Here is a 72,089-nt window from a genome sequence, read left to right as displayed (position 1 = left end):
GGCTTAGCTGCAGTCCAGTACTCGCCTAAGTTCTCCCACTAAGAGACTTAGCCGCAGTCAGGCACTCACCTAAGTTCGAAAAAATCCTACCGAGTGGAGAGCAATCCTCCCACTCGGGGGCTTAGCTGCGGTCCAGTACTCGCCTAAGTTCTCCCACTAAGAGACTTAGCCGCAGTCAGGCACTCGCCTAAGTTTGAAAAAATCCCACCGAGTGGAGAGCAAACCTCCCACTCGGGGGCTTAGCTGCAGTCCAGCACTCGCCTAAGTTCTCCCACTAAGAGACTTAGCTGCAGTCAGACACTCGCCTAACTATTTATAAAATCCTACCGAGTGGAGAGCAAACCTCCCACTCGGGGGCTTAGCTGCAGCCCAGTGCTCGCCTAAGTACGGAACGCAGCCCGATCCACAAGGATGAAGAGGTGCAAATCGACTGCTACCTTCTCCTTCGGAGCTGCACCACAAATACAAAGTTATTTCGAGCGAAGACCAAGTTACGCTCGACGGATCATCCACAGAGATGTTCAACGATAAATCAAGTATTCGAGCCCTCGACTCGGCAGAGTTTAACTGTTACAATTCCACTCGGCATTCCGAGGCAAATTTAAGGCGGAGTTTAACGGTTACAAAATACGCTCGGCATTCCGAGGCAAATTCAAAGTGAAGCGTAAAAAGTTTTTCGTTCCTCAGGTGGAGGACTGGAAGGGGCGACGAACTCATCCAAGTCGATCCCGTCCGCGATACGGGTGGCAGCAGCAATGAATGTCTCCATGAAGTCCTGGAAGTTGTGCTTCCTCGTATTGGCAACTTGGATGGCGGCCAGCTTCTCCTCCCACGCCTCCTTGCAATGGACGCGGACCAGAGACAGAGCCACATCAGCGCCACACCGAGCAGAAGACTTCTTCCACTCCTGCACTCGGTCAGGGATTCCGTTAAGTCGAGTCATCAGAGACTCGAGATCGTTCTGGAGCGTAGACTCTGGCCAAAGTGCCGGGTCGATCCGCGACATGGCGACCTTCAGTCGAGCCAAGTAATCCACGACGCCGTCAATGCGAGATTCCAGTCGGAGCAGATTCATGGTAGCTTCATCTTTCACCGGAGAGTTGATTGGATCCAAACCTGTTTCGATCCGCCCAGTCTCCTCTTCAAAGTTCTGGCAAAGCTCTGCATACACGATCCAGGGATGAGTCAATTTTCATAAGACTGAGTCGACACAAAAAAAAACCAGTCGGAACTGAATGTGCACCTTCGAGCTTGATGTACAACTTCTTGGCAAAGCTCCTCAAGTAGCTCTCCAGGTCGTCCCTCCTGCGAGCGATGCCTTCCATCTTCTCGCTCAAGATGAGGTTCTCCTTCTTCCAACGTGAAGTCTGCCTGTTGGCTTCATTCAGAGCGGTCTTCAACCTGGTATTCTCTCCTTCTAATTGGTCGACCGAAGCCAGCTTCTGCGTGGCCAGAGCGGTCTTATCATCAGCCTCCTTACGGGCAGCAGCCAAGTCCTGATCCTTCTTTGCCAGAGCTTCTTTCAGTTTGTCTGCAAAGAAATGATGATCGAGTCGGAAATAGCAGAAAGATACTCAAGCCTAAAAACTAACCAGTCGACAAAGGCGTCTTACCTGCAGCGCCGTCTCTGACCCTCTGCAGCTCTGTTCTGGCCAGCTCCAGATCAAGGTTCAGCTGAATTTGCTGCTTCTCCAAGTCAGCCAAGCGGGCTCCAAGATCACAAGATTTCTGAAGTCAAAGGGGAGAAGTTATCATTTCAGTAAAAAACAACAAAGGCAATAAATACTAAGACTACGGTCGACTGCCAGCAGTCCACCATAGTCTCGGGGACTACACCCAGTGGGTGCACTTAGCGTGCCCCCACCGGTTCCTATCCCACTCGACCGACCCCCGAAGTCAAGTCCAGGACAAGTTGCTTCCGAGTAACTAAGAGACAATGATGGCGTTTCTAAGACTACAACCGAAGCAAAAACATTTGACAGTAGTCTCGGGGACTACATCCAGTGGGTGCACTCAGCGTGCCCCCACTGTAAAAAAAAGTCGACTGCCCGCAGTCGACAAGATACCGTTCCATTCGACATGGCCCGATCAGACCGAGTGAAGAAATACAGCTATAACAATTCAATATAAAGACTACAGTCGACTGCTAGCAGTCCACCATAGTCTCGGGGACTACACCCAGTGGGTGCACGTAGCGTGCCCCCACTCGTCCAAGAATTGACACCCAGTGGGTGTATAGATATAAAGATCTTCGGAAAAGAGATTCTTCAAAGAACATATCGTAACAGACCAAGTGTTGAAGTCGACTGACCTGGACGTTGCTCTGAAGAGCCGAGCTTGCATCGTAAGCTGCCTGGCAAGCCTCCCGAGCCACTTTCACTTGTTCCATCATGATCCCCGCCTGGCGAACAACCTCCTTCGCAGCAGCCGCTTGGTCCTCAGGGACGGGGTACGCAGCAAAAAGCGAAGACGGATCCGCAGTCGACGCCGAAGGCTGCACACTCGTTAGAGGAATGGCGAAAGTTACGGAAGCCCGAGTGGGTTCGCCATCGTCCCGAGCTATGGCCTCAGGCGCCGGAGTGGATGGTGAGGTCTCGCCACCCGACGCCCTCTTCTTCCTCTTCACTCTTAGCGGTTCGTTGTCTTCATCATCCGGGAGGTCGATAACATGAGGAGGAGCTACAAGGAAAACATTCAATCGACCAGAGTTGCAATAAAGGTTCAGTCGACTCAAAGGCAGGACGTCAGCAATCGTACCAGGGTTGGAGGTAACAGCGTCCTCCATCTCTTGGTCGTCGTTCCTGGCGGAGACCTCAGAAGTAGCACCGCTGCAAATCTCGAAAGTCAATCAGTTGGCTCAGTGAATCGACCAAGGATCCGTCCACGGTCGACAAAGGAAAGCAAGTCTTATTATTACCCAGAAATGGTAGGAACAGCTATCTTCATCTTGGGCAGAGCCTTGGGCGGCTTGGATGGCGTCGCTCGTGGATGCTTGGGAGCCTTCCCAGTCGGCGGAGGAGAAGAGGTCCGAGGGTGTTTCGACGACTGCCCAACAGGAGCAGTCGCCTTGCCACGTTCCCGCGCTGGATCATGGGTGAGCTTGGATCGCCCCTCCGGGCGGGGGGGTTCAACCTCCTCCTCCTCCCCTTTGCTGGAGAAGATGTCGTCGCCTCCCTCTCCCTCACTGTCGGACTCCCACTCGCCTTGGTCGTCCCCGCTCTCGCCTCCGCTCACCTCCCCTTCCTTAGTCGACCCCTGTGCCCCGTTGGGCGTCGAGTACATCTCGGTGGTCGCCTGGAAAACAACAGACAAGACGAAAGTCAATCGACTTATTCAAAGAAGACCAATGCAGAAGACAAGATATCAGTCGGGAGCACAAAGACATACCTGGTCCACCTCATACGAGTTGTCGAGTGGGATTACCCTCCTGGCTCCTCGGGGGTTGTCTTTGTTCCCCGTGATGCTCGACAGCCACCCCTCCACCATCTCATCGGTGACCTCCTCCGGGTGGACCCGAGTGGTGTCGTCAAGACCCGAATACAGCCACATCGGGTGGTCGCGGGCCTGGAGCGGTTGGATGCGCCTTTGAAGGAAGACCTCCAGCAGGTCCATACCAGTCACACCCTCGCGGACAAGCTCAACCACTCGACCTGCCAGCACCTTGACTTGGGCCTTTTCCTCCGGCGCGACTTTCAGAGAGGCAGGCTTCTCGGCTCGGTCGAGGGAAAAAACAGGAAGACCAGTCGACTGTCCTGGGGTCGCCTCGTCCTTGCAGTAGAACCAGGTCGACTGCCAGCCACGGACCGACTCCGGGAAGGTGATGTTGGGGAACGTTGCAGAAAACAAAAAATTTCCTACGGTTTCACCAAGATCCATCTATGAGTTCATCTAGCAACGAGTGATCGGATGCATCTACATACCTTTGTAGATCGCGAGCGGAGGCATTCAAAGAACGGGGATGAGGTAGTCGTACACGTAGTGATCTAAATCACCGAAGATCCTAGCACCGAACGGACGGCACCTCCGCGTTCAACACACGTACGGTTAGCGTAACGTCTCCTTCTTCTTGATCCAGCAAGGGGGAAGGAGAGGTTGAGGAAGATGGCTCCAGCAGCAGCACGACGGCGTGGTGGTGGTGGAGCTGCAGTACTCCGACAGGGCTTCGCCGAGCTCTACGGAGGAGGAGGAGGTGTTGGAGAGGGAGAGGGAGGTGCCAAGGAAAAAGGTATGAAGTCCTCCATCTCCCCCACTATATATAGGAGGGCCTAGGGGGGCACCGGCCCTAGGAGATCCAATCTCCTAGGGGGCGGCGGCCAAGGGAGGTTTCCCTCCCCCCCAAGGCACCTAGGGGTGCCTTCCACTTGTGGGACTCTTCCCCTTTGGAAACCCTAGGCGCATGGGCCCCTTGGGGCTGGTGCCCTTGGCCCATGTAGGCCAAGGCGCAACCCCCTACAGCCCATGTGGCCCCCCGGGGCAGGTGGACCCACCCGGTGGACCCCCGGGACCCTTCCAGTGGTCCCGGTACAATACCGGTGACCCCGAAACTTGTCCCGATGGCCGAAACAGCACTTCCTATATATAATTCTTTACCTCCGGACCATTCCGGAACTCCTCGTGACGTCCGGGATCTCATCCGGGACTCCGAACAACATTTGGGTTACTGCATATACATATCCCTACAACCCTAGCGTCATCGAACCTTAAGTGTGTAGACCCTACGGGTTCGGGAGACATGTAGACATGACCGAGACGACTCTCCGTTCAATAACCAACAGCGGGATCTGGATACCCATGTTGGCTCCCACATACTCCATGATGATCTCATCGGATGAACCACGATGTCGAGGATTCAAGCAACCCCGTATACAATTCCCTTTGTCAATCGGTATGTTACTTGCCCGAGATTCGATCGTCGGTATCCCAATACCTCGTTCAATCTCGTTACCGGCAAGTCACTTTACTCGTACCGTAATGCATGATCCCGTGACCAGACACTTGGTCACTTTGAGCTCATAATGATGATGCATTACCGAGTGGGCCCAGTGATACCTCTCCGTCATACGGAGTGATAAATCCCAGTCTTGATCCGTGTCAACCCAACAGACACTTTCGGAGATACCCGTAGTATACCTTTATAGTCACCCAGTTACGTTGTGACGTTTGGCATACCCAAAGCACTCCTACGGTATCCGGGAGTTACACGATCTCATGGTCTAAGGAAAAGATACTTGACATTGGAAAAACTCTAGCAAACGAACTATACGATCTTTAAGCTATGTTTAGGATTGGGTCTTGTCCATCACATCATTCTCCTAATGATGTGATCTCGTTATCAATGACATCCAATGTCCATAGTCAGGAAACCATGACTATCTGTTGATCAACGAGCTAGTCAACTAGAGGCTTACTAGGGACATGTTGGTGTCTATTATTCACACATGTATTACGATTTCCGAATAATACAATTATAGCATGAATAAAGACAATTATCATGAACAAAGAAATATAATAATAATGCTTTTATTATTGCCTCTAGGGCATATTTCCAACAGTCTCCCACTTGCACTAGAGTTAATAATCTAGTTACATTGTGATGAATCAAACACCCATGGAATTCTGGTGTTGATCATGTTTTGCTCTAGGGAGAGGTTTAGTCAACGGATCTGCTATATTCAGGTCCGTGTGTACTGTACAAATATCTATGTCTCCATCTTGAACATTTTCACGAATGGAGTTGAAGCGACGCTTGATGTGCCTTGTCTTCTTGTGAAACCTGGGCTCCTTGGCAAGAGCAATAGCTCCAGTGTTGTCACAAAAGAGCTTGATCGGCCCCGACGCATTGGGTATGACTCCTAGGTCGGTGATGAACTCCTTCACCCAAATTGCTTCATGCGCTGCCTCCGAGGCTGCCATGTACTCCGCTTCACATGTAGATCCCGCCACGACGCTCGGCTTGCAACTTCACCAGCTTACTGCCCCACCATTCAAAATATACACGTATCCGGTTTGTGACTTTGAGTCATCCAGTTCTGTGTCGAAGCTAGCGTCGACGTAACCCTTTACGACGAGCACTTCGTCACCTCCATAAACGAGAAAAATTTCCTTAGTCCTTTTCAGGTACTTCAGGATATTCTTGACCACTGTCCAATGTTCCTTGCCGGGATTACTTTGGTACCTTCCTACCAAACTTACGGCAAGGTTTACATCAGGTCTGATACACAGCATGGCATACATAATAGAACCTATGGCTGAGGCATAGGGGATGACACTCATCTCTTCTATATCTTCTGCCGTGGTCGGACATTGAGCTGAGCTCAATTTCACACCTTGTAACACAGGCAAGAACCCCTTCTTAGAATGATCCATATTGAATTTCTTCAATATCTTATCAAGGTATGTGCTTTGCGAAAGACCTATGAGGCGTCTCGATCTATCTCTATAGATCTTGATGCCTAATATATAAGCAGCTTCTCCAAGGTCCTTCATTGAAAAACTCTTATTCAAGTAGGCCTTGATGCTGTCCAAGAGTTCTATATCATTTCCCATCAAAAGTATGTCATATACATATAATATGAGAAATGCTACAGAGCTCCCACTCACTTTCTTGTAAACGCAGGCTTCTCCATAAGTCTGCGTAGACCCAAACGCTTTGATCATCTCATCAAAGTGAATGTTCCAACTCCGAGATGCTTGCACCAGCCCATAAATCGAGCGTTGGAGCTTGCACACCTTGTCAGCATTCTTAGGATCAACAAAACCTTCCGGCTGCATCATAATCGTAGAATGCGGCAATTGCTAACATGATTCGGACGGACTTTCGATTCACTACCGGTGAGAAAGTCTCATCGTAGTCAACCCCTTGAACTTGTCGATAACCCTTAGCGACAAGCCGAGCTTTATAGATGGTCACATTACCATCCGCGTCTGTCTTCTTCTTAAAGATCCATTTATTTTCTATGGCTCGCCGCTCAACGGGCAAGTCAGTCAAAGTCCATACTTCGTTTTCATACATGGATCCTATCTCGGATTTCATGGCTTCTAGCCATTTGTCGGAATCCGGGCCCGCCATCGCTTCTTCATAGTCCGAAGGTTCACCGTTGTCTAACAACATGATTTCCAAGACAGGGTTGCCGTACCACTCTGGTGCGGAACGTGTCCTTGTGGACCTTCGAATTTCAGTAGGAGCTTGATCAGAAGTATCTTGATCATCATCATTAACTTCCTCTCTTGTCGGTGCAGGCACCTCAGAACCATTTTCTTGAGTTGCGCCATTTTCCGGTTCAAGAGGTAATACTTCATCAAGTTCTACTTTCCTCCCACTTACTTCTTTCGAGAGAAACTCCTTCTCTAGAAAGGATCCATTCTTGGCAACAAAGATCTTGCCATCGGATCTGAGGTAGAAGGTATACCCAGTAGTTTCTTTAGGGTATCCTATGAAGACGCATTTTTCCGACTTGGGTTCGAGCTTTTCAGGTTGAAGTTTCCTGACATAAGCATCGCATCCCCAAACCTTTAGAAACGACAGCTTTGGTTTCTTCCCAAACCATAATTCAAACGGTGTCGCCTCAACGGATTTCGACGGAGCCCTATTTAAAGTGAATGCGGCAATCTCTAAAGCATACCCCCAAAAGGATAACGGTAAATCGGCAAGAGACATCATAGATCACACCATATCTAATAGAGTGCGATTACGACGTTCGGATACACCATTACGCTGAGGTGTTCCAAGCGGCGTGAGTTGTGAAACTATTCCACATTTTCTTAAGTGTGTGCCAAATTCGTGACTCAAGTATTCTCCTCCACGATCTGATCGTAGAAACTTGATTTTCCTGTCATGTTGATTCTCAACCTCACTCTGAAATTCCTTGAACTTTTCAAAGGTTTTAGACTTGTGTTTCATTAAGTAGATATACCCATATCTACTCAAATCATCAGTGAGGGTGAGAACATAACGATAGCCACCGCGAGCCTCAACACTCATTGGACCGCACACATCAGTATGTATGATTTCCAATAAGTTGGTTGCTCGCTCCATTGTTCCTGAGAACGGAGTCTTGGTCATCTTACCCATGAGGCATGGTTCGCATGTGTCAAATGATTCGTAATCAAGAGACTCTAAAAGTCCATCTGCATGGAGCTTCTTCATGCGTTTGACAACTATGTGACCAAGGCGGCAGTGCCACAAGTATGTGGGACTATCATTATCAACCTTACATCTTTTGGTACTCACACTGTGAATATGTGTAGCATTACGCTCGAGATTCATTAAGAATAAACCATTCACCATAGGAGCATGACCATAAAACATATCTCTCATATAAATGGAACAACCATTATTCTCGGATTTAAATGAGTAGCCATCTCGAATTAAACGAGATCCCGATACAATGTTCATGCTCAAAGCTGGCACTAAATAACAATTATTGAGGTTTAAAACTAATCCCGTAGGTAAATGTAGAGGTAGCGTGCCGACGGCAATCACATCGACCTTGGAACCATTCCCGGCGCGCATCGTCACCTCGTCCTTCGCCAGTCTCCGCTTATTCCGCAGCTCCTGCTTTGAGTTACAAATGTGAGCAACTGCACCGGTATCAAATACCCAAGAGCTACTACGAGTACTGGTAAGGTACACATCAATTACATGTATATCACATATACCTTTTGTTTTGCCGGCCTTCTTGTCCGCTAAGTATTTGGGGCGGTTCCGCTTCCAGTGACCACTTCCCTTGCAATAAAAGCACTCAGTCTCAGGCTTGGGTCCATTCTTTGGCTTCTTCCCGGCAGCTTTCTTGCCAGGCGCGGCAACTTCCTTGCCGTCCTTCTTGGAGTTCTTTTTACCCTTGCCCTTCTTGAACTTAGTGGTTTTATTTACCATCAACACTTGATGTTCCTTCTTGACTTCTACCTCTGCTGATTTCAGCATTGAAAATACCTCTGGAATGGTCTTTTCCATCCCCTGCATATTGAAGTTCATCACAAAGCTCTTGTAGCTTGGTGGAAGCGACTGGAGGATTCTGTCAATGACCGCATCATCCGGGAGATTAACTCCCAGCTGAGTCAAGCGGTTATGTAACCCAGACATAGTGAGTATGTGCTCACTGACAGAACTATTTTCCTCCATCTTACAGCTGAAGAATTTGTCGGAGACTTCATATCTCTCGACCCGGGCATGAGCTTGGAAAACCATTTTCAGCTCTTCGAACATCTCATATGCTCCATGTCTCTCAAAACGCTTTTGGAGCCCCGGCTCTAGGATGTAAAGCATGACGCACTGAACGAGGGAGTAGTCATCAGCATGTGTCTGCCAAGCATTCATAACGTCTTGGTTCTGTGGAACGGGTGGGTCACCTAGCGGTGCTTGTAGGACATATTCTTTCTTGGCAGCTATGAGGATGATCCTCAGGTTCCGGACCCAGTCCGTATAATTGCTGCCATCGTCTTTCAGCTTGGTTTTCTCTAGGAACGCGTTGAAGTTGAGGACTACGTTGGCCATTTGATCTACAAGACATATTGTAAAGATTTTAGACTAAGTTCATGATAATTAAGTTCATCTAATCAAATTATTCAATGAACTCCCACTTAGATAGACATCCCTCTTCTAGTCATCTAAGTATAGCATGATCCGAGTCAACTAGGCCGTGTCCGATCATCACGTGAGACGGACTAGTCAACGTCGGTGAACATCTTCATGTTGATCGTATCTTCTATACGACTCATGCTCGACCTTTCGGTCTTCTGTGTTCCGAGGCCATGTCTATACACATGCTAGGCTCGTCAAGTCAACCTAAGTGTTTGCATGTGTAAATCTGTCTTACACCCGTTGTATGTGAACGTTTGAATCAAACACCCAATCATCACGTGGTGCATTGAAACAACGAACTGTCGCAATGGTGCACAGTTAGGGGGAACACTTTCTTGAAATTATTATGAGGGATCATCTTATTTACTACCGTCGTTCTAAGTAAACAAGATGCAAAACATGATAAACATCAAATGCAATCAAATAATAATAGTGACATGATATGGCCAATATCACATAGCTCCTTTGATCTCCATCTTGGGGCTCCATGATCATCTTGTCACCGGCTTGACACCATGATCTCCATCATCATGATCCCCATCATCGTGTCTCCATGAAGTTGCTTGCCAACTATTACTTCTACTACTATGGCTAACGCGTTTAGCAATAAAGCAAAGTAATTTACATGGCGTTTCTCAATGACACACAGGTCATATAAAAAATAAAGACAACTCCTATGGCTCCTGCCGGTTGTCATACTCATCGACATGCAAGTTGTGATTCTTATTACAATAGCATGAACATCTCATACATCACATATAGATCATTCATCACAACTTTGGCCGTATCATATCACAAAGCACTTGCTGCAAAAACAAGTTAGACGTCCTCTAATTGTTGTTGCAAGTTTTACGTGGCTGAAGTAGGGTTCTAGCAAGAACGTTTTCTTACCTACGTGAAAGCCACAACATGATTTGTCAACTTCTATTTACCCTTCATAAGGACCCTTTTCATCGAATCCGCTCCAACTAAAACGGGAGAGACAGACACCCGCCAGCCACCTTATGCAACTAGTGCATGTTAGTCGGTGGAACCGGTCTCACGTAAGCGTACGTGTAAGGTTGGTCCGGGCCGCTTCATCCCACAATACCGTTGAAGCAAGATAAGACTAGTAGCGGCAAGAAAGTTGACAACATCTACGCCCACAACAAATTGTGTTCTACTCGCGCAAGAAGAACTACGCATAGACCTAGCTCATGATGCCACTGTTGGGGAACGTTGCAGAAAACAAAAAATTTCCTACGGTTTCACCAAGATCCATCTATGAGTTCATCTAGCAACGAGTGATCGGATGCATCTACATACCTTTGTAGATCGCAAGCGGAGGCGTTCAAAGAACGGGGATGAGGTAGTCGTACACGACGTGATCCAAATCACCGGAGATCCTAGCGCCGAACGGACGGCACCTCCGCGTTCAACACACGTACGGTTAGCGTAAAGTCTCCTTCTTCTTGATCCAGCAAGGGGGAAGGAGAGGTTGAGGAAGATGGCTCCAGCAGCAGCACGACGGCGTGGTGGTGGTGGAGCTGCAGTACTCCGACAGGGCTTCGCCGAGCTCTACGGAGGAGGAGGAGGTGTTGGAGAGGGAGAGGGAGGTGCCAAGGCAAAAGGTATGAAGTCCTCCATCTCCCCCACTATATATAGGAGGGCCTAGGGGGGCGCCGGCCCTAGGAGATCCAATCTCCTAGGGGGGCGGCCAAGGGAGGTTTCCCTCCCCCCCAAGGCACCTAGGGGTGCCTTCCACTTGTGGGACTCTTCCCCTTTGGAAACCCTAGGCGCATGGGCCCCTTGGGGCTGGTGCCCTTGGCCCATGTAGGCCAAGGCGCAACCCCCTACAGCCCATGTGGCCCCCCGGGGCAGGTGGACCCACCCGGTGGACCCCCGAGACCCTTCCGATGGTCCCGGTACAATACCGGTGACCCCGAAACTTGTCCCGATGGCCGAAACAGCACTTCCTATATATGATTCTTTACCTCCGGACCATTCCGGAACTCCTCATGACGTCCGGGATCTCATCCGGGACTCCGAACAACATTCGGGTTACTGCATATACATATCCCTACAACCCTAGCGTCACCGAACCTTAAGTGTGTAGACCCTACGGGTTCGGGAGACATGTAGACATGACCGAGATGACTCTCCGGTCAATAACCAACAGCGGGATCTGGATACCCATGTTGGCTCCCACATACTCCACGAAGATCTCATCGGATGAACCACGATGTCGAGGATTCAAGCAACCCCGTATACAATTCCCTTTGTCAATCGGTATGTTACTTGCCCGAGATTCGATCGTCGGTATCCCAATACCTCGTTCAATCTCGTTACCGGCAAGTCACTTTACTCGTACCATAATGCATGATCCCGTGACCAGACACTTGGTCACTTTGAGCTCATAATGATGATGCATTACCGAGTGGGCCCAGTGATACCTCTCCGTCATACGGAGTGACAAATCCCAGTCTTGATCCGTGTCAACCCAACAGACACTTTCGGAGATACCCGTAGTATACCTTTATAGTCACCCAGTTACGTTGTGACGTTTGGCATACCCAAAGCACTCCTACGGTATCCGGGAGTTACACGATCTCATGGTCTAAGGAAAAGATACTTGACATTGGAAAAACTCTAGCAAACGAACTATGCGATCTTTAAGCTATGTTTAGGATTGGGTCTTGTCCATCACATCATTCTCCTAATGATGTGATCTCGTTATCAATGACATCCAATGTCCATAGTCAGGAAACCATGACTATCTGTTGATCAACGAGCTAGTCAACTAGAGGCTTACTAGGGACATGTTGGTGTCTATTATTCACACATGTATTACGATTTCCGGATAATACGATTATAGCATGAATAAAGACAATTATCATGAACAAAGAAATATAATAATAATGCTTTTATTATTGCCTCTAGGGCATATTTCCAACAGGTGATAGATGGAAAACAACTCTTCCCCCTCGTCTGGATCGCCAGGCCCCCGCACAGCTGGATCACCTGCGTCCTCTCGTCACTCGACTTAGCCTTCTTGACCGATTGAGAACGGCAGGTAAAGATGTGTTTGAAGAGTCCCCAATGGGGTCGACAACCCAAGAAAGCCTCACACATGGAGATGAAAGCAGCAAGGTAGACAATGGAGTTGGGAGTGAAGTGGTGGAGCTGCGCTCCGAAGAAATTCAAGAAACTCCGGAAGAAAGGATGGGGCGGCAGAGAAAACCCTCGGTCGATGTGGGTGGCTAGGAGCACGCACTCACCGTCGCATGGTTGAGGTTCGATCTCTCCCCCCGGAAGACGCGCAGCTTCGTGGGAAATGACTCCCCCCTCGACCATGTCGTCGAGATCCTCTTGCCGGAGCACCGATGGCATCCAGTCGCCCTGGATCCAACCTTTGGGCAGAGCAGTCCTGGAGGAGGATCCGCCCCGAGCAGACCTCTTCCCTTTCCCCGCCGTCGCCGCCTTCTTCGCGCGCTCCAAAGCAGTGGTCTTGCCCTTCACCATCGTCGCCGGCGAGATCTCACACGGGCTCACGGCGCTAGGGTGAGAGCGGAGGTAGCGGGAGGACTGGCGAAGGGAGAGAGGAAGAAGGAAGGAGAAGAGAGCGCACGGCTTGGAAACCCCGAGCCGGCAACTTATAAGGGGCCGCTCCCGAGTGGCTAACTGGTAGGCCCAGGCTATCCAGTCAAATCCCGCAGCAGACGCGCGCGCAGTACATGGTGAAAAAGGCGACGCGGAGATCGAGGAACTTCTGCTTTATCGCTTCCGATTACTGCGGCTGCTCCCGTCCCGCGCGCTTCCCAAAATCCGAATCCCGCGACATCCGCGGGCCGCAGAACAACTTGCCAAAAACAGAAGACCTCGCTCGCGCCGACACTCGGCATGTCACAAGCAAAGAAATTCACTCGACGAAAGGCCTAGAATGGATCAAGGCGACTGAAAGAGGTTGATCACGTCATCCGTGACGATCGGCCCGAAACGAGGCACTCGTGTAGCCCGAAGAACCAGTCGGAAAGATCCCCAACTCTTTCCCCACTCTAACCTCGATCCATTCGGGGGCTAATGATGAAGCTATGTACCTAGGGTAGGGGCACGGACCCGTCCAAAGAGCCCTACCCAAGGACATCCCTAGAAGAAGTCACCTTTCAATCGACTTGAAGGTATCCCACTCGACGGGTTCAAGACACTCGACCAAGAAGCTATCACTCGACCATGAAGCCAACCACTCGACTGCCAGGAGACCTAAAGTCACTCCGCAGGCAAACGGTCGGCTGTTAAGTAGTCTTTATGATCATTATAGCACTTTATTAGGGGCGTTACCAGTAACGCCCAACCTTAAATGTACCTTAAACCCTGCATTACTGAGGGCAGGAGGGGGCCGGCGAACTCTATATAAGCCACCCTCCTCCTCAGTATGAAGGGTTCGCACCCCTGTAATCCATACACGCATAATCCAGTCGACCGCCTCCGGGCTCCGAGATGTAGGGCTATTACTTCCTCTGAGAAGGGCCTGAACTCGTAAACCTCGCGTGTAACAACTTCCCAATAGTTAAGATCTAGCCTCTCCATATTCACCCCCCTACATCACTGTCAGAGTTAGAACCACGACACCAGTAGCGGTAATGGTTGTCGTAGCGATAACGATTGTACTAACGAAGATGGATATAGTAGCAACAACGAATCATGGTTGTCATATGATAACTTACCTACGAAGGACTTCAAATCAATGAGGATGGTGCATGCACTGAGAACGTAAGTGGCGTGTAGGTTGATTTGTGTTTTCTATTGGCAAACAACCGCATGACAACTTACATGTCTTTGTTTTTTTAATCTACAGAAAGATGTGGATGTTCAGAATAAGCAACATAACTTTTAGTAATTCGCCAATAACATGAGCCAGAGTCGTGAATATATTGTAGGGCACGCAATCATATGAACTAAGTGATGACAACCTACATGTGTTTATTTGTAATTTTGTAGGAGGATGTCGATGGTCTTGGAGGGGATGATGGCCAGGGTGATGATGGTGAAGCAGAGATGAACATTGAGCATGCTAAATACCAGCAACGGGCGCTAGATAGGCATTGGAAAGTTTTTTTTTTTTTTTTGAGAACTAGGCATTGGAAAGTTGGTTCACAAGTGGAGACGCACTTGTGAAAGGGCGTGGATTCAACATCAGAAAAGAGACAGGGAAATTACACGGTTCAGGCGGTACTACTTAGCAATTTTTAAAATTGGGATTTTTTAAATCTGATAAATTGTGACAAAAATTCTTAGATATTAAGTAGTGTCAAAAAAATTATATTATAGATAGTACTTGTATAATTCACTCGCATTTCAGAAAAAAAAAAGGTACATATACTTCTATTGTGTCGAGAGGTTCAGATTGATACTACTTTGCAAGGTTTTCATACTACTTCCTCCCTTGGGTGCAGACTTTTGGTTCCTGGGAGTATATACAATACACCCACTAATTGAAAAAATATACAAAAAGTCAAAAAAGTTCAGAAGTTTTTTTGGAATAACTTCACTTTCTTTTGCACTAGTATGTATTTTTCCACTTATAAAAACCCATCGTTGACTTCAGGGCAAAAAAGAATATTTCTATATACAAGACACCATTCACACTATTTTGACCAACTTTTTAGTTTTTTTCGCCTTGACGTAGAATTTTTCGAATACATGGTGAACACACTTCCAATATATGACAAACATTTTTCAAGACAATCTGAATATTTTCATATACATGATGACCTTTTTAAATACATGATTAATATTTATTTTTATTTAAAATTTCTTATTTTTTAAACATGTTTTTAAAGTTTTTGTTAAGAGGGGATAAATAAATAATGTACTAGGAGTAGCTAATAAAAAGTGTATAAACAGTATATATTTTTTTAGGTTTAAGTGTATAAATAGATTATTGAATAGTTGTATGGAATATTCGTACATACTTAGGACCAAACACACGATGTCATACATTAGGAGTTTCCATAATGGTCATAAGACTATCATTCCCTTCTTAACAAAGTTCCCATTGACATCGTTGATTGTTAATTGGGTAAACCAAAATAAAGCACGTAAGTAATACTAGCAAAAGAGCACGTGTGTTGCGACGGAAATAAAGATACCACATGCCCCTAACCCAATAATCATGAGTCAAGGCCCCAATAGGTCCAGGTTCTTTATTTCAACATGACATCACATGTGTTGCCTTTTGTCCTCCGTCCTATTCTCACCTACGATGATCTTAGTGCTTACAAAACCACAACTCGTTTGAATGTGGTTAATCCTAAGTCGTCTCTCTTGACATAAGATGATTTTTTTTCCTTGCTAGGTTTAGGTTTTGCAAAGGTGTGCATGTGTGGTTATCGATGATTCTTTTCATCTTCAATTTTGTTGTCGAGGTGGTCATTTGCAATCCAGATCGGCACTGGTACGAAAGAAACATGGATCATGCACTATTGATTAAGGTTTCACTCTAAATAGTATTTACAAAATGGTTAATAGGTAAAATAACATCATATTCGGATTCTATACATTTTGCTTCATATATAACATGTTAACATTGGAGTTAGGCTGTAAAAGATATGGATATTTAAAAAAAAACATGTTTTGTCACTTGAACCGCGAGTTAATTACCAGAAATTGTATGGTGGTTTTATGCAAAAACAAAAAAGTGATTTGTTCTGTCACTTAAAAGTGAACTGCAAGTTAATTATCACAAAATGTAGGGGGTTTACTATAAAAATAGTTTTTCACTTAAAGATGGACTAAGGGTTGATTCTTCAAAAGATAAGGAGGTCTTCTGTAAAAATGCATGACAGACGGGCAGAAGCACTAATCACGGTGACACTATTTGCGGTGATTTTTTTAGTTGTATAAAAAAAAGAGTGCCTGTTAGTATGGAGAAAGTTCAAGTTCCATTTGATTCCTCTACTGCACCTTTGTCTTCTCACTCTTTCTCTGTTGCCTTCGTCTTCCTCCTGTCGCCGAAAACCCGCCCTTCGACACCAGCCATCATCGTCCCCCATCATCCACTGCTGGCTTTGCTTCTTTGCCGCCTCTGCCCTGGCCATCCCTCTAAATGACCCTTCTCCAGCGGTGATGACCCTCCCCCCAACTGTTTTTGCAAAAAGAATTGCATATAGTTATATACATATTACTCCCTCCGGTCCTTTTTAGTCCGCATATAAGATTTGTCTGAAGTCAAGCCTCATAAAGTTTCGCCGACTTTATAGAAAAAAAATACCAACATTCACAATGTGAAATCAATATCGGTAGATCCATCATGACTTAAATTTTCATATTGTATAACTTTAACATGGTAGATGTTGATATTTTCTCATATAAATATGGTCAAACTTCATGAAGTTTGACTTCAGACAATTCTTATATGCAGAGTAAAAAGGACCGAAAGGAGTATATGACAGAAACACCAGCCAATAGGCCCAATAGGCTCAGTTCGGGAGCAGCTCACGATCCTGGCAGCAAGCCAGCAAACCAGCCAGCCACACACACATGAGACGAGAGAGGCTCACGCAGTCGCCAAGTTGTTTCTTCTTCCTACGGACGAGGCGGCAGTGTGACCCTCTGCCAATGGCGAGCCATGGCCAGGTGAGGGAGACACCGACGCCGGAGCCCCTCATGGTGAATTTCGCAACTGTGGCCACCGCAATTGTCGACATCGGGGAGGGGGGTGTACTAGTGCAGCAATTTTCTCCAATAACCTCAATCTCTTATCCTAAGGTGAATCCCCATTCAATTTTGAAATTGCAATAGTTGATTTGTTCATTCGATTCATTGTGAAACTCCCAACTGAATGTGTAGCCGCTATTCGTTTTCAAATAGAAATAGCTCTAGATGACACTGAGGAGTGAGGATATGCTTGATTTCATTAGCGGAAACATAACAAGTGAATTGTTTGAATTGTAGGTTGTAGAGCATTCTTTGAATTGTAAGTTGTACATGACACTTGGTTAAGCTTGCACATCTTTATCCTATGGATTTCACGGAGGAAGATTTGATGCATATCCTTATCAACCTATACACTTCATTACTGATATGCATAGAGATGGGAGGTTTAGCCCTTGAATGATTGCTTGGTTATATTTATAGGGAGGAAGTTTTTTTTTCATGTGAAGGATGATGTTTTCATATCTTACTTTCTAGCCTTTTTTCTCGAATACGCACGAGTTTGCGTATCATATATTAAGAGAGGAAGAGGGGAAGAAGCCCCGACCGCAGTTATTTACAACATGCTTATACAACGCATTCCATCCCACATCATCTTAACAGATTACTCGCCCTCGGTCCACCCATCTATTCCTACGAATTCTATCTGAATGTCTCCATGTAGAATGCCCGCTTGCCTCCATGCCACACATTAGGAGGCTATTCGTCGTAAGACATGCTGCATGTCTGGACTCATGCCTTCTAACACAATTGTGTTTCGGTGCTTCCATAGCTCCCATATGACTAGCAGGTGTACAGCCCGTAGGGTCTTGGCATGCTTTCCATTGAATATTGGTCTTGTGCACCAAGTTTATAGCTCGTCACCCTCGATGGTGTCGCACCCATCATGCCCACCGCCTGACTCACCTTGGTCCAAACTTCCTTCGTGAAAACGCACTGTATCAGGAGGTGGTTAATTCTTTTATCATCTTGATCACAGAACGGGTAGGTGTCCTGGTACGGGAGGCCGCGCCGTTCCAGTCTGTCCGAGGTCCACACTCTATCCCTCAAGGCCAACCATGCGAAGAATCGATAGCGGAGGGGTGCCTTCGATGCCCATGTGTAGGTTGTTGTCGATGAACTTTGTAGGACCGCGAATATGGCCGCATAGGCTGACCTTGCCGAGAAATCGCCATCCTTCTCCCATGACCATGCAAGTTGATCCGTCGTTGTGGATCCAGAGTCGTGCTATCCACATGTGGCCAAACCTCGAGTAAACTGGAATAGCGCTCTGTCGTTCATGACCGGGCCGACATCACGAGCCCATGATGCGTCTTGTAAAGCTTCCGCCACCGTTCTAGCGCACCTCATCCGCTTTGGCACCATCTCAAAGATGAGAGGGGCTAGCTCATGTATCATGTATCCGTTGAGCCACCTATCCTCCCAAAACAGTGTTGTGCGTCCGTCGCCCACGGTCACCTTAGCTGTCGCTTGGTACAAGCCTCTTTCCTCATCGGGGACGGAGAACTTGAATTCCGTCCATGGTCTAGATCGATCTGCTCGTTACAACCACAGCCACTTCGCTTGAAGGGCCACATTCATCCACCGCAGGTCTGTGACACTGAGCCCACCTGCCCACTTTGGTCGGCACAATGTTTCCCATGCAACAGCGCATTTGCCAGCCCCACCGTCTTCTTTCCCATGACGGAGTGTATAGTCATGTCGTAGTATTTTTTTTCTCTATTTTGTAATTTCTTTTTAAAAAAATTAGATATCGTTTGCTATCGTGAAATTTGTATTTTGAGTTTGTGTTGCCCTAATATTGGCCGGTTCAACAAGGGTGCAACGTTTATATAAGAGGACAGCATTCGGCCGTCCAGAAGCCCAGAACCGGTGCCGAGTCCCGACCGAGTCGCGAGCTTCTTGGCGGCCACGCCTCCCTTGCTAGGGTTCCGGGGCTTGTCGTAGCGACCCCGTCACCTCCCTTGGCTCCCTTGCGTATATAAGAACGCCCATCACGCAGCGGTCGATACCAACACCACCAAGCACAACCCGGCGAGAGGAGAACGATCGAGAGCCATCGAGCGTACGGCAAGATGCAGATCTTCGTGAAGACGCTGACCGGGAAGACCATCACGCTGGAGGTGGAGTCCTCGGACACCATCGACAACGTCAAGGCCAAGATCCAGGACAAGGAAGGTACATATATATGTGAACGACGAATCACTACACCCGCCTCTTCCCCTCTACTACCCTGCCGGCCGATCGTACGTCTTCGCCGGCGTTGCATCCGTTTGCTTCAAACCTAGCTTTGCATGTTGTTGCTCTTCTTGTTCTTGTTATTGTTCTTCATAGCTAGCATCCTCCATGTTGTCTCCCTAAGCTAGATAAAAACTTTTCTGCTTATCCTAGGTTAGATAGCTTTGGACCGGCTGCTTGTTGGTTCCTGTGTGTTAACCTGCCGTGGGATATGCTTCTTGTTTCAAAAATCGATAGATAATGTACATAGACCAATTCATAAGGGACGAACTAACTGTGTCAGTTTGTGTTTTGCTGCTATAGGTATCCCGCCGGACCAGCAGCGCCTCATCTTCGCCGGGAAGCAGCTCGAGGATGGCCGCACTTTGGCCGATTACAACATCCAAAAGGAGTCGACGCTTCACCTCGTGCTGCGCCTCCGTGGCGGCAGCCGAGGTCAATACCCCAAGAACCTCGAGCCCAACCTCCGCATCCTTGCTCAAAAGTACAATGAGAACAAACTAGTCTGCCGCAGGTATGCAGATCATGGATTGTGACCTTTTACTTTTTTTGGTCTGCTCGGAGATACGCATGCATGTGTAGATAAATGTGTCCTTGTTGATTAAGGTGTAGATTTGAATAGATAGTCAGACAGAGGTTGATTGAGGCGCCTCTCACCTTCAATGTTAATAGATTGTAATTCGAACTCACGAGCGGTTTCGGTTTGCCTGGGTTTGATGCTGATTTCTTTCTATGAACAATGGAATTGACTAGATGGTTGGCATGTAGATCATTAATTAGGGTGTGGCTAGAGTCAAGTTACAAAACATATAAAAGAAATAAAATATTTAAAAGAAAATTTTGCATGGATCTACATGTAAGATCACATGAATATAGCGACTAAGACTAACATGTGCATGGTTGCTTTATGATCTTGACATATCTATGAGTACTCTTCTCGAAAGAAATTTTTCTTTGCCAATCTAGCACTCTAGTCAGGATTGTATATACTTTGCTTTTTGTACTCATAATTTGTGACATATCTAAGTTTTTCGTCATTGCGTTGAAGGTGCTATGCACGCCTACCCCTCAGGGCCACCAACTGCCGCAAGAAGAAGTGTGGACATAACAATCAGGTGAGAGAACCTTATTTCCCCGTGTTATTGAAGTGGCTATCAAGCATCAATTGTCCACGTTCTTGGTATCACCATATATCTTTCTTGCCTTCTCTTGAGCAATATGTCCTATTGTATGCTTAGAGTCGTTCTTGGTTACTATATTTAGATTTGTCAACTATTGTATGAAGTTGTCGTGCAAAATAATTACATGAAGATGATAACTAACTGGGATATTTTGATTAATTGTTTATTTTTGTTCTGATAATTTTTACCCTTCCCTTTCAGATAAGGGAAAAGAAGAGGTTTATGTCCAAGTTTGGGAGCGATTCTTGAACATTGGGAGTGATGCTGAAGCAACCATCTACCGTCATATATAGTGGAGTTTAAGTTCTGTCCTAGTTTTAAGTCATGTTAGATTTTGCTAAATCGTCTAGCGCCATAGATATTGGAGTCAGTTTTGTCCAGTCCGGAGTTTGAACCTATGTATATATGCTTTAGAACATATATCTATCAAATATCCATATTATACAGAGTTGTTTATATTGAGAGCTTTTTTCAGTAATGTTTGTTTTGAGAGATATTTACAAGCTGTTTGTATCGACACTCAGGCACCCGGCAGATAGGTTAAATCTGCCCACTATAGGATCTACAAGTCATTTCTTTTTCGGGTTCTCGAAGGCTCCAAAATATCCTGATGAAAAAAAGGAAACCCAAGCATGCCCATAGTAGGCACCATTAGGGAAAGCAAAAGTGCCCCCAAGAAAGCAGCATTCCCTTCATCTCCATTACCAAACACGGAAACACTTACTCGCTACGGTAGCCCTATCCATTAGTTTAGCGAGCTCAAACTCAACGCTGCCAATGAGGTAGATATTGCCGCCTCAAATATATGTGAAATTGAATCGAATGAGGTAGATATTGCCGCCTCAAAAATATGTGAAATTGAGCGAGACACCCGGAGGTTCCTACTATCACCGTGCCAAGCTCCTGGACGCAACTCCGGCTCCAGCTTGACTTGCAGGTCCACAGCCAGTGTTTTACGTGCTGATAGCTCGGATCTGCTCCATCTTTGCAAAAATGTCAGGAAAAAAAAACACCCTGTAGCTCGTCCTTAGAAAAACCGTGCTCAGTGAGCACAAATATTTTCAACACTTACTTTATATGACGTCTGGTAAAGATCTAACAGTGAATGTTATATGCAGTAGATTTACATCTACAAATCTAAATAAGCATGTATTAGTAGTACATTCTGGAATTTGTTAGTGCCAAGATGATAGGGATTACATATATTTTGTTTACTGGAGGGAGCTTGAGATTTTTGCTAATGGATGGTGGCGCTTCTCATATGGTCCCAAGCACTGTATATTTATTCATTTGCAGGTAATATGCAGAATGTTTTGGTGACGTCGGCAATCTAAGTATTTGCTTACTTGCTGCTATCCATCCAGATCATGGGTGCGAAGAGCGATTGTTGAAGACCACTGCAACTCATTTCCTGAATAATAAGGGTCCTACACTACAAATTACTGGTGCTACCCTGAACTTGAACTGCCACATAAGATCACTATGATTGTGAAAAACAGAGCACCATTCTTCTGCTATTCTTGTGTTTTCTTTTTCAATCATGTTTTTGTTAGAGAATCAGATATATTTTTCCCGTGCAAAGTTCACACACACACACACACACACACACACAGAGAGAGAGAGAGAGAGTAGCCCTTCCGAAGCACCTGTGTAAACTAATCTCACAAAAAAGGGTTTTTTTTCTCTGAGGTGCCTGTGCAAGCGCCTGGGTTGTACATGGCCTTAATTGATGTTTTTTCCTAGTTTGATGTCCATCTGAATAATTGTTTACAACACTCCAGACGCTGACAACAACAGGAATTTTATTGACTACTTTTATTGGGTACAGACAGATCTCTTCTATCCAAGTTAACACTTGTTCTCTGAAGTTGATTTGGCAGGCGACAAGCTCAATCAGTTACCCTGTTGGTGTCAGCAACCGATACATGTATCAGGGCAAAACATTGGGAAAATGTAATTCAGATCCACTCAACTGAAGGGTAAATAAAAGAAGGCTACCTGCTCCGGTGACAATGCAGACCGAGGTAGAACCTTGTATGGGTTTAGAATCGAGTTAGGGTCCATTAACTTCTTGATGGAAGCCATCAGCTGCACCTGATCACAATACAACATTTTCTGTCAAGCATAAATTACCAGCCAACTAGTAGAAAGGTTGGAATACAACTGGAAATTTTTCTTTTCAAGAAACAAATAAAGTATTGTTCTTTAAGATTATAAGAAGAAGAATAAGGCAGAGCTCCACTGAAACATATTGCCAACGTTGCACAAAAAGCAAGCGCTCCTCCTCCAGGGTTGTAAGGAAGTGAGCATAACTGAAAATCTAACAAGAGAATGCCTCCAGATCATAAAGGCTAAACCAAATTTCTCTCATGAAAATGCGGCACAACACATACATATGTCATGCACAAATAGTCAAGAATAGGACATTGTTACACCTAACATTGAAGTGCACCCTAGTCATAGCCTTATTCACAAATTGAAATAATGATTTAACTCTGAACTTCTATATAGCACTGAAGTAACAATTTGTGCGCAAACACAAGCGGTGGTAAGATGGTATTTAAATACTTACTGCTTCTGGTGACTTGCTGTAGTGAATCTTCTCAGCTTTCATTAGCCCCAGCCCGTGCTCTGCACTAATGCTTCCTCTGTGGCCAGCGGTCCACTCATAGACAAATGGTTCAATTTGTGCCAGAATCTGAAATTTTCGTTGAAGGTAACAAAATAAGCAAGTAGCCGCATACCTATCTTGAGAAACTGAAGCCAGACCTAAGTAAATGATCTATTTCCATGTCATATCAGACATACATTGTCACTGTACTTGCTTGATAAGATGTTTAGATGGAGATTCCCGTCACCAAGGTGACCATAACCCAATACCTCTGCCGTATCACCTAGGAAAGCAAGGAACTATGTTAGCAACTCATAGATTAGATCACTGATGGCTCAAAATTGAAAATTTACCAACACGGCTGCGCATTTCTTCAACAATATCATATAGTTTCTCTACAGGTATGGACAAGTCATACTTGTAGACTGCACCAACTTTTACAGATGCCTCTGATATACCCTGCAACCGCAACACATGATCATTTAATTGATTTTTTTTGCCACAAATTATGTCAATGGATAAAGGTTGACTTTATTTGGTTTGGTGTTTCATACTTGAAATTTCACTTCCAAAGGTTTGAAACCAAATAGTTTGATAGGCCAAACTTAACATACCAAGATATTTTTCGAGCACTTCCTAGGTTATCATTTTAATTTATATGATATCAGAGACTCGGCGTTAACCATCAAATATCAGCTTACACATCGATAACCTATATTACTAAACAGCAACATAGATGATGAGAAACAATAGAGACAAGTAAAAGGAAAAAGAATCAGAAGTCAAAAAACTGTTTGACTACTTCTAGATACTACTGCAGTCTAGTATTTATTTTGTCTTCTTAACCTTAGCTACTGTTTTCTAGAGTCTTCTAGCCATGAGTAGAATGTTGAATCTTAAGTAATGTTTTCTAAAGTGTTCTAGCTATAAGTTGAAGTTGCTCCTCCACAACCTTGTGTTGCTTCAATAGAACACTAGCCGTCTGATGAGTGTCGATCGTTATCAACTTAAAAGCTACCCATATTAGTCACTGGCAAAATCTAAAGATTCATGTATGGTGGAGAACCTCGCGGATTCTCCAAAAATTAGATGCTTGGCTAATATCCTGTGCTATAACTCCATCAGCTACAAGGCCATCTTCCATTGAACGCAACAAAAAAGCTTCAAGTTTTGCTCTACAAAAGAAAGGTAACATAAGACAAGTAGGCAGCATATGTAATTTGACAATTTTCATCACAATAAACCCAAGATAAAATAAATGTAAGCCAAGCAGGATTTCACCTTCACAAAGTGGTTATCAATTAAGAGTTTGAACAAATTGATCTTCCGCATAGCTTGTGTGTTTTTAATGTTTGAAAACTGTTGTTATGCTACCAAAACTTACTTGTCATATGATTCATCACTTCCTGTGGTCTCAATTAGAACATAAAATTTGTACGGCGAGACAGGTAAAGGATTATGAACTCCTTCCAAATGCGTCATAGCCTTCAAAACCAACAAGCTACCAAATTAAATGTGGAATCAGGCAAGATAATGAGGAACATTTCTTCATGTACAACGCAGTCAAAACAATATTTTGTTTTCTTTTGCTAAGTACTCCCCTGTCCCATAATATAAGATCGTTTTACAAGCTGTAAAACGATCTTATATTATGGGACGGAGGGAGTACATAACAAAAAATTCAACACATCCTACTGTTCAAGAAAGTACATGCATGCAGTTTCTTCTCTATGAAGTGCAGTTTTCTTTGAAACTTTGTTTAAGTAAGTACCAGATCAATACACTGACGATCCATAAACTCAAATGCAGAAAGAATCTCACCCAAGCTCCTCCTAGCTGCCAGTAGCAATTTCTGGGAACATGAAAAGCAGTAATCACTATAGTAAAGATCATACTGTACATTTGATCTAACAATGCCTAGATATACAAAATGAGTGTTTGCAAGAGACCTGGCAGCTCATGTAGTCATTGCAGGAAAGAAATGCAACATTAGTTGAAGGTAGCTTTGCAGGTGTAAGTATTGACACTTTAGTGACTATTCCTAGGGAGCCTTCACTTCCTGAACCATCAATCATGTGTTTACTAACGGCTTGATATAAGTCATATTTAATGAACATGCTCAGAAAGAAGGGAAATAGTTTGTATTCGATACTCACCAACAAATAAGTGCTTCAGATCGTATCCAGTGTTGTCTTTCCTTAAAGTAGTAAGCATGTCAAGAACAGTTCCATTGGCTAGGACAACTTCAAGACCTGAATAAGAAGAAAATAAAATACAGAGGAGCTAACCATCTTTGTACTTTCAAGAAATCATCCAGCTATTTCCAGGCTTAAACATTGCATAAGTTGAAATTTTCTAGAAGATTCTCTTGATGGAGCATCGTAATTTCAGCAACTTATATTGCAACAGAATTACTCAAACAGCAAACATATTCCTGCTCCTTTCAAGAGAAATTTAATAAAACAAATACTGTATTCCACATAAGCCCTTTCTTCGTTCAGCTAAACAAGATATAGAACATGAGACTTCAGAAATAATTGATCTGTGCACATAGTAAACATAAGGTTTAACTTGTACTTACCAAGTACATTTCCATGAAGTGAACCATAGCGAATGAAACGGAGGCCGCCAGCATTAGTTGAAATGTTCCCTCCTATTTGGCAACTACCTTTTGCCCCTAAGTCAAGAGGCATAATAAACCTGAATATAAAGAATACATATAATCTTAGGTATTTTTCTATTCAAAATAACAGGCACATATCTGATCGTATATAAAAGTAAACTGTGATGACAAGATTATATGAGCGATCACTGTACTGGCACACATTGAATCCATGGGTGATTATAATAGTAGGGATCCCGTAAAAAAGGATATTGCATAAGCAACAAACTTATGAATATTTATGGGTCAATGGTAACCCAACAACTCAAAAGAAAACATATTATTTATTAATCAAACGCATGCAATTCAAGACGTATGCACCACGAATGATAACAGAATCATAGAGGGAATACCGAAGATGACTTTACCCTTCATTTTCCACAAAGGTACTTAAGTTCTCCAACACACAACCAGCTTCACAAGTAAGAATACCATTTACCTGACAGCAGACAGCTCTTTCATGAAATTATACAAAGATTTTCCATGAACTATGGATATAGACAACTTATGTTTGAAGAAAGGATGGATAATAGAAATATAGAATTGACGACATCAAATCCAAACAAAGAGACTGTACCCACATTGTCAAATGAGATTATTTTGTCCATACCACCAAGGTTGACAATCACCTGCAGACAAAGGGAGTAAACCTTGTGATCTCGGGCCCAAATGTAAGGAAAGCAGTAACATGGAAATCTCAGAAGCAGTATACTTAAAAAAAATGGAAGTCTAAGACAGATGAACAGAAAAAACACATCAACAAGTATTTGAACAGGTACGTGAACTACAGCAAAACTGTAGTGATAATGCTAAACGTGAATATGGAAATTCAAAGCACCAATCAATGCCATCGTAATCTTTCCGGTGATTTTCTAATCAATCTGATTGATCAATCTAAATAAATACAAGTAGTTCATTCTGGTGAAGAAGTATACCCTGCAATTCAGGCACGCCGCAACAGAAAGGAAGTAGAGAATACCAAGAAGGATATTTATCTAAAGTACTCTACCGCTGATACTAAGATAAGAAATAAACAAATATTTTGTGGTAGCAAAATAAAGATATAACTGATATTATCATTAAAAGGAACTTCATAATTACCTCATCATGAACTGGAACACTGCCACCAACGAGGCCTGTATTTCCACCCTGAGGAACTACCGCCAATCGTCTTGAGTCGCAGTAAGCAAGGACCTTAGAAACCTGTAAAACAGAATGGTTGAATAACAAAATTTCACATTAATTTTATGTTGGGTCGGATCAGGAATGGTAGAAAACTAGATATAACCGAGCAATATGAAAATAGAAATGTAGTCCTAAATTATAATCCTAGTTTGCTGCATGAGGTATTATTAGCATTCCATGCAAATGCATTGTTGTTCGGAAAATATTTATTAGCGTAGGTCACTAGAGTGATGTATGCTATTTTGTTTGTTATGTATCCAGAGGCTACAGTGTTTTGCTTATGAAGCGCTACATTCTGCCGAGGCTGATTTTCTATTGCTACTAAATATGGCTTTCATGAGACATCCAATGCATACGATGCTAATTACTTTATGAACAATTTGTACGATTACTAGTTACTTCATGTAAGAATACATCAAAAAGTACATGCTTGGTAACTGGAATAGCCTGATAGCCTGGATGCAAGTGTGTGATGGACCATGATAAGCCAAAAACATAAATCGTAAGCTACAACTTTACAAACATTGTTCTACAACCAAACAAACATAATTGCACCTTAGTTGACATCTAAACTACGAAAATTTAAGGGGCAGTAGGGTCATTAGAAATATTACAGGAAGTTCACCATGCAACCACTACAAATCAGGCTAAAACAATTAAAATGATTACTGCCACTTCAGTACTACTTGTTAATGCAATTGCCCGAAAATGGAATTCCAACTACTTGGTGTTAAATTAAAATTCCACTTGACTAGCTGACGGAAATACCTCATTAGTACTTTTTGGTAAAAGCAGTAGCTGACTCGCACCCTTGTATTTACCCATCCAATCGACATTTGCAACAGCCACCCTGTCTTTATCTTGAACGACTCCATTGTCACCCAATATGCTCTTGAAGTAAGAAACGTCATCAGAATTTAGCACTGAATAGTCTGGATTCCTCTGGATGGGTTCTGCCGCAGAACCAAAAGTGCGTCCTTGAACTCCAAACGAATCATTCACACTATGTTGTGCTTCTTTTGTTGCTATCCCAGCTGGAGGCCCAAAAGAGGAATGTTGTGGACACAAGGTCCAATAGGATCTTCTCTGAGAAGTCAGAGTATGGTTTGTCAATCCATATTGAGCGAGGGACGTACCTGGGTATCATCATGTACCATAAGACTTTATTCATTCCAATAAAAACTACTCCCTCTGTTGCAAAATGCAGGAATATTTTGGTTGTTCAAATTCATGCTTTGCACAATAACTAAACCAATTACACATGGGTTAGGTTGTGCCATACAAACTTGATACCATTGGGTTTGTGTTCAAACTATAAAAATGTCCCCTACATTTCGCCACCGAGTGGGTATATTCTGTAGATCTGTAGAAATCGGCGGAGCCATATCAATCTTGGTTCGATAACAAGAAATAACCGTCTGACAACTGAAACTCTAAGAGTTGGGGGGTGCAGGGCGTAATAGCAATCAAATTAAATACTAAACACTATACGTGACGAACTCATGTATCAATAATTCTACTGTTGCTGGGATGGGAATGGATAACAGATTGATTAGATTAGTAGGGCATCCCGCAAAAAACAAATCCGCAACTAACTTTCACAAAACTGAAAGATCACTTGAACTCACAGAACAACCGATCCAAATCCAGCCAAGATAGAGCTCCTTACCAACACCAGAAGAGATTGTCCGGCTCCCGAGGCGGGTCCAGTCGAGAGGAGGAGGGAGGGCGCGACCAGGAGGGGAGAGCTCGGTGGAAGGGGGCGTGCAGGCGTGTCCGGCGGCGCGGTCGTGCGGATGGACAGGCGGGGGAGCCCACGGGGCGAGCAGGGCGCGGAGGCCCCCCTGCCGGAGAGGTTCCCGGAGGACGGAGGAGCGTGTTCTGGAGTGGGAGGGGAGGGACAAGAGCGCCATGGCGGATGGGAATTCTGACACGGCCGTCAACAAGCTTGGTTTGCAGCTACAAGAAGCGACCTCGCATTTGACTGACAGTATAGTTCGGAAATAATTTTATCTGTTTGGAACGCCACAACTTTTTATACTCCTTGCAGTTTATTTTTTTATTTTTTAACACAGTACAGTAGCAGACACTCGTATACACGCGCATAGACGCACCCCTATAAACACACGCACAGCCTATCCAATGAGCACCTCCGAGCGACTGAGTCGAACACGTATTGTGAGAAATTTTGAAATAAATTCAGAATAAATATGAGCACCAAGATTTGAACCCTGGTAGGCTAAGAATACGACTGTTCTCTTAACCATCCAATCACAGATTAATTCGCACAACTTGCAGTTTAAAATATAAATGCATATGGAACTTTTTTTGTGGAAAGCACCCGAGATCCATTAAGTATTATCAATGATACAACAAACCCCCAAAAGAAAGAAATTACATTTGAGTCCCTGAGAGTCAACCATGATTTTACAAAAACTAAACTTCGTTAACTTGGATACAAAGAATAGAGAAAATTATTTATATTTGCAACACAAATATATAAGAACGTGGTTAGGGATGCGGACGAACGCGTCCGCGCCATCCGCATCCGTCACGAAGCTGAAAATGCACTAACCATTGTTACTTTAATTATCGTGCTAGGCTTAATTCTTGTTATGTTGGCGTTCGCGAACTCGTGGATGCCGCCTGCCATCCGGCTGTATGTCTAAACGTGGTTAACATATTACACCAGGACCCAAAGTAAAGATAAAAATACACATAAAACCCTAACTTTTGCAAAGAGAAGCCCTTACAATGAAAAAGGAATGCAATTCGGTCTAAATCAACCAATCTCGCCAACGCCAGGGACGACACAATTTGGGCCAATGAGACCTCCATGGCACCAGGCCATGGCCTCCATCCAGAGGGCCTCCCTTGTGGCAACATGGTCATGAGGAATAACTTGGCCAACATTCGGCCAGAAGACAGAATGGATTGTCATAGAAGACCAACCGTCCACACTGGGCATCGTAATTCCTCCATAACCACCATACCATCCTTGACCATCATGGTCCCCATCTACAACTACCAGCTCCATGCAAATCCTTTGATGCACCTCCATCGCCATGATGAATCTAGTAGCTGAGGTCGAGCTGGAGGCCCTCCTTCCGATCAGGGTGGGGGGGGACACCAGCCTTGTTGAAAGCTCGGATCCAACCAGACACCATACCAGGTGAAAGAGCATGGTGGGTAATTGATGACAATTCCTATAGACTAATGGTTGTCTTGACTTATATTTGAAGGGTTTCTCCATAGGCATTGCTTGAAGACCATTTGTTGGTTTTAAGGTTTTCAGAAGAAGATTATGTGTTGACCAAGGTGCTATTCAAGGAGTTATCCAAAGATTGGTCAGAGAGAAGAAAAGATATAAGTGTTGGGGAACGTAGCATAAATTCAAAATTTTCCTACGTGTCACCAAGATCTATCTATGGAGTCATCTAGCAACGAGGGAGGAGTGGATCTACATACCCTTGTAGATCGCGCTCGGAAGCGTTCAAGAGAATGGGGTTGATGGAGTCGTACTCGTCGTGATCCAAATCACCGATGATCCTAGCGCCGAACGGACGGCACCTCCGCGTTCAACACACGTACGGAGCAGCGACGTCTCCTCCTTCTTGATCCAGCAAGGGGGAAGGAGAGGTTGATGGAGATCCAGCAGCACGACGGTGTGGTGGTGGAAGTAGCGGGATTCCAACAGGGCTTCGCCAAGCGCTGCGGGAGGAGGGAGATGTGTCATGGGAGGGAGAGGGAGGCGCCAGGGCTTAGGTATGGTTGCCCTCCCTTCCCCCACTATATATAGGGCCAAGGGAGAGGGGAAGGCGTAGCCTTGGCCCTTCCTCCAAGGAAGGGTGCGGCCAGGGAGGAGTCCCTCCTTCCCAAGGCACCTCGGAGGTGCCTTCCCCCTTTAGGACTCTTCCTTTCCCTTGATTCTTGGTGCATGGGCCTCTTGGGGCTGGTGCCCTTGGCCCATATAGGCCAAGGCGCACCCCCTACAGCCCATGTGCCCCCCCGGGGTAGGTGGCCCCATCCGGTGGACCCCCGGGACCCTTCCGGTGGTCCCGGTACAATACCGGTGACCCCGAAACTTGTCCCGATGGCCGAAATAGCACTTCTTATATATAATTCTTTACCTCCGGACCATTCCGAAACTCCTCGTGACGTCCGGGATCTCATCCGGGACTCCGAACAACTTTCGGGTTACCGCATACTAATATCTTTATAACCCTAGCGTCACCGAACCTTAAGTGTGTAGACCCTACGGGTTCGGGAGACATGCAGACATGACCGAGATGACTCTCCGGTCAATAACCAACAGCGGGATCTGGATACCCATGTTGGCTCCCACATGTTCCACGATGATCTCATCGGATGAACCACGATGTCAAGGACTTAATCAATCCCGTATATAATTCCCTTTGTCTATCGGTACGATACTTGCCCGAGATTCGATCATCGGTATCCCGATACCTTGTTCAATCTCGTTACCGGCAAGTCTCTTTACTCGTTTCGTAACACATCATCCTGTGATCAACTCCTTGATCACATTGTGCACATTATGATGATGTCCTACCGAGTGGGCCCAGAGATACCTCTCCGTTTACACGGAGTGACAAATCCCAGTCTCGATTCGTGCCAACCCAACAGACACTTTTGGAGATACCTGTAGTGTACCTTTATAGCCATCCAGTTACGTTGTGACGTTTGGCACACCCAAAGCACTCCTACGGTATCCAGGAGTTGCACAATCTCATGGTCTAAGGAAATGATACTTGACATTAGAAAAGCTTTAGCATACGAACTACATGATCTTGTGCTAGGCTTAGGATTGGGTCTTTGTCCATCACATCATTCTCCTAATGATGTGATCCCGTTATCAATGACATCCAATGTCCATGGTTAGGAAACCGTAACCATCTATTGATTAACGAGCTAGTCAACTAGAGGCTTACTAGGGACATGGTGTTGTCTATGTATCCACACATGTATCTGAGTTTCCTATCAATACAATTCTAGCATGGATAATAAACGATTATCATGAACAAGGAAATATAATAATAATCAATTTATTATTGCCTCTAGGGCATATTTCCAACAGTCTCCCACTTGCACTAGAGTCAATAATCCAGTTCACATCGCTATGTGACTAACGCTCAAGGTCACATCCCCATGTGACTAACACCCAAAGAGTTTACTAGAGTCAATAATCTAGTTCACATTACCATGTGATTAACACTCGATGAGTTCTAGGTTTGATCATGTTATGCTTGTGAGAGATGTTATAGTGAACGGGTCTGAATCTTTCAGATCCGTATGTACTTCGCAAATTTCTATGTCATCTTGTAGATGCAACTACTATGCTACATTTGGAGCTATTCCAAATAACTGTTCTACTTGGAGCTATTCTAAACTGTTGCTCCATTATACGTATCCGGTATCTCTACTCAGAGCTATCTGGATAGGTGTTAAGCTTGCATCGACGTAACTCTTTACGTCGAACTCTTTATCACCTCCATAACCGAGAAAATTCCTTAGTCCACTAGTTACTAAGGATAACTTTGACCGCTGTCCTGTGATCCATTCTTAGATCACTCTTGTACCCCTTGACTGACTCATGACAAGGCACATTTCAGGTGCGGTACACAGCATAGCATACTGTAGAGCCTAAAGCATAGGGGACGACCTTCGTCCTTTCTCTTTCTTCTGCCATAGTCGAGCTTTAAGTCTGAACTTCATACCTTACAACTCAGGCAAGAACTCCTTCTTTGACTGATCCATCTTGAATACCTTCAAGATCATGTCAAGGTATGTGCTCATTTGAAAGTACCATTAAGCATTTTGATCTATCCTTATAGATCTTGCTGCTCAATGTTCAAGTAGCTTAATCCAGGCTTTCCATTGAAAAACACTTTCCAAATAACCCTATATGCTTTCCAGAAATTCTACGTCATTTCTGATCAACAATATGTCAACAACATATACTCATCAGAAATTCTATAGTGCTCCCACTCACTTCTTTGGAATTACAAGTTTCTCATAAACTTTGTATACACCCAAAATCTTTGATCGTCATCAAAGCGTATATTCCAACTCCGAGATGCTTACTCCAATCCTTAGAAGGATTGCTAGAGCTTTGCATACTTATTAGCATCTTTCAGGATTGAAAAAACCTTCGAGGAAACAATGTTTTGACATCCTATCTGCAAGATTTCATAAATAATGCAGTAATTGCTAATATAATTCCAACAGACTCTTAGCATCGCTACGAGTGAGAAAGTCTCATCGCAGTCAACTCCTTGAACTTGTCAGAAAACATCTTAACGACAAGTCGAGCTTTCTTAATGGTGATACTTACCATCATTGTCCGTCTTCCTTTTAAAATCCATATGTACCTAACAGCCTTACGACCATCAAGTAGTTCTTCCAAAGTCTACACTTTGTTTTCATATATGGATCCTCTCTCGGATTATATGGCCTCGAGCCATTTTTGGAATCCAGGCCCACCATCGCTTCTCCATAGCTCGTAGGTTCATTGTTGTCTAGCAACATGACTTCCAAGACAGGATCACGTACCACTCTGAAGTAGTACGCATCCTTGTCATCCCATGAGGTTTGGTAGTGACTTGATCTGAAGTTTCATGATCACTATCATAAGCTTCCACTTCAATTGTTGTAGGTGCCACAGGAACAACTTGCTGTGCCCTGCTATACACTAGTTGAAGTGACGGTTCAATAACCTCATCAAGTCTCCACCATCCTCCCACTCAATTCTTTCGAGAGAAACTTTTCCTCGAGAAAGGACCCGATTCTAGAAACAATCCCTTATTGCTTTCGGATCTAAGACAGGAGGTATACCCAACTGTTTTTGGGTGTCCTATGAAGATGCATTTATCCGCTTTGGGTTCGAGCTTATCATCCTGAAACTTTTTTCACATAAGCGTTGCAGCCCCAAACTTTTAAGAAATGACAGCTTAGGTTTCTCTAAACCATAGTTCATACGGTGTCATCTCATCAGAATTACGTGGTGCCCTTTTTAAAGTGAATGTGGTTGTCTCTAATGCCTAACCCATAAACTATTGTGGTAATTCGATAAGAGACATCATGGTATGCATCATATCCAATAGGGTGCAGTTATGATGTTCGGACACACCATCACACTATGGTGTTCCAGGCTGTATTAGTTGTGAAACAATTTCCACAATGTCTTAATTCTGTGCCAAACTCGTAATTCAGATATTCATCTCTATGATCATATCATATATATTTTATCCTCTTGTCATGACGATCTTTCAACTTCACCCTGAAATTACTTGAACCTTTCAATAATTCAGACTCGTGATTCATCAAGTAAATATACTCAACATCTACTCAAATCATCTGTGAAGTAAGAACATAACGATATCCACTACATGCCTCAGCACTCATTGGACTGCACACATCAAAATGTATTTCTTCCAACAAGTTGCTTTCTAGTTCCATTTTACTGAAAACGAGGCTTTCAGTCATCTTGCCCATGTGGTATGATTTGCATGTCTCAAGTGATTCAAAATCAAGTGAGTCCAAACGGTCCATTTGCATGGAGTTTCTTCATGCATATACACCAATAGACATGGTTCGCATGTCTCAAACCTTTCAAAACAAGTGAGCCCAAAGATCCATCAACATGGAGCTTCTTCATGCGTTTTATACCGATATGACTTACGTGGCAGTGCCACAAGTAGGTGGTACTATCATTACTATCTTTTGGCATGAACATGTGTATCACTACGATCGAGATTCAATAAACCATTCATTTCAGGTGTAAGACCATTGAAGGTATTATTCAAATAAATAGAGTAACCATTATTCTCTTTAAATGAATAACCGTATTGCGATAGACATAATCCAATCATGTCTATGCTCAACGCAAACACCAATCTCGATGGTAGAGGGAGCGTACGATATTTGATCAACCTTGGAAATACTTCCAACACATATCGTCATCTCACCTTTAGCTAGTCTCCGTTTATTCCGTAGCTTTTATTTCGAGTTACTAACACTTAGCAACCGAACCGGTATCTAATACCCTGGTGCTACTAGGAGTACTAGTAAAGTACACATTAACATAATACATCCAATATACTTCTATCGACCTTGCCAGCCTTCTTATCTACCAAGTATCTAGGGTAATTCTGCTCCAGTGGCTGTTCCCTTTATTACAGAAGCACTTAGTCTCGGGTTTGGGTTCAACCTTGGGTTTCTTCACTAGAGCAGCAGCTGATTTGCCGTTTCATGAAGCATCCCATTTTTCCCTTGCCCTTCTTGAAACTAGTGGTTTCACCAACCATCAACAATTGATGCTCCTTCTTGATCTCTACTTTTGTGGTGTCGAACATCGCGAATATCTCAAGGATCATCATATATGTCCCTGATATATTATAATTCATCACGAAGCTCAAGCAGCTTGGTGGTAATGACTTCAGAGAACCATCACTATTTCATCTGGAAGATCAACTCCCACTCGATTCAAGCGATTGTTGTACTCAGACAATCTGAGCACAAGTTCAACAATTGAGATTTTCTCCCTTAGTTTGCAGGCTAAGAAAATCGTCGGAGGTCTTATACCTCTTGACGTGGGCACGAGCCTGAAATCCCAATTTCAGCCCTCGAAACATCTCATATGTTTCGCGACGTTTCAAAACATCTTCGGTGCCTCAACTCTAAGCCGTTTAACTGAACTATCATGTAGTTATCAAAATGTGTATGTCAGATGTTCGCAACATCCATAGACAACGTTCGAGGTTCAGCACACTGAGCGGTGCATTAAGGACATAAGCCTTCTATGAAGCAATGAGGACAAACCTCAGTTTACGGACCTAGTCCGCATAATTACTACTATCAACTTTCAACTAAATTTTTTCTAGGAACATATCTAAACAGTAGAACTGAAGCGCGAACTACGACATAATTTACGAAGACCTTTTGACTATGTTCAGGATAATTAAGTTCATCTTGTGAACTCCCACTCAGATAGACATCCCTCTAGTCATCTAAGTGATTACATGATCCGAGTCAACTAGGCCGTGTCCGATCATCACATGAGACGGACTAGTCATCATCGGTGAACATCTTCATGTTGATCGTATCTACCATACAACTCATGCTCGACCTTTCGGTCTCTTGTGTTCCGAGGCCATGTCTGTACATGCTAGGCTCGTCAAGTCAACCTAAGTGTTTCGCGTGTGTAAATCTGTCTTACACCCGTTGTATGTGAACATTAGAATCTAACACCCGATCATCACGTGGTGCTTCAAAACAACGAACTGTCGCAACGGTGCACAGTTAGGGGGAACACTTTCTTGAAATTATTATGAGGGATCATCTTATTTACTACCGTCGTTCTAAGTAAACAAGATGCATAAACATGATAAACATCACATGCAATCAAATAGTGACATGATATGGCCATCATCACTTTGCTCCTCTTGATCTCCATCTTCGGGGCTCCATGATCATCATCGTCACCGGCATGACACCATGATCTCCATCATCATGATCTCTATCATCGTGTCTTCATGAAGTTGTCTCGTCAACTATTACTTCTACTACTACAGCTAACGGTTAGCAATAAAGTAAAGTAATTACATGACGTTTATGTTGACATGCAGGTCATAAATAAATTAAGACAACTCCTATGGCTCCTGCCGGTTGTCATACTCATCGACATGCAAGTTGTCATTCCTATTACAAGAACATGATCAATCTCATACATCACATATATCATTCATCACATCCTTTTGGCCATATCACATCACATAGCATACCCTGCAAAAACAAGTTAGACGTCCTCTAATTGTTGTTTGCATGTTTTACGTGGCTGCTATGGGTTTCTAGCAAGAACGTTTCTTACCTACGCAAAAATCACAACGTGATATGCCAATTGCTATTTACCCTTCATAAGGACCATTTTCATCGAATCCGATCCGACTAAAGTGGGAGAGATAGACACCCGCTAGCCACCTTATGCAACTAGTGCATGTCAGTCGGTGGAACCAGTCTCACGTAAGAGTACGTGTAAGGTCGGTCCGGGCCGCTTCATCCCACAATGCCACCGAATCAAGATTGGACTAGTAACGGTAAGCATATTGAACAAAATCAACGCCCACAACTACTTTGTGTTCTACTCGTGCATAGAAACTACGCATAGACCTAGCTCATGATGCCACTGTTGGGGAACGTAGCATAAATTCAAAATTTTCCTACGTGTCACCAAGATCTATCTATGGAGTCATCTAGCAACGAGGGAGGAGTGGATCTACATACCCTTGTAGATCGCGCGCGGAAGCGTTCAAGAGAACGGGGTTGATGGAGTCGTACTCGTCGTGATCCAAATCACCGATGATCCTAGCGCCGAACGGACGGCACCTCCGCGTTCAACACACGTACGGAGCAGCGACGTCTCCTCCTTCTTGATCCAGCAAGGGAGAAGGAGAGGTTGATGGAGATCCAGCAGCACGACGGCGTGGTGGTGGAAGTAGCGGGATTCCAACAGGGCTTCGCCAAGCGCTGCGGGAGGAGGGAGATGTGTCATGGGAGGGAGAGGGAGGCGCCAGGGCTTAGGTATGGTTGCCCTCCCTTCCCCCACTATATATAGGGCCAAGGGAGAGGGGAAGGCGCAGCCTTGGCCCTTCCTCCAAGGAAGGGTGCGGCCAGGGAGGAGTCCCTCCTCCCCAAGGCACCTCGGAGGTGCCTTCCCCCTTTAGGACTCTTCCTTTCCCTTGATTCTTGGCGCATGGGCCTCTTGGGGCTGGTGCCCTTGGCCCATATAGGCCAAGGCGCACCCCCTACAGCCCATGTGCCCCCCCGGGGCAGGTGGCCCCACCTGGTGGACCCCCGGGACCCTTCCGGTGGTCCCGGTACAATACCGGTGACCCCGAAACTTGTCCCGATGGCCGAAATAGCACTTCCTATATATAATTCTTTACCTCCGAACCATTCTGGAACTCCTCGTGACGTTCGGGATCTCATCCGGGACTCCGAACAACTTTCGGGTTACCGCATACTAATATCTCTATAACCCTAGCGTCACCGAGCCTTAAGTGTGTAGACCCTACGGGTTCGGGAGACATGCAGACATGACCGAGATGACTCTCCGGTCAATAACCAACAGCGGGATCTGGATACCCATGTTGGCTCCCACATGTTCCACGATGATCTCATCGGATGAACCACGATGTCAAGGACTTAATCAATCCCGTATACAATTCCCTTTGTCTATCGGTACGATACTTGCCCGAGATTCGATCATCGGTATCCCGATACCTTGTTCAATCTCGTTACCGGCAAGTCTCTTTACTCGTTCCATAATACATCATCCCGTGATCAACTCCTTGATCACATTGTGCACATTATGATGATGTCCTACCGAGTGGGCCCAGAGATACCTCTCCGTTTACACGGAGTGACAAATCCCAGTCTCGATTCATGCCGACCCAACAGACACTTTCGGAGATACCTGTAGTGTACCTTTATAGCCACCCAGTTACGTTGTGACGTTTGGCACACCCAAAGCACTCCTACGGTATCCGGGAGTTGCACAATCTCATGGTCTAAGGAAATGATACTTAACATTAGAAAAGCTTTAGCATACGAACTACATGATCTTGTGCTAGGCTTAGGATTGGGTCTTTGTCCATCACATCATTCTCCTAATGATGTGATCCCGTTATCAATGACATCCAATGTCCATGGTCAGGAAACCGTAACCATCTATTGATTAACGAGCTAGTCAACTAGAGACTTACTAGGGACATGGTGTTGTCTATGTATCCACACATGTATCTGAGTTTCCTATCAATACAATTCTAGCATGGATAATAAACGATTATCATGAACAAGGAAATATAATAATAATCAATTTATTATTGCCTCTAGGGCATATTTCCAATAATAAGGTTGGTCAAGAGTAAGTACAAAGAATGGATTCGAGTTGATCAACACACAAAGTGTAGAAGATGTACCGAGTGGGATCAAGTGATCTCACTGTATGGTAAGCATTGTTCATTACACTTTTGTGTACTAACCCATGATCTATTTGTGTGGTGGTTCTATGTGGGGTTAGGTATTTTTTCCATGGGCTTGCATCAAGAGGAAGATCTCATATAACCCATGGAGGATGACATCAAGTGATAATCGTCATCAAGGTTGTGTTGTGCAAGTTCAGGTGGAACATCACGAAGAGATCACGTGCTTGAAGCTTGCCGTCCATTGTGGTGACAATGGACTTGTGAAGATGTGCTAAAGAGTGGCTCATTCATAGTGGAGTATGGGGGAGCAATCTTGTAGGATCTAGAAGTAGATGTGTCTAGAGGGGGGGTGATTAGACACTTAGTGCTAAAGTTGCAATTTTTAAGCCTTTTCGGTTTAAGTGGAGTTTAGGCACAATTTCAACACACACAATACATATCAAGCAAGCATGCAAAGAGTATATGAGCAGCGGAATGTAAAGCATGCAACTTGCAAGAATGTAAAGGGAAGGGTTTGGAGAGATCAAACACAATTGGAGACACGGATGTTTTTCCCGTGGTTCGGATAGGTGGTGCTATCCTACATTCACGTTGATGGAGACTTCAACCCACGAAGGGTAACGGTTGCGCGAGTCCACACAGGGCTCCACCCAAGGGCAACGGTTGCGCGAGTCCACACAGGGCTCCACCCACGAAGGGTCCACGAAGAAGCAACCACCCACAAAGGGTCCACGAAGAAGCAACCTTGTCTATCCCACCATGGCCATCGCCCACACAGGACTTGCCTCACTAGCGGTAGATCTTCACGAAGTAGGCGATCTCCTTGCCCTTACAAACTCCTTGGTTCAACTCCACAATCTTGTCGGAGGCAACCAAGTGACACCTAGCCAATCTAGGAGACACCACTCTCCAAGAAGTAACAAATGGTGTGTAGGTAATGAACTCCTTGCTCTTGTGCTCCAAATGATAGTCTCCCCAACACTCAACTCTCTCTCATAGGATTTGGATTTGGTGGAAAGAGGGTTTTAGTGGAAAGCAACTTGGGAAGGCTAGAGATCAAGATTCATATGGTAGGAATGGAATGTCTTGATCTCAACACATGAGTAGGTGGTTCTCTCTCAGAACATATGAGTTGGAATGGTGTGTGTGTTCTGATGGCTCTCTCTTTTAATGAGAAGGAGGTGGAGGGGTATATATAGCCTCCACACAAAATCCAACCGTTACATGCAATTTACCAATCTCGGTGGGACTGAATCAGAAAACTCGGTCTGACCGAAATAGTAAACCTAGTGACCGTTAGGAATTTCAGTGGGACTGACATGCAACTCGGTAGGACCGATTCGGTTAGGGTTTGGGCATAACGTAATCTCGGTGAGACCGATTACACAAACTCGGTGAGACCGAATTTGGTAATTAGCTAACCGGAGAGTTGGTCAGGCAAACTCGGTGGGACCAATTTGCTCTTTTGGTGAGACCGAGTGGAACTCGGTGAGACCGAAAAGTTACAAAGGGGAAACACTGAGTTTACATTGCAATCTCGGTGGGACCGATTCGCTCTTTCGGTAAGACCGAAAAGTTAAGAAAGGGAAACAGAGAGTTTGCAACCCCATCTCGGTGAGACCGAGATCCCATCGGTGAGACCGAACTGATTAGGGTTTGGCAGTGGCTTATGACAGGTGAAACTCGGTGGCGCCGGATAGGAAGAATCGGTAGGACCTGTTGGAAATATGCCCTAGAGGCAATAATAAAAGTATTATTATATTTCATTGTTCATGATAATTGTCTTTTATTCATGCTATAACTGTATTATCCGGAAATCGTAATACACGTGTGAATACTTAGACCACACTATGTCCCTGGTAAGCCTCTAGTAGACCAGCTCGTTGTGATCAACAGATAGTCATGGTTTCCTGACTATGGACATTGGATGTCGTTGATTACGGGATCACATCATTAGGAGAATGATGTGATGGACAAGACCCAATCCTAAGCATAGCATAAAAGATCGTGTAGTTCATTTTGCTAGAGCTTTGCAAGTGTCAAGTATCTCTTCCTTCGACCATGAGATCGTGTAACTCCCGGATACCGTAAGAGTGCCTTGGGTGTATCAAATGTCACAACGTAACTGGGTGACTATAAAGGTGCATTACAGGTATCTCCGAAAGTAGCTGTTGGGTTGACACGGATCGAGACTGGGATTTGTCACTCCGTATGACGGAGAGGTATCTCTGGGCCCACTCGGTAATGCATCATCATATTGAGCTCAATGTGACCAAGGTGTTGGACACGGGATCATGCATTACGGTACGAGTAAAGTGACTTGCCGGTAACGAGACTGAACAAGGTATTGGGATACCGACGATCGAGTCTCGGGCAAGTAACGTACCGATTGACAAAGGGAATTGCATACAGGGTTTGATCGAATCCTCGACATAGTGGTTCATCCGATGACAACATCGAGGAGCATGTGGGAGCCATCATGGGTATCCAGATCCCGCTGATGGTTATTGACTGAGAGAGTCTCGGTCATGTCTGCATGTCTCCCGAACCCGTAGGGTCTACACACTTAAGGTTCGGTGACGCTAGGGTTATGAAGATATGGATATGTAGAAACCTGAATGTTGTTCGGAGTCCCGGATGAGATCCCGGATGTCACGAGGAGTTCCGGAATGGTCCGGAGGTAAAGAATTATATATAGGAAGTGCTATTTCGGGCATCGGGACAAGTTTCGGGGTTATCGGTATTGTACCGGGACCACCGGAAGGGTCCCGGGGGTCCACCGGGTGGGGCCACCTGTCCCGGGGGGCCACATGGGCTGTAGGGGGTGCGCCTTGGCCATCATGGGCCAAGGGCACCAGCCCCTATAGGCCCATGCGCCTAGGGTTTCCCCCTAGGAGGAGTCCTAGTGGTGGAAGGCACCCCTAGGTGCCTTGGGGGGGAGGGAAACCTCCCCTAGGCCGCCGCCCCCCTAGTAGATCTCATCTACTAGGGCCGGCGCCCCCCTGGCACCCCTATATATAGTGGGGGAGAGGAGGGACTTCATACACCAGCCCCTGGCGCCTCCACCTCCCCCCGTTACGTCTTTCTCTCGTAGTCTCGGCGAAGCCCTGCTGCTGTGACGCCCTGCATCCACCACCACGCCGTCGTGCTGCTGGATCTTCATCAACCTCTCCTTCCCCCTTGCTGGATCAAGAAGGAGGAGACGTCTCCCGTCCCGTACATGTGTTGAACGCGGAGGTGCCGTCCGTTCGGCGCTGGTCATCGGTGATTTGGATCACGTCGAGTACGACTACATCATCACCTTGCAAGCTTCCGCACGCGATCTACAAGTGGTATGTAGATGCAAACTCTCTCCCTAGACTCGTTGCTTAGATGAACTCATAGATGGATCTTGGTGAAATGAGTAGGAAAATTTTAATTTTCTGCAACGTTCCCCAACAGTGGCATCATGAGCTAGGTCTATGCGTAGTTCTCTTTGCACGAGTAGAACACAACTTTGTTGTGGGCGTGGATTTTGTCATCTTACTTGCCTCTACTAGTCTTTTCTTGCTCAACGGTATTGTGGGATGAAGCGGCCCGGACCAACCTTACACGTACACTTACGTGAGACCGGTTCCACCGACTGACATACACAAGTTGCATAAGGTGGCTGGCGGGTGTCTGTCTCTCCCACCTTAGTTGGAGCGGAATCGATGAACAGGGCCCTTATGAAGGGTAAATAGAAATTGACAAAATCACGTTGTGGTGATTCGTAGGTAAGAAAACGTTCTTGCTAGAACCCAATTGCAGCCACGTAAAAGATGCAACAACAATTAGAGGACGTCTAACTTGTTTTTGCAGCGATTGATCATGTGATGTGATATGGCCAGAAGTTGTGATGAATAATGAATTGTGATGTATGAGATCATGTTCTTTGTAATAGGATTCACGACTTGCATGTCGATGAGTATGACAACCGGCAGGAGCCATAGGAGTTGTCATTATTTTTTGTATGACCTGCGTGTCATTGAATAACGTCATGTAAACTACTTTACTTTATTGCTAAACGTTAGTCATAGAAGTAGAAGTAGTCGTTGGCGTGACAACTTCATGAAGACACGATGATGGAGATCATGATGATGGAGATCATGGTGTCAAGCCGGTGACAAGATGATCATGGAGCCCCGAAGATGAAGATCAATGGAGCTATATGATATTGGCCATATCATGTCACAACTATATAATTGCATGTGATGTTTATTATGTATTATGCATCTTGTTTACTTAGGACGACGGTAGTAAATAGGATGATCCCTTATAAAATTTCAAGAAGTGTTCTCCCCTAACTGTGCACCGTTGCTACAGTTCATCGTTTCTAAGCACCACGTGATGATCGGGTGTGATGGATTCTTACGTTCACATACAACGGGTGTAAGACAGTTTTACACAGCGAAAACACTTAGGGTTAACTTGACGAGCCTAGCATGTGCAGACATGGCCTCGGAACACGGAGACCGAAAGGTCGAACACGAGTCGTATGGAAGATACGATCAACATGAAAATGTTCACCGACGATGACTAGTCTGTCTCACGTGATGATCGGACACGGGCCAGTCGACTCGGATCGTGTAACACTTAGATGACTAAAGGGATGTCTAATCTAAGTGGGAGTTCATAATTTGATTAGAACTTTATTATCATGAACTTAGTCTAAAACCTTTGCAAATATGTCTTGTAGATCAATGGCCAACGCTAATGTCAACATGAACTTCAACGCGTTCCTAGAGAAAACCAAGCTGAAAGATGATGGCAGCAACTATACGGACTGGGTCCGGAACCTGAGGATCATCCTCATAGCTGCCAGGAAACAATATGTCCTAGAAGGACCGCTAGGTGACGCTCCCGTCCCAGAGAACCAAGACATTATGAATGCTTGGCAGTCTCGCGCTGATGATTACTCCCTCGTTCAGTGCGGCATGCTTTACAGCTTAGAACCAGGGCTCCAAAAGCGTTTTGAGCATCACGGAGCATATGAGATGTTCGAAGAGCTGAAACTAGTTTTTCAAGCTCATGCCCGGGTCGAGAGATATGATGTCTCTGACAAGTTCTACAGTTGTAAGATGGAGGAAAACAGTTCTGTCAGTGAGCACATCCTAAAGCATTAACCTCCCAGATGAGGCGGTCATTGACAGAATCCTCCAGTCGCTCCCACCAAGCTACAAGAGCTTTGTGATGAACTACAACATGCAGGGAATGGAAAAGACCATTCCTGAAGTGTTCTCGATGCTGAAGTCAGCAGAGGCTGAAATCAAGAAAGAACATCAAGTGTTGATGGTCAATAAGACCACTAAGTTCAAGAAGGGCAAGGGTAAGAAGAACTTCAAGAAGGACGGCAAAGATGTTGCCGCGCCTGGTAAGCCAGTTACCGGGAAGAAGTCAAAGAATGGACCCAAGCCTGAGACTGAGTGCTTTTATTGCAAGGGGAAGGGTCACTGGAAGCGGAACTGCCCCAAATACTTAGCGGATAAGAAGGCCGGCAACACCAAAGGTATATTTGATATACATGTGATTGATGTGTACCTTACCAGTAATCGTAGTAACTCCTGGGTATTTGATACCGGTGCCGTTGCTCATATTTGTAACTCACAGCAGGAGCTGCGGAATAAACGGAGACTGGCAAAGGACGAGGTGACAATGCGCGTCGGGAATGGTTCCAGAGTCGATGTGATCGCCGTCGGCACGCTGCCTCTACATTTACCTACGGGATTAGTTTTGAACCTTAATAATTGTTATTTAGTGCCAAGTTTGAGCATGAACATTGTATCAGGATCTCGTTTAATACGAGATGGCTACTCATTTAAGTCTGAGAATAATGGTTGTTCGATTTATATGAGAGATATGTTTTATGGTCATGCTCCGATGGTCAATGGTTTATTCTTAATGAATCTCGAGCGTAATATTACACATGTTCATAGTGTAGATGCCAAAAGATTTAAAGTTGATAACGATAGTCCCACATACTTGTGGCACTGCCGCTTTGGTCACATTGGTGTCAAGCGCATAAAGAAGCTCCATGTCGATGGACTTTTAGAGTCTCTTGATTATGAATCGTTTGACACGTGCGAACCATGCCTCTTGGGCAAAATGACCAAGACTCCGTTCTCCGGAACAATGAAGCGAGCAACCAACTTGTTGGAAATCATACATACCGATGTGTGCGGTCCAATGAGCGTTGAGGCTCGCGGAGGATATCGTTATGTTCTCACTCTCACAGATGACTTGAGTAGATATGGGTATGTCTACTTAATGAAACACAAGTCTGAGACCTTTGAAAAGTTCAAGGAATTTCAGAATGAGGTGGAGAATCAACATGACCGAAAGATAAAATTCTTACGATCAGATCGTGGAGGAGAATACTTAAGTCACGAATTTGGTACACACTTAAAGAAATGTGGAATCGTTTCACAGCTCACGCCGCCTGGAACACCTCAGCGAAACGGTGTGTCCGAACGTCGTAATCACACTCTATTGGATATGGTGCGGTCTATGATGTCTCTTACCGATTTACCGCTATCATTTTGGGGATACGCTCTAGAGACAGCTACATTCACTTTAAATAGGGCTCCGTCGAAATCCGTTGAGACGACACCGTATGAATTATGGTTTGGAAAGAAACCTAAGCTGTCGTTTCTAAAAGTTTGGGGATGCGAAGCTTATGTCAAGAAACTTCAACCTAAAAAGCTCGAACCCAGGTCGGAAAAATGCGTATTCATAGGATACCCTAAGGAAACTGTAGGGTATACCTTCTACTTAAGATCCGAAGGCAAGATCTTTGTTGCCAAGAACGGATGCTTTCTGGAAAAAGAGTTTCTCTCGAAAGAAGTAAGTGGGAGGAAAGTAGAACTCGATGAAGTACTACCTCTTGAGCGGGATAGTGACGCAGCACAGGAAACCGTTCCTGTGATGCCCACACCAACTGAAGAGGAAAACCATGATAATGATCAAGGTACTTCGGATCAAGTTACTGCTGAACTTCGTAGGTCCACAAGGACACGTTCCGCACTAGAGTGGTACAGCAACCCTGTCCTGGAAATCATGTTGTTAGACAATAATGAACCTTCGAACTATGAAGAAGCAATGGCGGGCCCGGATTCCAACAAATGGCTTGAAGCCATGAAATCCGAGATAGAATCCATGTATGAAAACAAAGTATGGACTTTGACAGACTTGCCCGATGATCGGCGAGCGATAGAAAACAAATGGATCTTTAAGAAGAAGACGGACGCGGATGGTAATGTTACCATCTATAAAGCTCGACTTGTCGCTAAGGGTTATCGACAGGTTCAAGGGATTGACTACGATGAGACATTCTCTCCCGTAGCGAAGCTAAAGTCCGTCCGAATCATGTTAGCAATTGTCGCATACTATGATTATGAGATATGGCAGATGGACGTCAAAACAGCATTCCTTAACGGGCATCTTAAGGAAGAACTGTATATGATGCAGCCGGAAGGTTTTGTCGACCCTCGGAATGCTAACAAAGTATGCAAGCTCCAGCGATCCATTTATGGACTGGTGCAAGCATCTCGGAGTTGGAACATTCGCTTTGATGAGATGATCAAAGCGTTTGGGTTTATGCAGACTTATGGAGAAGCCTGCGTTTACAAGAAAGTGAGTGGGAGCTCTGTAGCATTTCTCATATTATATGTAGATGACATACTCCTGATGGGAAATAATATAGAATTTCTGGACAGCATTAAGGCCTACTTGAATAAGTGTTTTTCAATGAAGGACCTTGGAGAAGCTGCTTATATATTAGGCATCAAGATCTATAGAGATAGATCAAGACGCCTCATAGGTCTTTCACAAAGCACATACCTTGATAAGATTTTGAAGAGATTCAGAATGGATCAGTCCAAGAAGGGGTTCTTGCCTATGTTACAAGGTATGAGACTGAGCTCAGCTCAGTCACCGACCACGGCAAAAGATAAAGAAGAGATGAGTGTCATCCCCTATGCTTCAGCCATAGGATCTATTATGTATGCCATGCTGTGTACCAGACCCGATGTAAACCTTGCCGTAAGTTTGGTAGCAAGATACCAAAGTAATCCCGGCAAGGAACACTGGACAGCGGTCAAGAATATCCTGAAGTACCTGAAAAGGACGAAGGACATGTTTCTCGTTTATGGAGGAGACGAAGAGCTCGTCGTAAAGGGTTACGTCGACGCTAGCTTCGACTCAGATCTGGATGACTCTAAGTCACAAACCGGATACGTATATATGTTGAATGGTGGAGCAGTAAGCTGGTGCAGCTGCAAGTAGAGCGTCGTGGCGGGATCTACGTGTGAAGCGGAGTACATGGCAGCCTCGGAGGCAGCACATGAAGCGATTTGGGTGAAGGAGTTCATCACCGACCTAGGAGTCATACCCAATGCGTCGGGGCCGATCAAACTCTTCTGTGACAACACTGGAGCTATTGCCCTCGCAAAGGAGCCCAGGTTTCACAAGAAGACCAGGCACATCAAGCGTCGTTTCAACTCCATCCGTGAAAATGTTCAAGATGGAGACATAGAGATTTGCAAAGTGCACACGGATCTGAATGTCGCAGATCCGCTGACTAAACCTCTCTCGCGTGCAAAACATGATCAACACCAGAACTCTATGGGTGTTCGATTCATCACAATGTAACTAGATTGGTGACTCTAGTGCAAGTGGGAGACTGTTGGAAATATGCCCTAGAGGCAATAATAAAAGTATTATTATATTTCATTGTTCATGATAATTGTCTTTTATTCATGCTATAACTGTATTATCCGGAAATCGTAATACACGTGTGAATACTTAGACCACACTATGTCCCCGGTAAGCCTCTAGTAGACCAGCTCGTTGTGATCAACAGATAGTCATGGTTTCCTGACTATGGACATTGGATGTCGTTGATAACGGGATCACATCATTAGGAGAATGATGTGATGGACAAGACCCAATCCTAAGCATAGCATAAAAGATCGTGTAGTTCATTTTGCTAGAGCTTTGCAAGTGTCAAGTATCTCTTCCTTCGACCATGAGATCGTGTAACTCCCGGATACCGTAAGAGTGCCTTGGGTGTATCAAATGTCACAACGTAACTGGGTGACTATAAAGGTGCATTACAAGTATCTCCGAAAGTAGCTGTTGGGTTGACACGGATCGAGACTGGGATTTGTCACTCCGTATGACGGAGAGGTATCTCTGGGCCCACTCGGTAATGCATCATCATATTGAGCTCAATGTGACCAAGGTGTTGGACACGGGATCATGCATTACGGTACGAGTAAAGTGACTTGCCGGTAACGAGACTGAACAAGGTATTGGGATACCGACGATCGAGTCTGGGGCAAGTAACGTACCGATTGACAAAGGGAATTGCATACAGGGTTTGATCGAATCCTCGACATAGTGGTTCATCCGATGACAACATCGAGGAGCATGTGGGAGCCATCATGGGTATCCAGATCCCGCTGATGGTTATTGACTGAGAGAGTCTCGGTCATGTCTGCATGTCTCCCGAACCCGTAGGGTCTACACACTTAAGGTTCGGTGACGCTAGGGTTATGAAGATATGGATATGCAGAAACCCGAATGTTGTTCGGAGTCCCGGATGAGATCCCGGACGTCACGAGGAGTTCCGGAATGGTCCGGAGGTAAAGAATTATATATAGGAAGTGCTATTTCGGGCATCGGGACAAGTTTCGGGGTTATCGGTATTGTACCGGGACCACCGGAAGGGTCCCGGGGGTCCACCGGGTGGGGCCACCTGTCCCGGGGGGCCACATGGGCTGTAGGGGGTGCGCCTTGTCCATCATGGGCCAAGGGCACCAGCCCCTATAGGCCCATGCGCCTAGGGTTTCCCCCTAGGAGGAGTCCTAGTGGTGGAAGGCACCCCTAGGTGCCTTGGGGGGGAGGGAAACCTCCCCTAGGCCGCCGCCCCCCTAGTAGATCTCATCTACTAGGGCCGGCGCCCCCCTGGCACCCCTATATATAGTGGGGGAGAGGAGGGACTTCATACACCAGCCCCTGGCGCCTCCACCTCCCCCCGTTACGTCTTTCTCTCGTAGTCTCGGCGAAGCCCTGCTGCTGTGACGCCCTGCATCCACCACCACGCCGTCGTGCTGCTGGATCTTCATCAACCTCTCCTTCCCCCTTGCTGGATCAAGAAGGAGGAGACGTCTCCCGTCCCGTATGTGTGTTGAACGCGGAGGTGCCGTCCGTTCGGCGCTGGTCATCGGTGATTTGGATCACGTCGAGTACGACTACATCATCACCTTGCAAGCTTCCGCACGCGATCTACAAGTGGTATGTAGATGCAAACTCTCTCCCTAGACTCGTTGCTTAGATGAACTCATAGATGGATCTTGGTGAAACGAGTAGGAAAATTTTAATTTTCTGCAACGTTCCCCAAAAGGACCGAGTTTGGCTTAGGGTTTAGGTCATATGTGGATATGGCAAAGTAGTTGAGGATTTTGGAGCATATCATTAAGCACATGAAGCAAGAGGCTCATTAAGCAACACCTCATCCCTCCTTGATAGTATTGGCTTTTCCTATGGACTCAATGTGATATTGGATCACTAAAATGTAAAAGTGAAGAGTCTTGAGCTTGAAGCTTTAGCCAATCCCTTGTCCTTAGCATCTTGAAGGAGTTCCCACAACCTTTAGTCCATGCCACTCCATTATTGAACTTATCTGAAACATGCTAGATAGAAGTGTTAGTCCAACAAGAGATATGTTGTCATCAATTATCAAAACCATCTAGGGAGCACTTGTGCTTTCAATCTCCCCCTTTTTGGTAATTGGTGGCAACATACATCAAAGCTTTAGATAAAGATATAAAGAACAACAAGTAAAGCTTTGGAAGAACATGTAGCAAGCATAGGCTCCCCCTACATGTATGCACTCATGTAAATATGAAATATAGAGGCATGTGAGAGCATAAACATGACAGAGTAGGCAATGTGTTACATGTATCTTGGCCATATGCATCAGAGCAAAAGATTATCAAGGAAAATACCTTCATGCTCATGAGTCCTTCTTGCAAACAGTATGTACATAAGCAAGAACTCCTCATACTCATGATTTTGATGCATATACTTACCTTGTGGTCTCGTGTTGGCTTAGGATGGAATGAACCTGCACAAACAAGGTTAGATAACACAGGTACGTCCACTAGCCAGAGCAAACAAAAGAAACCACAAGAATACCAAGACTGGGATGACATGTAGAGAGTGAGTACAAGGTAACACATTGGATTCAACATGTCCCCAAGAATAAAGATATGCAATGAATTTGGCTGATTTCTTTTCCCTTAGGTGTCTTGCTCCCCCTGAATCTTACATGGGTTATTGGGAGAAGATAGGAAACAGAAAATCAGAGCTGAAGGTTATGAATAGAACTAAATTCAAATGAGTTCATATGAACATGTCTTTCCCCCAAAAAAGACATGTGGCATCTCTCCTCTTGAACATCAAGCATCTCGGATCCTTGAGTATTCTCTCCCCCTTGGAGATTTCTTTCTCCCCCTTAATATATGGGATCCTTGAGTATTCTCTCCCTTGATGTGATCTCTCTCCTACAAGCTTTGATGCGATCTCTCTCTCCCCCTTTGACATCAATTTCCAAGAAGGTTTCTCCTGGAATCCGTCGAATAGGTTTGGTCCTTGAGATTCAGTACAAAGCAGGGAATAAAACTGAGATGCTTGTAGAGGACAAGATTCATTGAGTGGAGCTGGATCAGAAGAAATATAGAATATGTGGCAGACTGTTTTTCCTGTTGTGAAATCGGTGGCACCGAGTGGCATATTTCGGTAGTACCGAAGGGATTCGGTTGGACCGAAAATGGCAATTCGGTGAAACCGAGTTCATCACAGAGAAAAACACTTGTCACCTCAGCTCACTAGTCAGGTAAGATCTCACAAAGATTTGCAATGAATTAGCTGAAGGATTTGCAGGGAATTTGATGCAGAAATATGCAGAACAAAAAGGGTAAAAGGTTTCTAGATGAAGTTTTTTTGATTGAAAAATAAAGAAACAAATATGCAAGGGACAAATGCAATAACTCAGAAAGGAACACAAGAGAACTTCATCTAGAATTGGGCGGTGACATAGTCACCTATGTTAGAGTATATTGACTTAGGAGTCAAGTTAGAACACTTGATCATAGGTCATACTCATCGTTTAAGCTCAAAATGGGGTTACCATTTTTCGTTTAAGCATTTTGTTGTATTCACATCTTGTTGAGTTGCTTTGACTCATGTCTTGCAGTAAAGCTTCTCAAAGATGGAATAACATACCTTGGGTAGTGATGTAGTTCTTGCTCATGTAGTTGAACTTGTGTGGGTGCTCAAGGTTGATGTAGTTCATCAAGAGTTGGGAGCACCACTTGGAGTTTGAGTTCATCTACCTACATGGGTTAGTTCTTGCAAGGAAGAGCACTTGTGTATCCAAAAATGACAATCATGAAGCTTAATATAGAATTTGTCAAAGGATATGTTTGAATGGTTTTGTGCTTCCTTGTTTTCAACCACTATTGTGTAGAGTCTTGGTCTTGTAGAGATTGCTCAATATGTGAGTGAGTCGCAATCTCATGGAATTAGATTCAACCAAGCACCTACATGGGTTAGACAACATGCAAGATGCAAATATATCCAAGACATAAGATAGTTATCATAAGAGATACATCATGGATTAGTCATAAGCTCATGTCTTGCATGTATCCAATGGAGTTTCTACTCCAAATTCGAAGCATCAACGATGTTCAATTCTCCTCTCAACCTGCAAAACACTTTCTCATCAAGCGGTTTAGTGAATATATCCGCTAATTGCTTATCGGTGCGAACATGCTTAAGATTGATGTCACCCTTAGCAACATGATCTCGAATGAAATGATGACGAACTTCAATATGCTTAGTTCGAGAATGTTGTACAGGATTATGACCAATTTTGATAGCACTTTCATTGTCACAAAGCAGTGGAACATGTTTCACATAAATCCTATAATCTTTAAGAGTTTGAGTCATCCAAAGTAATTGAGCGCAACATGAACCAGCGGCAATGTATTCAGCTTCGGCGGTGGATAAGGATACCGAGTTTTGTTTCTTGGAAGACCAAGACACAAGTGATCTACCAAGAAATTGACAAGTACCCGAAGTGGACTTTCTATCAACCTTGTCTCCGGCATAGTCCGAGTCGGAATAGCCAACAAGATCAAAAGAAGACCTCTTAGAATACCAAATGCCAAAATTTGGTGTATGGATTAAATATCTCACTATCCTTTTCACAGCCTTAAGATGACAATCTTTAGGAGCAACTTGATATTGTGCACACATGCATACACTTAGCATAATATCGGGACGTGAAGCACATAGGTATAACAATAAACCAATCATAGAGCGATAAACCTTTTGATCAACTGGTTCACCATCTTTGGTTAAATCGTTATGTCCACTAGTAGGCATGGGTGTAGACATACCTTTGCATTCTTGCATATTGAACTTCTTGAATAAGTCCTTGGTGTACTTTGTCTGAGAGACAAATGTACCTTCCTTAGTTTGCTTGATTTGCAACCCAAGAAAGAATTTGAGTTCACTCATCATAGACATCTCAAACTTCCCTGACATTAGCTTTCCAAACTTTTCACTAAAGAGAGGGTTAGTTGAACCAAATATGATGTCATCAACATAAATTTGGCATACAAATAGTTCTCCATTAACCCTTTTAGTAAAAAGAGTAGAGTCAATTTTACCAATTTCAAAACCACTTGTAGTAAGGAACTTGGTCAAGCATTTATACCAGGCTCTAGGAGCTTGTTTAAGACCATAAAGAGCTTTGTGAAGTTTGTAAACATGATTTGGTTTCTTAGGATTGACAAAGCCGGAAGGTTGTTTGACATAAACTTCCTCCTCTATTTCTCCATTTAGAAAAGCACTCTTAATGTCCATTTGGTACAAGGTGATATTATGGTGATTAGCATAGGCAAGTAAGATGCGAATGGACTCAAGTCTAGCAACGGGAGCATACGTCTCACCATAGTCCATACCTTTGACTTGTGTGTATCCTTGGGCGACGAGACATGCTTTGTTGCGGACCACTTGTCCATCTTCATCTTGCTTGTTGCGAAACACCCATTTGGTACCAATGATGTTGTGGTTGTTGTCGGGCTTCTCAACCAATGTCCAAACTTGGTTTCTCTCAAAATTATGTAGCTCTTCATGCATAGCGTTTATCCAATCCGGATCTTCCAATGCTTCTTCAACCTTCATTGGTTCAATGCTAGAGATGAATGAATAGTTTTCACAAAAGTTAGCTAAACGAGTTTTTGAGCGAGTGATTCTCCCGGTTTGTATATCATTGAGGATTTGCTCGACTGGATGATCTTTGGCAATTCTTGCTCAAACTCGTGAGAGCTTTTGCTTGGGTCTTCGTTGAACATCTTCTTCATCTTGTTCTTCTTCTTGGCCTTCTTCATTGTTGACGTCGTCGTTCTCTTGTCGTGGTGGAGAAGGAGGTTGTTGATGTTCGTCTTGACGTATTTCCTCGTTTTCTTCATCTTGATGTGTCCCACTTGTGGATGCTTCCGTGTCGATTCTTGGTTCACCTTGTCGTGAAGTAGAAGCTTCCACTTGGATGGATGAAGTACTCTCCTTCACCTCCGTTGGACGAATTTTGCCAATGGACAAGTCTCGAATTGCTTCTGAAGGGTCTTTGTCTCCTACATCAATTGGCAATTGCTCTACTTGCGAGCCATTAGATTCATCAAACTTCACATCTACCGTCTCTTCAACCTTTCGGGTGAAATTGTTGTAGACACGGTAAGTGTGAGAGTTTGATCCATAACCAAGTAGAAAACCTTCATGAGATTTAGGAGCAAACTTTGAACGATGATGCTTATCAAGAATGTAGCACTTTGAGCCGAATATTCGAAAGTATCCAACTTGGGGTTTGTTACCGGTGAGAAGCTCGTATGCCGTCTTGCCGAGTAGCTTGTGAAGATATAAGCGATTTGTTGCGTGACAAGCTGTCTCGACCGCTTCTGCCCAAAAGTGCTTTGGCGTCTTGTATTCATCAAGCATCGTTCTTGCCATTTCGATGAGTGTCCGGTTCTTCCTCTCAACAACTCCATTTTGTTGAGGTGTGTACGTGACCGAGAACTCGTGTGAAATCCCTTCTTCGTCAAGAAAGGTGTCCACATTTGCGTTCTTGAACTCCGTTCCGTTGTCACTCCGAACCTTCTTGATCTTCACATCAAACTGATTTTGGGCCTTCCTAGCGAAGTTTCTGAAGATCTTCTGGACCTGCGACTTGTCATTAAGAAAGAACACCCACGTAAATCTTGAAAAATCATCAACTATAACTAGACCAAAAGAATTTCCACCGAGACTCTTGTAGGCGTTGGGGCCAAAAAGATCCATGTGAAGTAGCTCGAGTGGCCTCCTTGTGGTCATGATGTTCTTCACGGGATGTCTTCCTCCAACCTGTTTACCTGCTTGACAAGCACTGCAAAGTCTATCCTTATCAAATATGACATCGTTAACTCCAAGGATATGATTTCCTTTAATAAGCTTGTCAAGGTTTCTCATGCCAACGTGACCTAGTCGTCTATGCCACAACCAACCTTTTGAGGATTTAGCAACAAAGCAAGTTTTAGGTTGTGCCTTTTTAGAGAAATCGACAATGTAAAGATCACCTCTACGCATACCCTTAAAGACCATTTTATGATTGTCTCGATGAAATACTTGGCAATCTACCTCAGTAAATAGGACATTCAAACCGAAATCAGCAAGTCTAGATACTGAAAGTAAGTTGTAGCCAAGAGATTCAACGAGCATGACATTTTGAATGGAACTATCATGTGAGATGGCCACCTTACCAAGGCCAACCACTTTACCCTTTGAATTATCACCAAAGGTGACATATTTTCGAGGGCCGTTGTTTTCAGCAAGCTCACGAAACATCTCTTCATCTCCGGTCATATGATCAGTACATCCACTATCAAGAACCCATTCCTTTCCTCCTAATTCATATCCCCGAAGATTTGCCATAAGACCAAAATGTCTCATTGCATCATCGAGATCGAAGTCACTATCATCATCATCATAATATTCATGTTCATCATGATCTTGTGACTCATCATTTCCTAGAGAGGGCAATTCATTAGATAAATGATCAAAGTGGTTACTTTTATGAATTCTTATAGCTTTGAATATGATATCATTAATAATTCCAACATCTCCTTTAGCATGCTTAAGATTGGCAAGTTCAAGAAGACATTTACCAAAACTAGGATCACTAGAGTTCATCTTACTCAAGGCAATAGATTTATGGAGAATTTCATCCAAAGTTTTTAAGGAATGATTGGGAAACTGTTCCTCAAGAAATTTCCATATAGTATAGGCGCAATTTTGAGTAGGCAAACTAGCAATCAAATTTTTGGGCAATCCTCTAATGATGAGCTCAATAGTTCTAAGATTGCGAATCATGTCAATATCTTCATCTAGGGTAGGATGCAAGAGATCAATATGGGGTGCACAAGGGCTAGTAATATACTTGTTCAAATGATATTGATTGAAGATTACAAGCATCTCATTTTTCCACTCATGAAAATACTTTCCATCAAGAATAGGCACTCTATGTCTAAGACTCCCTAGAGTAGACACATCCATCTTCCTCCAATGGTGATTAAACCAAGGCAATGGAGACCAAAGCTCTGATACCACTTGTAGGATCTAAAAGTAGATGTGTCTAGAGGGGGGGTGATTAGACACTTAGTGCTAAAGTTGCAATTTTTAAGCCTTTTCGGTTTAAGTGGAGTTTAGGCACAATTTCAACACACACAATACATATCAAGAAAGCATGCAAAGAGTATATGAGCAGCGGAATGTAAAGCATGCAACTTGCAAGAATGTAAAGGGAAGGGTTTGGAGAGATCAAACGCAATTGGAGACACGGATGTTTTTCCCGTGGTTCGGATAGGTGGTGCTATCCTACATCCACGTCGACGGAGACTTCAACCCACGAAGGGTAACGGTTGCGCGAGTCCACACAGGGCTCCACCCAAGGGCAACGGTTGCGCGAGTCCACACAGGGCTCCACCCACGAAGGGTCCACGAAGAAGCAACCACCCACAAAGGGTCCACGAAGAAGCAACCTTGTCTATCCCACCATGGCCATCGCCCACACAGGACTTGCCTCACTAGCGGTAGATCTTCACGAAGTAGGCGATCTCCTTGCCCTTACAAACTCCTTGGTTCAACTCCACAATCTTGTCGGAGGCTCCCAAGTGACACCTAGCCAATCTAGGAGACACCACTCTCCAAGAAGTAACAAATGGTGTGTAGGTAATGAACTCCTTGCTCTTGTGCTCCAAATGATAGTCTCCCCAACACTCAACTCTCTCTCATAGGATTTGGATTTGGTGGAAAGAGGGTTTTAGTGGAAAGCAACTTGGGAAGGCTAGAGATCAAGATTCATATGGTAGGAATGGAATGTCTTGATCTCAACACATGAGTAGGTGGTTCTCTCTCAGAATATATGAGTTGGAATGGTGTGTGTGTTCTGATGGCTCTCTCTTTTAATGAGAAGGAGGTGGAGGGGTATATATAGCCTCCACACAAAATCCAACCATTACATACAATTTACCAATCTCGGTGGGACCGAATCAGAAAACGCGGTCTGATCAAAATAGTAAACCTAGTGACCGTTAGGAATTTCGGTGGGACTGACATGCAACTCGGTAGGACCGATTCGGTTAGGGTTTGGGCATAACGTAATCTCGGTGAGACCGATTACACAAACTCGGTGAGACCGAATTTGGTAATTAGCTAACCAGAGAGTTGGTCAGGCAAACTCGGTGGGACCGATTTGCTCTTTCGGTGAGACCGAGTGGAACTCGGTGAGACCGAAAAGTTACAAAGGAGAAACACTGAGTTTACATTGCAATCTCGGTGGGACCGATTCGCTCTTTCGGTAAGACCGAAAAGTTACGAAAGGGAAACAGAGAGTTTGCAACCCCATCTCGGTGAGACCGAGATCCCATCGGTGAGACCGAACTGATTAGGGTTTGGCAGTGGCTTATGACAGGTGAAACTCGGTGGCGCCGGATAGGAAGAATCGGTAGGACCGAGTTTGGCTTAGGGTTTAGGTCATATGTGGATATGGGAAAGTAGTTGAGGATTTTGGAGCATATCATTAAGCACATGAAGCAAGAGGCTCATTAAGCAACACCTCATCCCTCCTTGATAGTATTGGCTTTTCCTATGGACTCAATGTGATCTTGGATCACTAAAATGTAAAAGTGAAGAGTCTTGAGCTTGAAGCTTTAGCCAATCCCTTGTCCTTAGCATCTTGAAGGAGTTTCCACAACCTTTAGTCCATGCCACTCCATTATTGAACTTATCTGAAACATGCTAGATAGAAGTATTAGTCCAACAAGAGATATGTTGTCATCAATTATCAAAACCACCTAGGGAGCACTTGTGCTTTCAAATCTACTAGTCTTCATCGAGCGTGCGGAATCAAGAAAGGTGGTCCAAGTTAAGAAGGTCAAGAACGTCATCATCTAGCTCAAGTGGATTATGCGCAAGGCAAAGGTGTGTCCTTGATAGGTTTTCTATTTTACCTCAGATACTCATAGATTGATAGTCTACAATGCTATCACATGCTCACGGATCTACTCCTATCACATGCTCACAAATTTAAGATTGAACAAGTAGGGATGAGGGAGTGATCAAACATAGAACCATCAGTGAAGCCGAGTGGAGCGCGGAATAGGTGCGAGAAGAGGAAGAAGACAAATCGCCGCCGCTATCTACATATGGATAGAGAAGATGCGCAGCTTACCTGCTCGTCGGCGAAGAATCTGTGTGAGACGTAGAGATCAAAGGAGGGGGGTGGTGGAGGGGGTTTCGGCGGTGAGTCGAAGGGGGCTAAATAGAGCGACTAATTCGGCAGGAGGAGACCCAATTCCTCATGTTGCTTTTTCGGAAACATGCTCGAGCTCGCGCCATCTTCCTGCTCGCATGAGCCAGGCACCGCATTCCCCTCCCATGCATGCAGCGAGCCTAGCTGAGATGAAACAACCGATTTTGGTTGCTCCTCACTGATCTGGCTGGAAGGTGTTTTTTTTAACACAAGAAAACTTTATTGATGATCAGGTGCATTTTACAGAAAGAAGCATGAAGGGACTCATGCTAGAACCAGAAACTATGTCCTTTCCGGGACATTGACCTTGATCTGCTTGTGTACATAAGCAACGAAGAGCTAAGGACCTTGACTGAATCCGCAAAGCTAATCGAGCTTGATGATCAGCTTTTACATTGTTGCTTTTGTTGATGTGAGTGATCTTGTTACGACTAAAAGAGGGAGAGGCTTGGATCTCTGCAAGGAGAGGTCTGTTCTCCCAACATCCTGGAGCAGCAAATACCGTTGATGACCTTGCCGCTGAAACTAACACCGAGCAGTCGGTGCAAAAGTGAGGGTTCTGAACCTGCAGCTAACTTAGTAGCTAGTAGCAGCCCATAAGTCTCAGCCTGGAGGGGTGATGAAACTGGAGGCAAAAGCGCAGAGACGTGTAGTCGTTGGAGGTGCCGATTGTCTTGCATGGTGATGATTACTCCTAAGCCAGCATGGCCCAGCTCTGAATCTGTGCGTCTCTCCTAGGCTGCGTCGCAAAAGATGACATTCCCTGTAAGGTTATTACAGTCATGTGTATGCGTGGTTGTTGTAGAAGCCTGCAACTGCTCCTGAGCTTTATCGCTTTCTTGTTGCTGAGCGGAGTTCTTATCTTCTAAATTGGTTGCTTCAATTATTGCATTTGCTGAAGCATACACCTGGGAAGGCTTGCATAATTTGCTGCAAAATAGATAGTCGTTCCGAGCTTTCCAAAGACACCATAAAAAAGTATAGAGAGTAGTCAAGTTTATTTTTGGATGTTGAGATGTAATCAAAGCATGAATCATATCAGGAATAGAATGATAATTTTCAGCCAGAGATTCCATTTTAATAAACCAGGGATAGCAAAATCATGCAGCTTTAGAAAAAGGACAGATAAACAACATATGCATTTCATCTTCTAATAGTCCACATCTAGAGCAGTTTTCATTGATATGTTTGGAGTACCTACCTGCCCTCTTACCTGTAGGAAGTGCTTTCCTAAGAAGCCTCCAAGCAAATGTCTAAACTCTTGGTGCCATTTGTTTATCCTCCCACACCTGATTAAGAAGGGAAATGACATGCATAGGAACAATTTTGGGCCTTTGCCTTGGTGGAAGCTGAAGATTGTTGAAGCAGTGCTTGTAAGCACTTTTGGAAGAGAATTCACCTACAGGAGTTAGTTTCCAAACCAACATATCCTTACCATTTGCCTTAATAATAGGAGTTTGTAGAATGGTATTAGCCAATTCAGGAGTGAAAAGAGAATTAATCAAGTTTGCATTCCAGTTCTTTTGACCCGGTATCCAAAGATCTTTAACTTGTGCAGGGTAAGAAAAAGATTATTGCTGAATGATAAAATGATCATAAATAGTTTCCCATCCGGAAAACCAAGGCGAGCTCCAAATAGAACTAGCACCATCAACAATTTGGCAAATTGTGGCTGAGATTAGAAGAGGCTTTACCTTTAGAATTGCAGACCAAAAGGCAGATTTAGGTTTGTTCGGCCGGGCTCTCCAAATGGATGTATCATGATGATACTTTGCCTTGAGAATCAATGCTAGCTGACTTTGCGGCTCTTTTGCCAATCTCCATGCCGTCGAGAGAACAAGTCCTTGGTTGATTGCCTGCAAATTTCTAACACCAAGACCACCAATTTTCTTCTCAATACATACATCAGCCCATGCCCTAAGGCACAAGCTTCTAGTAGTCTGATCATCTTGAATACCTGTCCACCAAAAGTTCCTAATGATTGTTGTTAGTTTAGCAAGGAACTTTTTTGAAAAAAGTATGTTGGACATGTAATATACAGGAATGGAAGAGAAAACGGATTTTATGAGAGTTAATCTTGCCGCATGAGAGAGTCTGTTGGCTTTATATGTGCTAAGTTTGGACTTGAATTTATCGTAAACAAAGTTATAAGCAGTTGATCTATCTTTAGAAGGTAAAACAAGTGGATGGCCTAAATGGACGAAAGAACTATCGATGTGAGCTGGAAAGATTCTCTTAATATCTTGTTTAACCTGCATCGTAACATTATTGCTGAATAAGATACCAGATTTACTCCAGTTTGGAGTTTGCCCTGAATCACAACAAAAATGGTCTAAAAGCTGTAAAATAGTATTAGCTTCTTCCTGCACATTAGCTTTGCCACAAACAATCAGGTCATCTGCAAACATCAAAGAGTGAATAGGAGGGCAATTTGGTCCAAGCAAAATACCTGTCAGGTGATTAGCTTGCAAGGCATCCTGTAACATAAGAGATAACTCATTTACTGCAAGGACAAAAAGATACGGTGACAAAGGACATCCCTGTCTAATGCCTCTGGAACTATTGAATTTTGCAAAAGATTGACCATTAATGATCACTGAAAACGTTGAGGATGAAATGCATGCATGAACAAGTTTTATGAAATGGCCATGGAGACCTTTACGAGCAAGAGCCGAGACAATGAAGTGCCACTCAATTCTATCAAAAGCTTTGGCAAGGTCATTTTTCAGTATAAAATCAAGGCTCTTCCAAGAAGCAAGAGAGAATGACTGGGCAATTTCTTGGGCGACAATAATATTATTGCTTATGCGCCTACCTTCAATGAAAGCTTGCTGAGAGGGGTGAATGTAATCAGGCAAATGTCCTTTCAACCTATTGGCTAAAGATTTAGCAATGATTTTGTAAACAACATTACACAAACTTATGGGCCGAAAGTCAGAAGGCAGATGCGAAGCAAGTTTCTTCGGAATGAGGGCAATTTGAGTATCATTGAGATGAGGCGAAACAATACCCGTGGTGTAGAAATTTCTTACCAAATTGGTCACATCATCTCCTATCCAACTCCAAGCCGAAAGGTAGAAACCCACATTGAATCCATCAGGTCCAGGAGAGGCATTCTTCTTCATGCCTTTGAGAATTTCCCATATCTCATGTTTATCAGGGATCGAGTAGGTGAAGTCGTTTGTATCTTGCGGCAAAGTAGTATCCAAACTGGGCCTGTCATTATTAGTAGAAGATGAGCGAAAAATAGTTCTAGCTGGAAGGTGTTTTAAGGTTTGTGCTATGCACGCGAAACAGTAAAGACAAGTTACCGAATGAGTCGAATTTGCTTCCAGCAAACCTAGCTAGGGAATGCAGGCTACCAAACGTCTCCTGCAAAATTTTAAGAGCAAAACATGAGTGCTTGCGAGCACGTGGCAATAAAGAACAAATGAATCAAATAAAACCAAATTAAGTGTTATATCTTGGGACAAATTTCTTGTGATTGTGAGCAAATAGAATTGTTGAAAATGGAAAGTTCTGATTGTGCTACCTCCATACCAATGTACCCACTATCCTCGGTCCTCGTCGTACATTTTTGCATCAAAGTTCATGCAACCAAACTTCTTTTTTTTCCTACCAAATAAAGACCATTTGAACTCGAAACTTTGTAGATCAACATCACATAAGTACTACAATATGCAGAAAAGTTTTCGGATGTTTTTTGGCGCAACATATTTTTTAAATAATACAATTCATTTGAAATTTAAATTTTGACAAACTTATATTTCAGCAGAAAAATCGGAAACATTTTATGCAGTTAGTGGCACTCTTGTATAGTTGACGTGCAAAGTTGAAGGTCAAAAGTTCTCTTGTTTGAAAGAAACAAAAGATAGAAATTTCTATATAAAAATAACATGATTCTTGACACAAACAAAATGGTCTAGACAGAGGGCACGTTTGTATTGTAGTACTCCCTCTGTTTTTATTGAGTCCACGTATTAGATTTGATCGAAGTCAAATATTAATATATACAATAACAAATCAATACCATTAGATTCATTATTGAAATCGCTTTTACAACCTATAGATTTGTTACAATAAATGTTCATATTATTTTTTATAAATTTGGTCAAACTTTACTTCTCAAATCTAATATGCAGAATAAATAAAAATGGAGGGAGTACAACAAATCCACACTCTTTGCTGGAAATCACTGCGATTACAAAGTCATTGCTTTGTGCTATAAACAAAAGGTCATTGCTTTGTGATTTGCTATGCATCCCAAAGTCCAAGTACCAAGTAATCTGCAAGATTCCTCCTACGAGTAGCGAGTCCCAGGCTGAGGGTAGTAGTACGGCGAACTCGCCCCTTCCTCGCGGTGCCGTGTCCCCGGCGGAGGGTAGTAAGAGCCGGCGGTAGGCACCGGCGGGTAAGTGATGGCGGAGTCCTGAAACATCGGCGCCACGTATGGCGATGCACGATCAACTGATCTTGAAAGTACAGGGAACTCTGAGCCGGACTCCGGCGGCGGCGGATAGCTGCTGGCTGGAGGGGGGAAGCTGGAAGCCGGGAACTCCGGGTTCATCCGCGCTGGAGGTGGGTAGCCGCTCGGTGGTGGAGGAGGATAATAGCTCGGCGGTGGAGGCGGATAGCTGCTGATGTATTGTGCCGGAGGAGCCGGGCAGGCTGTGCACGACGGCGGCGGTGGCGGATATGCAGTGGCCGGCGGTGCCGACGGCGGCGGGTAGCTACTGTTTGGTCCGAAATTGGACGGCGGAGGGTAGCTGCTTGGCGGCAGAACGTCGTGTAGCGACGGATACAGTGAGGACACTGGCGGTAATGGAGATTGTGGTGGCGGGTAGCTGCTGCCGTGCGGCGCAAAGCTTGTTGTCGCCGGAGCTGGATAAGCCGAACTCGACGGCGGCGGAGGGTAGCTGCTGCCGTGTGGAGCAAAGCTTGTTGCCGCCGGAGCTGGATAAGCCGAGCTCGACGGGGGCGGAGGCGGAGGCGCGCAGCAAGAGCCGAGGTCTTGCTCCGGCGCGCCGTAGATCTGCGGCTGCTGATACGCGCCGCCTACGGTGAAGGCGTAGACGAAGCTGAGGCTGCCGTTGGGCTTACCGTCGGGGGCGAGCACCTGGTAGCTCGCGCGCCGCGGCGCCCCGCCATCGCCACCGAGATGGCACAGCGGCACGCAGGTCGTGCCGACGAGCTTGGTGCCGAGGAGCGGCACCTGCGCCTTGACCTCGAACTGCAGGAGCCCGCCGTCGCCGGCCTCTCCCGCGCCCGCGCCGTCGACGTCGAACGCGAAGACGGCGTCGTCCCAGTCCGGGTTCTCGCCGCCGTCCGGGTCGGCGGGCGTCTTCTCCCGGCGGCCGCCGAGGGACACGGCCGCGTAGAGCGGCGGCTTCTGGAAGGGGACAAAGGACTTGACCCCGCGGCAGGAGACGGACCTGACGGTGATGCGCCGGCCTGCTCCGGCGTCGGTCATGGCCGATTCCTCGGAGAATCCCGACTTTTCTTGGAAGGTTGTTGGTGGAGCAAACTTGTGGGCTGCGGTGGGTAGTCTGCTGGTGGATCTGACTTTGTTTATCATGCAGGAATCAATGGCAGGTGCTGTGACGTCAGTGTTTGTCTGGTTTATTTATACTCAGATTGGATCATTGGAATGCAGGTGGCAATCTTGCAATTTTTGACCTTTTATTATAGTGCAATTATTTTGACGCTTGATTATTGGTATACTGATAATGAGCAAAATTGATGCATAGCAAAGCAAAAAAATCTTGCAAAATCTTTCTGATTAAATTTTGGTGGACAGTGTAATTAATTTAGAATCCATAGAAATAAAAGCTACTCCTTTAACCATCACGGGGAGAAAGTCTTGCAAAACTTAGTGCAGCTAGTATTGTATAGGCAAATTTATTCTATGGCCTGACTATATCTACCCAAGGAAGCTTCGAGCCTTCGAGCCTTGTTGTGCTAGCTGCCATTCCTCTCTCAATTTTGTTCTTTTTTGTCAATGTGCCATGACTACACACACATGTCTCCTTCCTCGTTTTCTCCTCCCACTCTATACTTGTTCTTTTCGTTCACGCTTTGATGTCTTGTACCCATGGGGTGTGGAACATCATTATCAACGAGGAGTAAAAACTTGGAAGATTCTGTCTTTTTTATGCATAAAGTATGCTCTCTTTTTTGTGAGATATGCATAAAGTATGTGTTGTTGTCTTGGAAGCAACAAGAGATGAGGGGTATCTCTAGGATCAAAGAGTTGACCACAGGGAGGGTGAATATGCTACCATAATTTTAATGCTTTCTCTTTTTTGCGGTAAATTTTTAATATTTTCTTAGCAAATTCAAGATCACTGGTAAACATTTCACAAAATGTATAATTGGACGAGACACCATAAAACAACTAGCAAGACATACGGAAACACCAAACTAGATAACTAAGCACAAATAAAAGCGAGGATAGCAATAACCACAAGGCACCGAGACCAAGGTTAGTCCCAAATTAACTTCTTTGGAGGGGAACGCCTCTCCATTGGAGAGGCATGGGGAACACGAAATGTCATCAATGATACAAAGTCCCACCTTTCCCCCCTCATTTGAGCCTTGGCAAACAAAGTCTGAGCTCAAGGTGCTGGAATTTAGTCTATTTTGGACAGCCCAATAACTATTTCAGAAATTCCTAATGGATCCTAGAGTCTCACTTAGCCAATTTGTGCAAGGCAAGGGATACTACTAAAGTTTAGTCTCACATTGCTAGTTTAGTGGGAGTTGGACCTTCTTATAAGGGAGGTTCTTTCCCCACTTGTACGAGCACGATAACAAGAGGGATATCCACGCGCGCTCCTGCTCCGCCGCCCGCCTCGCCACGCCACGCCACGCCTCGTCACGATGCGCCGCGCCGCGGGAATGAGCCGAGCCGATATCTAAATTTTTGCCACGTACTATGGGTATGCGAAAGGTCACACGGAAGCTGAAAAGATTTTTGCGAAAGTGGAGTTCGAATGCGAACGGTGCAGCCCTTCGGCTGCTGGCTGTTCGCTTCGCCTCCGTCTCTTCGTTTCGCCTCCCGTCGCTGCCCTCTCGCCTCCTTCTCTTGGGCCTATAAAAGGGAGGTCGCTCCTCCCAGAGAGACGCACCAAAACTACTCCTTCCCTCGCCATCGGTTTCATCTCTGAGCTGCTGCCGTCTTCCTCATCCCGGCTTGCGGCGTGCACTGCACGTCGGGACAGTAGGCCTCCGAGACCGCACCTTTTGAGTCATGTACGGGAGAAGGGTGATAAGGTTTTTGGGGAGCGCTCTGCGCGACTACTGGCTTCTTCATCACGGACTCCGACGACTACTTCCCCGACGACGACTTCTTCCCCGACGTCGACTACCTCAGCAACGACATGGCTGGAGAGGATGTCGACCCCAAGTCCAGTGCTTCTGCTGCTGTCCCGTATGTGTTCTTCTTCTTTCTGTCAGATGTCCTGCCACAGTTTTTCGTACTAGTACTTGCCCTACATGTGTTAGGTTCTACTCCATATATGCAACATGATCTAGTGTCTGTCCTATATGTGTTCAGTTCAAGTTCATATATGCAGATGCTATTTACTTTTTCTCCGTCAGGTTGCATGATTTGCTTTATCGCGGCTATATTAGTCATGCTTTATCTAATATTTCTGTTAATAAAATCATTTGGTAAATTGCTCATATTTCCAACAATCCAAAAACCTTATTATAGGCAATTTACCCCGAGTGGTTTTGCTGCTTCCATGAGACCTCCTATGTTTGAGGGTATCCACTATAAGAGGTGGCGCGTGAGAGCAGTCTTATGGTTTCAAACCATAAGTTGCTATGACGCCACTGTCGGCAAACCTGAAGGAGAGCTTGATGCTCAACAGGCACAAGCTTTTCAGAAAATGGATACTCTGTTTAAGGCTGCTCTCTTGAGTGTTCTTGGTGAGAACATAGTTGATGCTTATGCGTCAATTGATAATGGAAAAGATATGTGGGATGCATTCAAGGCCAAGTTTGGGGTCTCGGATGCTGGTACTGAGCTGTACATCATGGAGCAATTCTATGATTACATGATGACTGAAGAGCGCTCCGTGATTGAGCAAGCTCATGAGATACAGTCATTTGCTAGAGAACTTGAGCACTTCGTTGTATGCTACCGGACAAGTTTGTTGCCGGAGGTATCATCACTAAGCTTCCTCCTTCATGGAGGAACTTTGCTACCTTACTGAAGCATAAGAGACAGGAGTTTTCCTTCATGGAGGAACTAAGCTTCCTCCTTCATTGGTACTCTTGATGTGGAAGAAAAGGCGAGAGCAAAGGACACACATGCTCAAGGTATTAAGGAAGGATCTAGTACCAATCTGGTACAGAAGAAGAACTTCCAGCCCCACAAGTTCAAGAACAAGGGCAAGTTTGATGGTAAAGCAAAGTTTGATGGGAAGAATAAGGTTGTGCAACACACGAACTTCAAGAAGAAGAATGACAAAAAGAAAGGTGCTTGTCATGTGTGTGGAGATCCTGATCATTGGGCTCCTAGTTGCCCTAATCGCTATGACAAGCGTCACCCTGGGAAAGGCGACAAGACCGCTAATGTTGTCATCGGAGACACTGACATGAAGGATGATGGGTATGGTATATTTCTTACTATTCTTTCAGTATGTCATTCTCCTAATTGGTTGATTGACACGGGTGCTAATGTGCATGTATGCGGTGATATTTCCATGTTTTCGTCTTATCAGACCGCATGGGGCTTCAACCGTGCTGATGGGCAACGGTTCAAGTGCTTCTGTTCGTGGTGTTGGCACAGTCGATCTGAAGTTTACTTCGGGGAAGATCGTGCGGCTGAAGAACGTGCATTATGTCCCCTCTGTCAATAAAAATCTTGTTAGCGGATCTCTTTTGTGTAGAGATGGCTACAAGCTTGTCTTTGAGTCGAATAAATTTGTAATATCCAAGTATGGAACCTTTGTTGGTAAAGGCTATGAGTCAGGAGGTCTATTTCGTTTATCCTTATCAGACGTTTGCAATAAAGTTGTTAATCATATTTGCAACAATAGTGAATCCAATGTGTGGCATTCACGTCTTTGTCATGTTAACTTTGGTTGCATGTCGCGACTAGCAAAGTTGAACTTAATCCCTAGTTTCACCACTGTTAAGGGATCTAAGTGTCAAGTGTGTGTGCAAGCTAAGCAACCTCGTAAGTCTCACACCACTGCGGAAATGAGAAATCTTGCAACACTAGAGCTCGTACATTCAGATCTATGTGAAATGAATGGTGTGTTGACAAAAGGTGGAAAGAAATATTTCATGACGTTAATTGATGACTCCACTAGATACTGTCGTGTGTATCTTCTGAAATCTAAGGATGAGGCTTTGAACTTTTTTAAGATCTATAAAGCTGAAGTGGAAAACCAACTTGATCAAAAAATCAAGAGGCTTAGGTCTGGCCGTGGTGGAGAGTATTTTTCCAATGAATTTGATGCTTTTTGTGCGGAACATGGTATAATCCATGAGAGGACGCCTCCCTATTCACCTCAGTCAAATGGGGTGGCCGAAAGAAAGAACCGTACTCTAACAGATTTGGTTAACGCCATGTTAGACACTTCGGGTCTCTCCAAGGCATGGTGGGGGGAGGCGATATTGACTGCATGTCATGTCCTAAACCGAGTTCCCACAAAGAACAAAGAGATAACTCCATTCGAGGAATGGGAGAAGAAAAGGTTAAAACTCTCTTATCTACGAACATGGGGTTGTTTGGCGAAAGTCAATGTTCCAATTCCAAAGAAGCGGAAGCTTGGGCCAAAGACTGTGGATTGTGTTTTCCTGGGATATGCTTTTCATAGCATTGGCTATAGATTCTTGGTTGTAAAATCTGAGGTACTTGACATACATGTGTTGGGGAACGTAGCAATAATTCAAAATTTTCCTACGTGTCACCAAGATCAATCTATGGAGTCATCTAGCAACGAGGGAGGAGTGGATCTACATACCCTTGTAGATCGCGCGCGGAAGCGTTCAAGAGAACGGGGTTGATGGAGTGGTACTCGTCGCGATCCAAATCACCGATGATCCTAGCGCCGAACGGACGGCACCTCCGCGTTCAACACACGTACGGAGCAGCGACGTCTCCTCCTTCTTGATCCAACAAGGGGGGAGGAGAGGTTGATGGAGATCCAGCAGCACAACGGCGTGGTGGTGGAAGTAGCGGGATTCCAACAGGGCTTCGCCAAGCGCTGCGGGAGGAGGGAGATGTGTCATGGGAGGGAGAGGGAGGCGCCAGGGCTTAGGTGTTGCTGCCCTCCCTTCCCCCCACTATATATAGGGCCAAGGGAGAGGGGGGCGCAGCCTTGGCCCTTCCTCCAAGGAAGGGTGCGGCCAGGGAGGAGTCCATCCTCCCCAAGGCACCTAGGAGGTGCCTTCCCCCTTTAGGACTCTTCCTTTCCCTTATCTCTTGGCGCATGGGCCTCTTGGGGCTGGTGTCCTTGGCCCATATAGGCCAAGGCGCACACCCCTACAGCCCATGTGTCCCCCCGGGGCAGGTGGACCCCCTTGGTGGACCCCCAGACCCCTTTCGGCACTCCCGGTACAATACCAATAATGCGCGAAACTTTTCCGGCGACCAAAACAAGACTTCCCATATATAAATCTTTACCTCCGGACCATTTCGGAACTCCTCGTGATGTCCGGGATCTCATCCGGGACCCCGAACAACTTTCGGGTTACCGCATACTAATATCTCTATAACCCTAGCGTCACCGAACCTTAAGTGTGTAGACCCTACGGGTTCGGGAGACATGCAGACATGACCGAGATGACTCTCCGGTCAATAACCAACAGCGGGATCTGGATACCCATGTTGGCTCCCACATGTTCCACGATGATCTCATCGGATGAACCATGATGTCAAGGACTTAATCAATCCCGTATACAATTCCCTTTGTCTAGCGGTACGATACTTGCCCGAGATTCGATCGTCGGTATCCCGATACCTTGTTCAATCTCGTTACCAGCAAGTCTCTTTACTCGTTTCATAACACATCATCCCGTGATCAACTCCTTGATCACATTGTGCACATTATGATGATGTCCTACCGAGTGGGCCCAGAGATACCTCTCTGTTTACATGGAGTGACAAATCCCAGTCTCAATTCGTGCCAACCCAACAGACACTTTCGGAGATACCTGTAGTGTACCTTTATAGCCACCCAGTTACGTTGTGACGTTTGGCACACCCAAAGCACTCCTACGGTATCCGGGAGTTGCACAATCTCATGGCCTAAGGAAATGATACTTGACATTAGAAAAGCTTTAGCATACGAACTACATGATTTTGAGCTATGCTTAGGATTGGGTCTTTGTCCATCACATCATTCTCCTAATGATGTGATCCCGTTATCACTGACATCCAATGTCCATGGTCAGAAAACCGTAACCATCTATTGATCAACAAGTTAGTCAACTAGAGGCTTACTAGGGACATGGTGTTGTCTATGTATCCACACATGTATCTGAGTTTCCTATCAATACAATTCTAGCATGGATAATAAACGATTATCATGAACAAGGAAATATAATAATAACTAATTTATTATTGCCTCTAGGGCATATTTCCAACAGTCTCCCACTTGCACTAGAGTCAATAATCCAGTTCAGATCGCTATGTGACTAACACTCAAGGTCACATCCCCATGTGACTAACACCCAAAGAGTCTACTAGAGTCAATAATCTAGTTCACATTACCATGTGATTAACACTCAATGAGTTCTGGGTTTGATCATGTTATGCTTGTGAGAGATGTTATAGTCAACGGATCTGAACCTTTTAGATCCGCGTGTGCTTTACAAATCTCTATGTCATCTCCTAGATGCAGCTACCACGTTCTATTTGGAGCTATTCCAAACAACTGTTCTACTATACGAATCCAGTTTACTACTCAGAATAATCTGGATTAGTGTCAAAGTTTGCATTGGCGTAACCCTTTACGACGAACTCTTTTACCACCTCCATAATCGAGAAAATTCCTTAGTCCACTAGTTACTAAGGATAACTTTGACCGCTGTCCTGTGATCCATTCTTGGATCACTCTTGTACCCCTTGACTGACTCATGGCAAGGCACACTTCAGGTGCGGTATACAGCATAGCATACTGTAGAGCCTATGACAAAAGCATAGGGGACGACCTTCGTCCTTCCTCTTTCTTCTGCCGTGGTCGAGCTTTAAGTCTTAACTTCATACCTTACAACTCAGGCAAGAACTCCTTTGACTGGTCCATCTTGAACACCTTCAAGATCATGTCAAGGTATGTGCTCATTTGAAAGTACCATTAAGCGTTTTGATATATCCTTATAGATCTTGATGCTCAATGTTCAAGTAGCTTAATCCAGGCTTTCATTGAAAAACACTTTCCAAATAACCCTATATGCTTTCCAGAAATTCTACATCATTTCTGATCAACAATGTGTCAACAACATATACTCATCAGAAATTCTATAGTGCTCCCACTCACTTCTTTGGAAATACAAGTTTCTCATAAACTTTGTATACACCCAAAATCCTTGATCATCTCATCAAAGCATACATTCCAACTCCGAGATGCTTACTCCAGTCCTTAGAAGGATTGCTGGAGTTTTGCATGTTGGGGAACGTTGCAGAAAACAAAAAAAAATTCCTACGGTTTCACCAAGATCCATCTAGGAGTTCATCTAGCAACGAGTGATTGGATTGCATCTACATACCTTTGTAGATCACGCGCGGAAGCGTTCAAAGAACGGGGATGAGGAAGGCGTACTCGACGTGATCCAAATCACCGGAGATCCTAGCGCCGAACGGACGGCACCTCCGCGTTCAACACACGTACGGTCAGCGTAACGTCTCCTTCTTCTTGATCCAGCAAGGGGAAGGAGAGGTTGAGGAAGATGGCTCCAGCAGCAGCACGACGGCGTGGTGTTGATGGAGCTGCAGTACTCCGGCAGGGCTTCGCCAAGCACTATGGAGAAGGAGGATGTGTTGGAGAGGGAGAGGGAGGCACCCAAGATGTGTTATGAGAGGCCCTCCTTCCCCCACTATATATAGGGAGTCCAAGGGGGGGGCGCCGGCCCTAGGAGATCCAATCTCCTAGGGGGGGTGCGGCCAAGGAGGAATCCCTCCTCCCCAAGGCACCTAGGAGGTGCCTTCCCCCTTTGGGACTCTTCCCTTCCTTGAACCCTAGGCGCATGGGCCTCTTGGGACTGGTGCCCTTGGCCCATATAGGCCAAGGCGCACCCCCTACAGCCCATGTGCCCCCCGGGGCAGGTGGCCCCACCCGATGGACCCCCGGGACCCTTCCGGTGGTCCCAGTACAATACCGGTGACCCCGAAACTTGTCCCGATGCCCGAAATAGCACTTCCTATATATAATTCTTTACCTCCGGACCATTCCGGAACTCCTCGTGACGTCCGGGATCTCATCTGGGACTCCGAACAACATTCGGTTTACTGCATATACATATCCCTACAACCCTAGCGTCACCGAACCTTAAGTGTGTAGACCCTACGGGTTCGGGAGACATGTAGACATGACCGAGATGACTCTCCGGTCAATAACCAACAGCGGGATCTGGATACCCATGTTGGCTCCCACATGCTCCTCGATGATCTCATCGGATGAACCACGATGTCGAGGATTCAAGCAACCACGTATACAATTCCCTTTGTCAATCGGTATGTTACTTGCCCGAGATTCGATCGTCGGTATCCCAATACCTCGTTCAATCTCGTTACCGGCAAGTCACTTTACACGTACCGTAATGCATGATCCCGTGACCAGACACTTGGTCACTTTGAGCTCATTATGATGATGCATTATCGAGTGGGCCCAGTGAAACCTCTCCGTCATACGGAGTGACAAATCCCAGTCTTGATCCGTGTCAACCCAACAGACACTTTCGGAGATACCCGTAGTATACCTTTATAGTCACCTAGTTACGTTGTGACGTTTGGTACACCCAAAGCACTCCTACAGTATCCGGGAGTTACAC

General features: G+C 44.9%; 2 protein-coding genes across 2 annotated transcripts; one reads left to right on the top strand and one right to left on the bottom strand.

Annotated features, from left to right (window-relative positions):
• The first annotated feature begins 19,276 nt into the window (after window positions 1–19,276).
• On the top strand, window positions 19,277–21,109 carry LOC119356464 (ubiquitin-like). The gene is made up of 4 exons (XM_037623420.1): window positions 19,277–19,450; window positions 19,814–20,024; window positions 20,559–20,625; window positions 20,893–21,109. The coding sequence occupies exons 1-4, from the start codon at window positions 19,348–19,350 to the stop codon at window positions 20,938–20,940; spliced, it is 429 nt and encodes a 142-aa protein (XP_037479317.1). The 5' UTR covers window positions 19,277–19,347; the 3' UTR covers window positions 20,941–21,109.
• A 1,233-nt stretch (window positions 21,110–22,342) lies between these two features.
• Window positions 22,343–29,121, bottom strand: LOC119356462 (probable D-2-hydroxyglutarate dehydrogenase, mitochondrial). Its single transcript, XM_037623417.1, has 16 exons — window positions 28,819–29,121; window positions 27,918–28,285; window positions 27,066–27,167; window positions 26,546–26,593; window positions 26,333–26,403; window positions 25,884–26,002; window positions 25,459–25,554; window positions 25,252–25,361; window positions 25,074–25,154; window positions 24,687–24,787; window positions 24,369–24,477; window positions 23,656–23,761; window positions 23,500–23,585; window positions 23,264–23,389; window positions 22,690–22,785; window positions 22,343–22,593 (listed from the first exon to the last, which is right to left on the bottom strand). Exons 1-16 carry the CDS (start codon window positions 29,060–29,062, stop codon window positions 22,585–22,587), a joined length of 1,872 nt encoding a protein of 623 aa, XP_037479314.1. The 5' UTR covers window positions 29,063–29,121; the 3' UTR covers window positions 22,343–22,584.
• Window positions 29,122–72,089: the final 42,968 nt, after the last annotated feature.

The sequence above is a fragment of the Triticum dicoccoides genome, chromosome 2A (assembly GCF_002162155.2).
Source record: "Triticum dicoccoides isolate Atlit2015 ecotype Zavitan chromosome 2A, WEW_v2.0, whole genome shotgun sequence".
NCBI classification, from domain to species: domain Eukaryota; kingdom Viridiplantae; phylum Streptophyta; class Magnoliopsida; order Poales; family Poaceae; genus Triticum; species Triticum dicoccoides.
Note: the sequence above shows the minus strand (reverse complement) of the source record. Positions and strands in the feature narration are given on the sequence as shown.

Bases quoted from the DNA above. Each gene is read 5' to 3' on its own strand.
- LOC119356464 (XM_037623420.1), top strand. From the start codon at position 19,348: ATGCAGATCTTCGTGAAGACGCTGACCGGGAAGACCATCACGCTGGAG. The intron at 20,025-20,558 runs GTATGCAGATCA...ATTGCGTTGAAG, and splicing joins AACAAACTAGTCTGCCGCAG to GTGCTATGCACGCCTACCCC. The intron at 20,626-20,892 runs GTGAGAGAACCT...CTTCCCTTTCAG, and splicing joins AGTGTGGACATAACAATCAG to ATAAGGGAAAAGAAGAGGTT.
- LOC119356462 (XM_037623417.1), bottom strand. From the start codon at position 29,062: ATGGCGCTCTTGTCCCTCCCCTCCCACTCCAGAACACGCTCCTCCGTC. The intron at 28,286-28,818 runs GTAAGGAGCTCT...GATGATACCCAG, and splicing joins GACAATCTCTTCTGGTGTTG to GTACGTCCCTCGCTCAATAT. The intron at 25,555-25,883 runs GTAAGTACAAGT...CTTCTTATTCAG, and splicing joins ACTTCATGGAAATGTACTTG to GTCTTGAAGTTGTCCTAGCC.